Here is a 62,771-nt window from a genome sequence, read left to right as displayed (position 1 = left end):
CGTCAGCTTGACTGGTCAACAGTCAAAGCTGACCGTTGACATCACCCTGACATCATGCTGACATCATAATTACATTTTCTTATTCTGTTAATTCTGTTAATTCTAAAAATGATTAAATCTTTTAAAAATTAATATAAAATAAACCGTAGCTCGGATGGAAAAACTTTGTACATGAAAGTTGCTCAGAACGACGAGACGAATCCGGATACGCAGCCGTTCATCCGCCACACATCCCTAGCATAGCAAACACGCAACTTTCCCCTCCGGTTCATCTGTCCGAAAACGCGAAACACCGGGGATACTTTCCCAGATGTTTCCCCCTTTCGTCGGTACCACCTACTGCCGCGTTAGGGCACACCTAGCATAGCGTATTGCCATGTTACGCTTTGTGATGCTTTGATTGCTCTGTTATTTATTGTGTTCCCCCTCTGTTACTTCTTTCCGGTAGACCCCGAGACTGCCGGCGACCCCCAGTTCGAATACGGAGTTGACGACCCCTCCTTGCCAGAGCAACCAGGCAAGCCCCCCCCCTTGATCACCAGATATCTCCTATTCTCCTCTATACTGCTTGCATTAGAGTAGTGTAGCATGTTACTGCTTTCCGTTACTCCTATTCTGTTGCATAGCCTGTCATTGTTGCTAAAGTCATTGATACCTTACCCGCAATCCTAAATGCTTACTATAGGATGCTAGTTTATCATCATTGGCCCTACATTCTTGTCGGTCTGCCTTGCTATACTATCGGGCCGTGATCACTTGGGAGGTGATCACGGGTATATACTATACATATATACATACAACAGATGGTGACTAAAGTTGGGTCGGCTCGAAGAGTACCCGCGAGTGATTCACGGATTGGGGGCTGAAAGGACCTTTGTCCCGATGGCCCTCTGTGTGGATCTTTGTGGCAGAGCGACAGGGCAAGTTGAGACCACCTAGGTGAGAGGTGGGCCTGGCCCTGGCCGGCGTTCGCGGTTGCTTCATAATAACACGCTTAACGAGATCTTGGTATTTGATCTGAGTCTGGCCACTGGCCTATACGCATTAACCAACTACGCGGGAAAGATATGGGCACTCGACGTCGTGGTATTAGCCGAAGCCTTCTAGACGTCAGCGACTGAGCGGCGCGCACCGGATTGGAACGTAAGCCTGCTCTTGTATTAAGGGGGCTAGTTCTGCTTTCGGCCGCCCATGCAACGTGCAGGTGTGCAATGGGCGATGGGCCCAGACCCCTGCGCCATAGGAGTTAGACCGGCGTGCTGACCTCTCTGTTAGGCCTAGGTGGGGCTGCAACGTGTTGATCTTACGAGGCCAGGCATGACCCAGGAAAGTGTGTCCGGCCAAATGGGATCGAGCGTGTTGGGTTATGTGGTGCACCCCTGCAGGGAAGTTTATCTATTCGAATAGCCGTGTCCCTCGGTAAAAGGACGACCCGGAGTTGTACCTTGACCTTATGATAACTAGAACCATATACTTAATAAAATACACCCAGACAAGTTCCACAAACAACCCGGTGATCGCTTTTCCACAGGGCGACGAGGGGAGGATCGCCGGGTAGGATTATGCTATGCGATGCTACTTCGAGGACTTCAATCTACTCTCTTCTACATGCTGGAAGACGGAGGCTGCCAGAAGCGTAGTCTTCGACATGATTAGCTATCCCCCTATTATTCTGGCATTCTGCAGTTCAGTCCACCGATATGGCCCTTTACACATATACCCATGCATATGTAGTGTAGCTCCTTGCTTGCGAGTACTTTGGATGAGTACTCACGGTTGCTTTTCTCCCCCTTTTCCCCTTTCCCTTCTACCTGGTTGTCGCAACCAGATGTGGGAGCCCAGGAGCCAGACGTCACCGTCGACGACGACTCCTACTACAACAGAGGTTCCTACTCCTATGTGCAGGCCGCTGACGACGACCAGGAGTAGTTAGGAGGATCCCAGGCAGGAGGCCTGCGCCTCTTTCGATCAGTATCCCAGTTTGTGCTAGCCATCTTATGGCACCTTGTTTAACTTATGTCTGTACTCGGATATTGTTGCTTCCGCTGACTCGTCTATGATCGAGCACTTGTATTCGAGCCCTCGAGGCCCCTGGCTTGTATTATGATGCTTGTATGACTTATTTATGTTTTAGAGTTGTGTTGTGATATCTTCCCGTGATTCCCTGATTTTGATCGTACACGTTTGTGTGCATGATTAGTGTACGATTGAAACGGAGGCGTCACAAGTTGGTATCAGAGCCGACTGCTTGTAGGAATCTCCCTTCCAAACTCCTTGGCCGAAGTTGAGTCTAGTCTTTGCAAAACTTTTACTAACATGGCTGTGTGTCTTACGGACCCACGTCGCCATTGGGTGGTAGTAGGATATTTTATTCCTCGACCTATACTCTGGGACTCTGACATCTCTTCTATTCGGGTTAAACGATTTTACTAACTCTGACTCTAGGTTCTCGATAATACTTTCTCCCGGAGAGCCCCTTCAGTCTAGACGATCGCCAACTACACCATAAGATTCCAAAGATACACTCTGATGTTCTCTCGAGACTTTGTGCTTGTTGCTTTTGCAATTCCCTACCATCGAAATATCCCTATGGAGAAATACATACACCTGTCGTTCTTACTTTTATCCCCAGTTGATCTTGCTCTCTATTGATATGAGAATACCTTGTCTCTACTGCCTTGTAGTTCTTTACCACATGAATACCCCTGCAAATAATTACTCGCACTTATCGAGTATTCATCCATCCCCAGTTGTTCATATGTTTCATATGATACTTTGAAATTCTATCTGATCATTCGAGAATCCTCTTTAAAACTATTGCTCTACATATACTTGTCTGCTTGCATTATGGATGCTTCCCATAGGTCCAGCAACATTCATTAGTCTCCTTTGACACCGTCATTTTGATCCTATTGATTCAAACATGAGTGCAAATGCACGCAATCATCGGTTGATTCTTTTAAAATTATCTTTCCGGCTAAGATGTCATTTTGAACATGACATGTTTATCGACCAATCAAATTGTTGTCGATTGTACCCCTAAGTCTATTCAGCTTACCCATCCTTAATCAGAGCGTTTGTTCTGATCCCTTGAATCAGAAATCATGATTCTTTACATTGAGCCTTGAATTAGTCAGTTGCTTCTGTAATCCAATGCCTTCGCATTGTTTCTTCCTCTGCTTGTGTACCGATACTCACATCAGCTCCGCTATGGACCGTCGGATCCTTTGTTGTAATATCATCCGACAGTGTCCTTCGTATACAGAAACCTCGAGAAGTTCTTTCCCTGATATATAATGCCGTTGGAAATTTGTATCCTCTGCTTTGATAACCATACTCTACTTTTGAGCTTGTACCATTTACTCCGAAGTTTGTGGTATCTGTTCCTAAGATGCCCTGATGGGTTGAACCTACGCGTTCCCTAATCCGTGTGAACCCGAAAGATTTCACTGGTCATACTTATCTGGTATTGCACTAGGTAAAATGTTCAACAACTAATGTCATTTTCGAAATACGAGAGGTGAATGGGAGGTTATGCATTGAGGAAGTGGGAGTCGACCTTGAACCTTTGTGTTCATGCCCATGGATACGCTGTAGATCCTATCATGGAAGCTTCTTGTAATAATAACTATTTCCTTGATATAATATCCTTTGGTATCGGTGAATTGATCCTTTGCAATCGTGGTTCCGACCATATGTTCTTCTTTGATCCCATTTCCCGAGCAAGTTTAAGCACTTGTCTTCTTTGGATCATTACACATGTCCAACCTTTACTTTGGTCTGTTGTCGAGTATTACCCCCTAGTATCTCGAGATTGTCATGGAACTGCATAACTTGTTATGAGTTCTTTGTCAAGTACTACATTCTCATTGATTCCAATTTTTCCTGGGTTTTGAGTGGTTAGTCACTCGAGTACCCCAATAAATGAATCAAGTCCGCACTACGGTTCAACAACTCTTAGTAATCTTCCTTACTTACGAGTTTGTACCCGATCACGTCATTCCTAGCCTGATCGGCTACATCATTATCTTGCTAATTTTAACTGTGCTACCTGGTCCTTATTCTTGGAGCACAACTTTTGACGATGAGCCAGGATTACGTCGATCTTCCTTGTCCAGTTGCTTCACCTTGAAGAGCAAGCTTGGTTCCAAGTTGGTGCCGTATCCATGGTTCCATTGACCTTTCGCTGCATCAGTCCTTTTGCTTGATGTAGTCGTTGTTCGATTGCTTCTTCGTGAAGCCTCTCGACAAAATTTGTTATGATCATCATCAGCATTCAGAGCTCTTCCAGGATATCAATTGAATTCATGATGAGAAATACCATCCTTGCCCTCGATGATTTGTGTTGTCATCGACCACTTTATTGCCTTCCCTCCAACACAAACTTGTTCGTGTTCTGTGTTATACCTTGAGTTCCTTGCTATCCAGCATTTGTTCTTCTTTAGCTTGGAGTATTACCATCTTTTATGTCAAGATTGTCATGAGGATTACTCCACCTCTTAAGGATTCTTGGTATAGTGATACTTCTCACCATCACCATTCTTCCTTGGTCCCCGTGTTGTTTTTAACCAGGATACCAATATGCTAATAATGTTGCTTGAGTTCTATACTTCTAGCAACCCTTTGCTTTGGAGTTAATGGTCGGTAGTTTCATTCTAAGTCTATTGCTTATTGAATCATCATTCAAACATTGATCGTGCTACCTATTCCAGATTTTCGGGGGCACCCTTCAATCATTGTAAATTGTGTATGTTTTCCTCGAGCATACATCATTGTATCATTTGATCTGACTAATGTTATCTCCTTGTTCACATAATTGTGGAAATCCATCGTTTTGGAAATCACAATGAATTGTCGCTGAGTTCATCAGCCACCTCCTCATTCTCTCCCTGGTTTGATGATGAACTCTTGTTTCGAAACTCGCTTCCATAGTTTAATTCCCGAGAATCTTACAATGTCATCTCGATAATTTGTGTTGCACCTTTTCTCCTCAGACATCCTGAGTCTGAGGTATCCTGACACCATTCAGATCCGAATCTTGGTCAGGTATGATGGTTGGAACATATTTCCTGGAGTTATAACATCTTTACATGACCCGATAAGGTGATGTCATGCCTAGCACACCTGGCCGGAGGCCCTATTGTTATAGTTTCCTTTTCAACAAGGTTATCCATTCTTCCATGAGGAAATTGTAAGACTTATTCTATAAGTTATTCCTGATGGATCCTTCGTGTATCCAGAGTCTGACCTTTGCTTGAGGACCTTGCCAATGCTACCCCGAAGCATGTTTGTGGTACTCCGATTTTCAATAAGAGCATTTGAAGAACAATGCTAACTTTTCTTTGTCCATTATCCAAATACCGTTGTTTGGGTTATGTCATGGAATTCGTCTCTCCTTACCTAAACGGTTATCTACTTTCTATCCTGTCATGGATATCATGCTCTGCTTGTCCTTGGGAAGGATATATTCCTGAAACATGCGTTTAAACACATTTACCTTTCCATTGTTCTGTTTAATCTGATGGTCACCTTTTCCTTTTCATTGATTTGTTTAACCTTTCTGGTGATCTATATGATCTAAGCAGTAATATTTTTCTGGTAATGTAAACACCTAGGTGTACAATCGTGTTGGTAATACCCTGTTACTATTGTTGATGACATTCCGGTAACCATCGATGGACGAGAACTTTGCCTAATGGTCCGCCTTGTTCAACGAGCAGGAGAATGGTTCTCTTCGTCCCTCGCGCTTGGTATCGATGTTGTTGCCGACATAACTGACGGGCTATCCTCTGACATGCCTTACTTACATGATTGTGCAAGATGTCACCACCCTTCCTACTTTCAACCCACATGGTGGGCCCATAACCCACAGTTCCACAGGATGAAAACCTGACTCTCCTATACACCCTGTTGTCGAAGTTATTCCTCGTGCTTGACTTCGTATGTGATTCACGGGCCACCTGCCTAGTGATCTATTCTGGTACCAGACGCAATACTTTCCCATTGCTCTGAATCCCTGTCACATTTCGTATCAGGCAACGAACGATTGCCTATCCGCTTGAAGCTTCTTATTGCCCCGTCTTACTTTGCTCTCGATGTGTTTCATTTGTTCAACTCGATAGATACTCATATGATCACTCTTGGAATCCCCCCAGATGATTCTCCCTTATCACATCCTATCGTTGTGGGGCTGCCCCTTACCTATGCGTAAGTACGATGGAGTTCCCCGAAGAAAGGACGACGACTTCATCATGATGCATTGGAATAAAGAATTGAAGACATCAACGAATGGGATTAACTTCTTCGAGAAGATCCGTTAGCATATCGTAACCAGAACTTCCCCCTTGCCCCCCTCTTAAATCTCGGGATGAGATTTCTTGTAGTGGAGGAGAATTGTGACGCCCGGATAATTAGGCTACAGTGAAACTCTGCTAATGATGCCATGTCACCTCGATTACTGTTGCTAATCTCACGTTAGTCCAAGAACGGTTCGAATTCAAATTCAAAATCAAGCAAACAAAAAAGTTTTTAAATATTAAAACTAAAATGTTCGGAGTGAGCGAAATAATCCATATTAAATATTGGTGAAGAAACCACACTTTTGTAAAGTATTTAAATGCACTATAGTAAGTAAAACAGCAGCAAAACAATTATTTTAAATACTTTTAAATGCTAAGCAAATGTTAATCTACTTTATATAATAACCAAACTTTTTGGAGTAGGTGGCCTATGTCATTATGCTAATTTAGGAATAGGGGTTATATTTTTGTAAAGCTGTTTTGCTAACTAAAATAAATAAAACAGAAAACAAAATAAAAATGTAAAACTTAAACAAAAGAGAAAAGGGAAGAAATCCCCCTCCCCCTGGGCCGAATGGCCCAGCTAGCCAGCAGGCCACCGGGCCGCCCAATCGGCCCACCTGGCCGAGCCGGCGCCCCACGCCCTCCTCCATATCCCCCACTCGGGGAAAACCCCACCGACACCCCCGCACTCCCTCGAAAATATCTTCCCCACTCGCCCCCCACTACGCTCACCTCCCCCTCGATCCGATATGGATCGGGGATGAAACCGCCCCCCTCTCTCTCGCGACGCCCTGCACACACCCCGTCGCCGGACCACCCCCCCATCACCGCGCGCCCGCGCCGTCCCGCACACGACGCGCCCGCGACCGCGCCCCGACGCCCAGCGCTCGCCGTCGCCCGGGACCACCTCGCGTGACGCCATCGTCTTCGACCTCTCCGTCACCGAACCACCGCCCGACGCCGTCCACCACCGGACTGCCTCCTCGCCTCCTCGTCCCTCTCCTCGCCGGAACATCGTCCCCGTCTTCCTCCCCGAGCACCGCTGCCTAGACCCCACGGCCCCGTGGTGAGCCCCCGGCAACTCCTCCTCCTCCCCTGCTCCGGCCACTTCGGCCATGGCCTCGCTCACCGCCACCCGCACGCGCGCCGGCCGCCCGGACCGCATCCTTTCCTGCGTCGTCGCCACCACCAGAGCTCTGCTCTCGTGCGCGGCGTGCCTCTTACCGCATGGTGTCTCCCCGCTCGTGCCCGACCCTCCGGTTGCGCAGCCCCGTGCCCGTCCCTCATGCTCCCGGGCCATGCCGCTCGCCGCCGTTCCCGGCCGGCCTGCCGCGCCGGCGCCCCCGTCTGTGCGCGGGCGTAGCCCCTGCCGGTTGCGCCTTTGCCAGATTAGGCAGGCCCCTGCTAATTGGGGGTTAGTTTAGCACTAACCCCCTCCTAGCTAGTCACTAACAATGGGCCTTGCCCCCGTTAGAATTAAAAAAATATATCTTCAAGCATAAATAAATAAATAAAATATTAATTAATTAACCAATTAAATTAACTTAATTAATTCTGTTTAGACTAACCTAATCATTAGGTAAACTAATTAACTCTGTTAACTAGCCTGCTAACTAAACAGACTATTACATGTGGGACCCCCCGTCAGCTTGACTGGTCAACGGTCAAAGCTGACCACTGACATCACCCTGACATCATGCTGATGTCATAATTACATTTTCTTATTATGTTAATTCTAAAAATGATTAAATCTTTTAAAAATTAATATAAAATAAACCGTAGCTCGGATGGAAAAACTTTGTACATGAAAGTTGCTCAGAACGACGAGACGAATCCGGATACGCAGCCCGTTCGTCCGCGACACATCCCTAGCATAGCAAACACGCAACTTTCCCCTCCGGTTCATCTGTCTGAAAACGCGAAACACCGGGGATACTTTCCCGGATGTTTTCCCCTTTCGCCGGTACCACCTACTGCCGCGCTAGGGCACACCTAGCATAGCGTATTGCCATGTTATGCTTTGTGATGCTTTGATTGCTCTGTTATTTATTGTGTTCCCCCTCCGTTACTTCTTTTCGGTAGACCCCGAGACTGCCGGCGACCCCCAGTTCGACTACGGAGTTGACGACCCCTCCTTGCCAGAGCATCCAGGCAAGCCCCCCCCCCTTGATCACCAGATATCGCCCATTCTCCTCTATACTGCTTGCATTAGAGTAGTGTAGCATGTTACTGCTTTTCGTTACTCCTATTCTATTGCATAGCCTGTCATTGTTGCTACAATCATCGATACCTTACCCGCAATCCTAAATGCTTAGTATAGGATGCTAGTGTATCATCATTGGCCCTACATTCTTGTCGGTCTGCCTTGCTATACTATCGGGCCGTGATCACTTGGGAGGTGATCACGGGTATATACTATACATATATACATACTACAGATGGTGATTAAAGTCGGGTCGGCTTGAAGAGTACCCGCGAGTGATTCATGGATTGGGGGCTGAAAGGACCTTTGTCCCGACGGCCCTCTGTGTGGATCTTTGTGGCGGAGTGACAGGGCAGGTTGAGACCACCTAGGCGAGAGGTGGGCCTGGCCCTGGCCGGCGTTCGCAGTTGCTTCATCATAACACGCTTAACGAGATCTTGGTATTTGATCTGAGTCTGGCCACTGGCCTATACGCACTAACCAACTACGCGGGAAAGATATGGGCACTCGACGTCGTGGTATCAGCCGAAGCCTTCTAGACGTCAGCGACTGAGCGGCGCGCGCCGGATTGGAACGTAAGCCTGCTCTTGTATTAAGGGGGCTAGTTCTGCTTTCGGCCGCCCATGCAACATGCAGGTGTGCAATGGGCGATGGGCCCAGACCCCTGCGCCATAGGAGTTAGACCGGCATGCTGACCTCTCTGTTAGGCCTAGGTGGGGCTGCGACGTGTTGATCTTCCGAGGCCGGGCATGACCCAGGAAAGTGTGTCCGGCCAAATGGGATCGAGCGTGTTGGGTTATGTGGTGCACCCCTGCAGGTAAGTTTATCTATTCGAATAGCCGTGTCCCTCGGTAAAAGGACGACCCGGAGTTGTACCTTGACCTTATGACAACTAGAACCGGACACTTAATAAAACACACCCAGACAAGTTCCACAGACAACCCGGTGATCGCTTTTCCACAGGGCGACAAGGGGAGGATCGCCGGGTAGGATTATGCTATGCGATGCTACTTGGAGGACTTCAATCTACTCTCTTCTACATGCTGCAAGACGGAGGCTGCCAGAAGCGTAGTCTTCGACGGGATTAGCTATCCCCCTCTTATTCTGGCATTCTGCAGTTCAGTCCACCGATATGGCCCTTTACACATATACCCATGCATATGTAGTGTAGCTCCTTGCTTGCGAGTACTTTGGATGAGTACTCACGGTTGCTTTTCTCCCCCTTTTCCCCTTTCCCTTCTACCTGGTTGTCGCAACCAGATGTGGGAGCCCAGGAGCCAGACGTCACCGTCGACGACGACTCCTACTACAACGGAGGTGCCTACTCCTACGTGCAGGCTGTTGGGGAACGTTGCAGAAAATTAAAAATTTTCCTACGGTTTCACCAAGATCCATCTATGAGTTCATCTAAGCAACGAGTCGAGGGAGTGAGTTTGCATCTACATACCACTTGTAGATCGCGTGCGGAAGCTTGCAAGGTGATGATGGAGTCGTACTCGACGTGATTCGAATCACCGATGACCAAGTGCTGAACGGACAGCACCTCCGCGTTCAACACACGTACGGGACGGGAGACGTCTCCTCCTTCTTGATCCATCAAGGGGGAAGGAGAGGTTGAGGAAGACAGCTCCACCGGCAGCACGACGGCGTGGTGATGGTGGAGAAGCAGTACTCCGACAGGGCTTCGCCAAGCACACAACGGAGGAGGAGAGGTGTTGGGGAGGGGAGGGCTGCGCCTTGGAGGGTGGTGCGGCTGCCCTCCCCTCACCCCTCTATTTATAGGGGGAAGGGAGAAGGGGGCCGGCCCCTCTAGAACCCATCTAGAGGGGGGCGGCGGCCAAGGGGAGAGGGGGAGAGGGTGGCTTGCCCCCCAAGCCAAGGGGGGCGCCCCCTCTAGGGTTCCCCCCTCAACCCTAGGCGCAAGGGCCCAAGGGAGGGGGTGCGCCCAGCCCACCAGGGGCTGGCTCCCTGCCCCACGCAGCCCATGTGGCCCCCCGGGAGGGGTGGCCCCTCCCGGTGGACCCCCGGAACCCTTCCGGTGGCCCCGGTACACTACCGGTATGACCCCGAAACTTCCCGGTGCCCGTTTGACAACTTCCCATATATAAATCTTTACCTCCGGACCCTTCCGGAGCTCCTCGTGACGTCCAGGATCCCATCCGGGACTCCGAACAACATTCGGTAGTCACATACTAGTCTTCCTAATAACCCTAGCGTCACCGAACCTTAAGTGTGTAGACCCTACGGGTTCGGGAGACATGCAGACATGACCGAGACGCTCTCAGGTCAATAACCAACAGCGGGATCTGGATACCCATGATGGCTCCCACATGCTCCTCGATGTTGTCATCGGATGAACCACGATGTCGAGGATTCGATCAAACCCTGTATACAATTCCCTTTGTCAATCGGTACGTTACTTGCCCGAGACTTGATCGTCGGTATCCCAATACCTTGTTCAGTCTCGTTACCGGCAAGTCACTTTACTCGTACCGTAATGCATGATCCCGTGTCCAACACCTTGGTTACATTGATCTCATTATGATGATGCATTATCGAGTGGGCCCAGAGATACCTCTCCGTCATACGGAGTGACAAATCCCAGTCTCGATCCGTGTCAACCCAACAGCTACTTTCGGAGATACCTGTAATGCACCTTTATAGTCACCCAGTTACGTTGTGACGTTTGATACACCCAAGGCACTCTTACGGTATCCGGGAGTTACACGATCTCATGGTCGAAGGAAGAGATACTTGACATTGGCAAAGCTCTTAGCAAAACGAACTACACGATCTTTTATGCTATGCTTAGGATTGGGTCTTGTCCATCACATCATTCTCCTAATGATGTGATCCCGTTATCAATGACATCCAATGTCCATAGTCAGGAAACCATGACTATCTGTTGATCACAATGAGCTAGTCAACTAGAGGCTCACCAGGGACATATTGTGGTCTAAGTATTCACACGTGTATTACGATTTCCGGATAATACAGTTATAGCATGAATAAAAGACATCTATCATGAACATTGAAATATAATAATACTTTTATTATTGCCTCTAGGGCATATTTCCAACAGTCTCCCACTTGCACTAGAGTCACCAATCTAGTTACATTGTGATGAATCGAACACCCATAGAGTTCTGGTGTTGATCATGTTTTGCACGCGAGAGAGGTTTAGTCAGCGGATCTGCGACATCCAGATCCGTGTGCACTTTGCAAATTTCTATGTCTCCATCTTGAACATTTTCACGGATGGAGTTGAAACGACGCTTGATGTGCCTGGTCTTCTTGTGAAACCTGGGCTCCTTGGCGAGGGCAATAGCTCCAGTGTTGTCACAGAAGAGTTTGATCGGCCCCGACGCATTGGGTATGACTCCTAGGTCGGTGATGAACTCCTTCACCCAAATCGCTTCATGCGCTGCCTCCGAGGCTGCCATGTACTCCGCTTCACACGTAGATCCCGCCACGACGCTCTGCTTGCAGCTGCACCAGCTTACTGCTCCACCATTCAACATATACACGTATCCGGTTTGTGACTTAGAGTCATCCAGATCTGAGTCGAAGCTAGCGTCGACGTAACCCTTTACGACGAGCTCTTCGTCTCCTCCATAAACGAGAAACATGTCCTTCATCCTTTTCAGGTACTTCAGGATATTCTTGACCGCTGTCCAGTGTTCCTTGCCGGGATTACTTTGGTATCTTGCTACCAAACTTACGGCAAGGTTTACATCGGGTCTGGAACACAGCATGGCATACATAATAGATCCTATGGCTGAAGCATAGGGGATGACACTCATCTCTTCTTTATCTTTTGCCGCGGTCGGTGACTGAGCCGAGCTCAGTCTCACACCTTGTAACATAGGCAAGAACCCCTTCTTGGACTGATCCATTTTGAACCTCTTCAAAATCTTATCAAGGTATGTGCTTTGTGAAAGACCTATGAGGCGTCTCGATCTATCTCTATAGATCTTGATGCCTAATATGTAAGCAGCTTCTCCAAGGTCCTTCATTGAAAAACACTTATTCAAGTAGGCCTTAATGCTGTCCAGAAATTCTATATTATTTCCCATCAAGAGTATGTCATCTACATATAATATGAGAAATGCTACAGAGCTCCCACTCACTTTCTTGTAAACGCAGGCTTCTCCATAAGTCTGCATAAACCCAAACGCTTTGATCATCTCATCAAAGCGAATGTTCCAACTCCGAGATGCTTGCACCAGTCCATAAATGGATCGCTGGAGCTTGCATACTTTGTTAGCGTTCCGAGGATCGACAAAACCTTCCGGCTGCATCATATACAGTTCTTCCTTAAGATGCCCGTTAAGGAATGCCATTTTGACGTCCATCTGCCATATCTCATAATCATAGTATGCGGCAATTGCTAACATGATTCGGACGGACTTCAGCTTCGCTACGGGAGAGAAAGTCTCGTCGTAGTCAATCCCTTGAACTTGTCGATAACCCTTAGCAACAAGTCGAGCCTTATAGATGGTAACATTACCATCCGCGTCCGTCTTCTTCTTAAAAATCCATTTGTTTTCTATCGCTCGCCGATCATCGGGCAAGTCTGTCAAAGTCCATACTTTGTTTTCATACATGGATTCTATCTCGGATTTCATGGCTTCAAGCCATTTGTTGGAATCCGGGCCCGCCATCGCTTCTTCATAGTTCGAAGGTTCATTGTTGTTTAACAACATGATTTCCAGGACAGGGTTGCCGTACCACTCTGGTGCGGAACGTGTCCTTGTGGACCTACGAAGTTCAGTAGTAACTTGATCCGAAGTACCTTGATCATCATCATTGTTTTCCTCTTCAGTTGGTGTGGGCATCACAGGAACATTTTCCTGAGCTGCACCACTTTCCCGTTCGAGAGGTAGTACTTCATCAAGTTCTACTTTCCTCCCACTTACTTCTTTCGAGAGAAACTCTTTTTCCAGAAAGCATCCGTTCTTGGCAACAAAGATCTTGCCTTCGGATCTTAAGTAGAAGGTATACCCGACAGGTTTCCTTAGGGTATCCTATGAATACGCATTTTTCCGACTTGGGTTCGAGCTTTTCAGGTTGAAGTTTCTTGACATAAGCATCGCATCCCCAAACTTTTAGAAACGACAGCTTAGGTTTCTTTCCAAACCATAATTCATACGGTGTCGTCTCAACGGATTTAGACGGTGCCCTATTTAAAGTGAATGTAGCTGTCTCTAGAGCGTATCCCCAAAATGATAGCGATAAATCGGTAAGAGACATCATAGACCGCACCATATCCAATAGAGTGCGATTACGACGTTCGGACACACCGTTTCGCTGAGGTGTTCCAGGCGGCGTGAGTTGTGAAACGATTCCACATTTCCTTAAGTGTGTACCAAATTCGTGACTTAAGTATTCTCCTCCACGATCTGATCGTAAGAATTTTATCTTTCGGTCACGTTGATTCTCTACCTCATTCTGAAATTCTTTGAACTTTTCAAAGGTCTCAGACTTGTGTTTCATTAAGTAGACATACCCATATCTACTCAAGTCATCAGTGAGAGCGAGAACATAACGATATCCTCCGCGAGCCTCAACGCTCATTGGACCGCACACATCGGTATGTATGATTTCCAACAAGTTGGTTGCTCGCTCCATTGTTCCGGAGAACGGAGTCTTGGCCATTTTGCCCAAGAGGCATGGTTCGCATGTGTCAAACGATTCATAATCAAGAGACTCCAAAAGTCCATCAGCATGGAGCTTCTTCATGCGCTTGACACCAATGTGACCAAGGCGGCAGTGCCACAAGTATGTGGGACTATCGTTATCAACTTTACATCTTTTGGCATCTACACTATGAACATGTGTAATATTACGCTCGAGATTCATTAAGAATAAACCATTGACCATCGGAGCATGACCATAAAACATATCTCTCATATAAATCGAACAACCATTATTCTCAGACTTAAATGAGTAGCCATCTCGTATTAAACGAGATCCAGATACAATGTTCATGCTCAAACTTGGCACTAAATAACAATTATTAAGGTTCAAAACTAATCCCGTAGGTAAGTGTAGAGGCAGCGTGCCGACGGCGATCACATCGACTCTGGAACCATTCCCGACGCGCATAGTCACCTCGTCCTTCGCCAGTCTCCGTTTATTCCGCAGCTCCTGCTGTGAGTTACAAATATGAGCAACGGCACCGGTATCAAATACCCAGGAGTTACTACGAGTACTGGTAAGGTACACACCAATCACATGTATATCAAATATACCTTTGGTGTTGCCGGCCTTCTTATCCGCTAAGTATTTGGGGCAGTTCCGCTTCCAGTGACCCTTCCCCTTGCAATAAAAGCACTCAGTCTCAGGCTTAGGTCCATTCTTTGACTTCTTCCCGGTAACTGGCTTACCAGGCGCGGCAACCTCCTTGCCGTCCTTCTTGAAGTTCTTCTTACCCTTGCCCTTCTTGAACTTAGTGGTCTTATTGACCATCAACACTTGATGTTCTTTCTTGATTTCAGCCTCTGCTGACTTCAGCATCGAGAACACTTCAGGAATGGTCTTTTCCATCCCCTGCATGTTGTAGTTCATCACAAAGCTCTTGTAGCTTGGTGGGAGCGACTGGAGGATTCTGTCAATGACCGCCTCATCTGGGAGGTTTATGTTCAGCTGGGTCATACGGTTGTGCAACCCAGACATCTTCAGGATGTGCTCACTGACAGAACTGTTTTCCTCCATCTTACAACTGTAGAACTTGTCGGAGACATCATATCTCTCGACCCGGGCATGAGCTTGGAAAACTAGTTTCAGCTCTTCGAACATCTCATATGCTCCGTGGTGCTCAAAACGCTTTTGGAGCCCCGGTTCTAAGCTGTAAAGCATGCCGCACTGAACGAGGGAGTAATCATCAGCACGAGACTGCCAAGCATTCATAATGTCTTGGTTCTCTGGGACGGGAGCGTCACCTAGCGGTCCTTCTAGGACATATTGTTTCCTGGCAGCTATGAGGATGATCCTCAGGTTCCGGACCCAGTCCGTATAGTTGCTGCCATCATCTTTCAGCTTGGTTTTCTCTAGGAACGCGTTGAAGTTCATGTTGACATTAGCGTTGGCCATTGATCTACAAGACATATTTGCAAAGGTTTTAGACTAAGTTCATGATAATAAAGTTCTAATCAAATTATGAACTCCCACTTAGATTAGACATCCCTCTAGTCATCTAAGTGTTACACGATCCGAGTCGACTAGCCCGTGTCCGATCATCACGTGAGACGGACTAGTCATCGTCGGTGAACATTCTCATGTTGATCGTATCTTCCATACGATTCGTGTTCGACCTTTCGGTCTCCGTGTTCCGAGGCCATGTCTGCACATGCTAGGCTCGTCAAGTTAAGCCTAAGTGTTTTCGCTGTGTAAAACTGTCGTACACCCGTTGTATGTGAACGTAAGAATCCATCACACCCGATCATCACGTGGTGCTTAGAAGCGACGAACTGTAGCAACAGTGCACAGTTAGGGGAGAACACTTCTTCAATTTTTTTGTAAGGGATCATCTTATTTACTACCGTCGTCCTAAGTAAACAAGATGCATAAACATAATAAACATCACATGCAATTATATAGTTGTGACATGATATGGCCAATATCATATAGCTCCATTGATCTTCATCTTCGGGGCTCCATGATCATCTTGTCACCGGCTTGACACCATGATCTCCATCATCATGATCTCCATCATCGTGTCTTCATGAAGTTGTCACACCAACGACTACTTCTACTTCTATGACTAACGTTTAGCAATAAAGTAAAGTAGTTTACATGGCGTTGTTCAATGACACGCAGGTCATACAAAAAATAAAGACAACTCCTATGGCTCCTGCCGGTTGTCATACTCATCGACATGCAAGTCGTGAATCCTATTACAAAGAACATGATCTCATACATCACAATTCATCATTCATCACAACTTCTGGCCATATCACATCACATGATCAATCGCTGCAAAAACAAGTTAGACGTCCTCTAATTGTTGTTGCATCTTTTACGTGGCTGCAATTGAGTTCTAGCAAGAACGTTTTCTTACCTACGAATCACCACAACGTGATTTTGTCAACTTCTATTTACCCTTCATAAGGGCCCTGTTCATCGAATCCGCTCCAACTAAAGTGGGAGAGACAGACACCCGCCAGCCACCTTATGCAAATAGTGCATGTCAGTCGGTGGAACCGGTCTCACGTAAGCGTACGTGTAAGGTTGGTCCGGGCCGCTTCATCCCACAATACCGTTGAGCAAGAAAAGACTAGTAGAGGCAAGTAAGATGACAAAATCCACGCCCACAACAAAATTGTGTTCTACTCGTGCAAAGAGAACTACGCATAGACCTAGCTCATGATGCCACTGTTGGGGAACGTTGCAGAAAATTAAAATTTTTCCTACGGTTTCACCAAGATCCATCTATGAGTTCATCTAAGCAACGAGTCGAGGGAGTGAGTTTGCATCTACATACCACTTGTAGATCGCGTGCGGAAGCTTGCAAGGTGATGATGGAGTCATACTCGACGTGATTCGAATCACCGATGACTAAGTGCTGAACGGACAGCACCTCCGCGTTCAACACACGTACGGGACGGGAGACGTCTCCTCCTTCTTGATCCAGCAAGGGGGAAGGAGAGGTTGAGGAAGACAGCTCCACCGGCAGCATGACGGCATGGTGATGGTGGAGAAGCAGTACTCCGACAGGGCTTCGCCAAGCACACAACGGAGGAGGAGAGGTGTTGGGGAGGGGAGGGCTGCGCCTTGGAGGGTGGTGCGTCTGCCCTCCCCTCACCCCTCTATTTATAGGGAGAAGGGAGAAGGGGGCCGGCCCCTCTAGAACCCATCTAGAGGGGGGCGGCGGCCAAGGGGAGAGGGGGAGAGGGTGGCTTGCCCCCCAAGCCAAGGGGGGCGCCCCCTCTAGGGTTCCTCCCTCAACCCTAGGCGCAAGGGCCCAAGGGAGAGGGTGCGCCCAGCCCACCAGGGGCTGGCTCCCTGCCCCACGCAGCCCATGTGGCCCCCCGGGAGGGGTGGCCCCTCCCGGTGGACCCCCGGAACCCTTCCGGTGGCCCCGGTACACTACCGGTATGACCCCGAAACTTCCCGTTGCCCATTTGACAACTTCCCATATATAAATCTTTACCTCCGGACCCTTCCGGAGCTCCTCGTGACGTCCAGGATCCCATCCGGGACTCCGAACAACATTCGGTAGTCACATACTAGTCTTCCTAATAACCCTAGCGTCACCGAACCTTAAGTGTGTAGACCCTACGGGTTCGGGAGACATGCAGACATGACCGAGACGCTCTCAGGTCAATAACCAACAGCGGGATCTGGATACCCATGATGGCTCCCACATGCTCCTCGATGTTGTCATCGGATGAACCACAATGTCGAGGATTCGATCAAACCCTGTATACAATTCCCTTTGTCAATCGGTACGTTACTTGCCCGAGACTTAATCGTCGGTATCACAATACCTTGTTCAGTCTCGTTACCGGCAAGTCACTTTACTCGTACCGTAATGCATGATCCCGTGTCCAACACCTTGGTCACATTGAGCTCATTATGATGATGCATTACCGAGTGGGCCCAGAGATACCTCTCCGTCATACGGAGTGACAAATCCCAGTCTCGATCCGTGTCAACCCAACAACTACTTTCGGAGATACCTGTAATGCACCTTTATAGTCACCCAGTTACGTTGTGACGTTTGATACACCCAAGGCACTCTTACGGTATCCGGGAGTTACACGATCTCATGGTCGAAGGAAGAGATACTTGACATTGGCAAAGCTCTTAGCAAAACGAACTACACAATCTTTTATGCTATGCTTAGGATTGGGTCTTGTCCATCACATCATTCTCCTAATGATGTGATCCCGTTATCAATGACATCCAATGTCCATAGTCAGGAAACCATGACTATTTGTTGATCACAACGAGCTAGTCAACTAGAGGCTCACCAGGGACATATTGTGGTCTAAGTATTCACACGTGTATTACGATTTCCGGATAGCATGAATAAAAGACATCTATCATGAACATTGAAATATAATAATACTTTTATTATTGCCTCTAGGGCATATTTCCAACACAGGCCGCTGACGATGACCAGGAGTAGTTAGGAGGATCCCAGGCAGGAGGCCTGCGCCTCTTTCGATCAGTATCCCAGTTTGTGCTAGCCATCTTATGGCACCTTGTTTAACTTATGTCTGTACTCAGATATTGTTGCTTCCGCTGACTCGTCTATGATCGAGCACTTGTATTCGAGCCCTCAAGGCCCCTGGCTTGTATTATGATGCTTGTATGACTTATTTATGTTTTAGAGTTGTGTTGTGATATCTTCCCGTGAGTCCCTGATTTTGATCATACATGTTTGCGCGCATGATTAGTGTACGATTGAAACGGGGGCGTCACATTGTGTGTCACCATCTTACAGATGAAGCAAGATGGAGGCTTGGGGCACTGAGCTTTGTGGTGCCCAGGTTCTTCACATGTATAACATGTAACATCACTGTAATCAGCTTCTGAAGCATCCTTAGCTTTGTTGGCATTCTTGTTTCTGCTCTATGTCTGTTTCTTCTTTTGCTGCTGTACTGGATTGATGCTGTCCTTGTTTCCCTCCCCTCCTGTCTGCATTGGGGTGTTCTACCCTTGATTCCCCTGCATCTGCATTTGCGGAGGCATCTGCCCTTGGTACCCCTGGGTGCTGCTCGAAAGTTGCTGCTGATTCTGCATCTGATTCGGCCTCCAGTTTATTTTGAAGGATTTGCTCCACTTATAGATGACCTTTTGAAAAAAAAGGAAAACACTAAAAACCCGACGTCGGATTTCTAGGCATGACAAATCTGACATTTTTCATGGCAATTTATATTGACGCGATGATGGCAAATTTAATTCGCAAGCACGGAAATTTTCTGGAAAAAAAAAAACCAAACCGAGGCAGATTTATCATGCACACCAACTAAACTTGCAATCCTCGGCGAATACAATTTACCGTCAAAATGTTCAGTTTACCGTGCCTAAAAGTGTGACGTTAGCCGGATATTCAGGTCTGAAGAAACACCCATCCATGTTACTCCCTCCGTAAGGAAATATAACATGAGGAGTAGTTAGCACTAGCAGCGGTAATTAGCGGAGAGAGAGAGAGAGAGAGTGTGTAAAAACGCAAAGCCAGCAGCGGTGTGCTTTGCTAGAGAGGAGAAGAGGAGAGAAGAGCCGCGGTGGCGAAGCTGAAGCCGGAGCAGGATAGGGAAGTCCGGCGGCTGAAAGGGCTAATCGTCCTCTTCGACTCCTCGTCCGATGACGGTGACGACCACACCTCCTTCAACGATGACTAGGACGATCCACCACCAGCCATGGACGCCTATACCTACGCCGTCCATCAAATGGGCAAAGGGCCGACGAGGAAGTAGTGAAGATCCGACGTCTCCACCTTTAATTTCAAGTTTTTAGTAATGTAGTTTAAACTTGTCCGTCGTTTATGTGGATGATGTGAACTTTGATGATCTTTCCGTTGGTGATCGTAATGCGCATTTCTATGTCCGTTGGATGATCTCAAACTACGTAGTTTTATCCACGTTGCATGCTTTACTATGGATATATGGTATCGAATATGAGATACACGGATGCGGACGAGTGATTTGTTGACTGACAGGTGAGTGCCTGTGGACGTGCATGTTTGCATCCGTGGACTGATCGGTCAGTGCCCGTGGACATGCCCGCACGCGCCCGCATGTACTTGGGGGGGGGGGGATTTGATGACCACGCCTGTAGATGCTCTAATAGCAGCATTTTTACAAGGCCGGGCTTACGATCAAATGTTTTTTATCGGAATTTTAGAGGATTAGAATCCTTACAATTTTTTCGGTGTTAGTTGTTTGATAAGATTGGATTCTATATGATTTTTTAAGGATTGAACTACTTCCTAGAAGAATTTTAGATGCTGCTATTAGAGCATCTAAAATTGTAAGGATTCATACGTATATTTTTAAGAAATGAGATTCTTGAATTTGCTCCACTTACAGATGGCCTTTTAAAAGCGGACGTCGGATATGCAAGCATGGCATTTTTCGTGGCAATTTATATTGGCGTGATGATGGCGAATTTAGTTTGCAAGCACGGGAATTCTCCGACAAAAGGAACCGAGGCAGATTTACCGTGCTCGCCAAGTAAACTTGCAATCCTCAGCGAACATAATTTGGCATATGCCTAAAAGTCTGCCGTTCGCCGTTCGCGGGATATTTCAGGTATAGAGAATCACCCATCCAAATCCATGTTAGTTGGCACTAGCAGCGGTAACTAGCGGGGAGAGAGAGAGAGAGAGTGTGTGTGTGTAAAAACGCAAAGCCAGCCGCGGTGTGCTTTGCTGGAGAGGAGAAGAGGAGGGGAGAGCCGGCCGGGGCCGGGGCCGGGGTAGGCGGGCAGCACTATGCCGGGGACGGAATGGGGGAGGCCCCACCGGTCAACCACCCTACCTCTCCTCCTCCTCCATTATTCTATTGCTGTTTTTTAATCCGTCGTCCGGTGGAGAGGAGGGAGCAAATGGAAATGGACAAGCAGAGTCGCCTTAGAAATCTCGCAACCTCTGATTAACGCGCTCGGCTCGGCTCTTTTTCTTTTTGTGCACTTCCGCCGGCTCCCTCCCTAATTAAGATTCCCCTTTCTCCCCCCCTCCTCTCTCCTCTTCCTCCGTGGCGCGGCGCGATGATTTCCGGCCCCCTGCTGCTCCGGTACCGGCCGGGAGTACACTAGCTACCAGGCAGTAGTACCAGGAGGAGTTGGAGGAGGAGGAGCTCCCGCCGAATCTGCTCCGGCCGGTCCGCGCCACCACCACCTGCCGTGCGCCCAGGCGGATCGGTTCCGGTGCGGGGTCGTCGCCGGGATGTTCAAGCTCCACCGCCACCGCTCCTCGGACCGGAGCGTCGGCGAGCGCTTCGAGTTCCGGTTCTCCAGCTTCCGCGCCGTCATGGTAAAGCCCGTCCCTCACCCGCCCAGATTCCCCCCTCCCCTCCCCCCTTAGCTCACTAGCACCTGCGCCCGCTGTTGATTCCAGTGGCGGTGGCGGCATTGGGGAGATCGCGCGCGCGTTCCGGGACTACCAATCGCGTCGCTCCTCAGGTTGATCTGCGAGTACTACTAGAGTATATTTAGCTAGATCAAGCCATGCTCACCATACTACGCCCGCCTATGTAGAGATTTCATTCCTAGCTAGCTAGCTGTGTCACACACCTGACCTAACCTAGCCACTACTGCTGGACTAGTAGTAACCTCTGTGTTTAATGGTTGCTGCGTGATCTGGCCATTATGACGAGCCCCCAACCCAAGCCTACCTGTGTGTGTGTGTGTGTGTGTGTGTGTGTTACATTTGGAATTGGACCACCATGTCACGGATCAAACCAGCGGTGCATGGGCAACTTCTCACTGGCAATTACTTCTTTCTAGGAAACAAAAAGCATGGTAGTATTCTCCTTTCTGGTTGGTGTTTCACGGTTATTCTGAGAATCTCCTATTAATAGATAGATTACTGCAGCATGGTGTTCCGTTTCTCCAAGGGCAAGTCCCTGGAAGAAATGCCAGCGAACCTGTCATTCAGGCAACACACTTACACTCCACCACAGGGGAATGTACCGAACCTGTGAAAATCCGCAACAGCGACTATCTGCACTTCCTTTTTCTTTTTTGTTCAGTATGCTCAGGGTTTCAGGCTCATTTCCTTTGGTACAACCGCTACGTGCATTTACTGGGTTTTCAACGACTCTGATTGATCTGACTTTTATTCAACAGGTGCCTGCAGTATCGGACAGGATGTTCCTTTCGATAGTCTCTGTGGATACCGGGAAAACCATCGCCAAATCCAGTAAAGTGGCTGCCCGCAGTGGAATCTGCCAATGGCCCGATTCCATATCGGAACCGATATGGTTTTCTCGAGACGCAGTGTCGAAAGAGTTCGATGAGTGCCAATACAAGATTGTTGTTTCTGTGGTACGTATGGGTATTCATAGCGCACCACTGTGCTCTATATATCTAGCTACCTTTGTTTTTCAATCTCACCGATATGGATGTATGGATATTTGTGGGCTAGTATTTGTTTGCTGAACAACTCAATCCCATGTTGCAGGGATCAATAAGAACTGGTATTCTTGGCGAAATTTTCCTAAACCTGTCCAACTTTCTGAATTTGGCGGACCCAACTGCTATCTCTATGCCGTTGAAGAGATGCAACTCTGGAACAGTTTTGCAGGTAAGCGAGCTCCTTGCAACCGTTTCCTTTTTAAGGATTTTCTGGGTGCTCCTGTATATGATCCTGCAACCTGAAAATGGTGCCAACTCACTCAACTCTTAGTGTTTATGCTTTTCCATTTATTCTGCTTATGGTGACATTGGTTGCTTCTCGTTTGCAGCTTAAGGTTCAATCTCTTGGCACAAAGCCTAAGTTGGGGTAACTAATTCAACTTCACCTTTTCTCTTTTCCTACTTCCCATTTATAGCTCCAATGTGCACACTTCACACTGAAGACCCTGCAATCTCTTTAAATTGCTCTCCCATTGTTTTTGCTGTCTGCAAGTCTTGATACTCTATTATAACCTTGGCATATCTATACAGTGGTGTGAGATCTTCAAGGGACATGCCTCCTCGTATCAGTGACCATTGTCTAATAAATGACGACATGGATAACAAATCAGATGGCTCTGATAATACGGCCAACAGGAGTGTCCGTTCTTCGTCAGGAACTCCTTTAGGGGGCACTTACCAAGACGAACCTGGAAACAGGGTATGCTGATATTTAGAACAATTCTCTCCATCCTAAGTTCATTTTTTCAGAACAGTGTTTCCTTTTAACAGGCGTGCAATGCGTGCTTTGAGTTATGTTTCTATTAATTTATTTGCACCTTTTGAATTTTATTTTAGTAACCAATAACTTGATTCTTGATCATTTAGACACATCTTCCCAGAACTGATGATACCACTCTTCAGGAAACTTGAGCTAGCTTGTCATTTGACTGTTTCTGGTGCCTATAGATATCGAGAAATATGTCTTTTATTGTCAGTTAAACTGGTTAAATATCACAAGAATATTCAATTACAGATCTAGGTTCTTCTCTTTTCCATGCTTTTTTTCCATCTGTTTGCAGTCTAACTACTCTACGATAGTTGGAAGTAAACACCCTATGTTCCAACAGCAGTTACATACTCTGAAATGAAATGAAACAAAATTCCAGTCCATGAATATTTCTCTTTTCTGCAGCTAATAGTAGACTTCAAATGTTCATTTGCCTTTGTCCTCACATTATGTCTTAAGTTTATTTTTGATCTTTCTAGCATTGTTTATTTTAAGTACTCATTTGTCTTGCATCAAGCTGTGGCTCCACATGTATATAAATTGTAATTTATTTGTTATAAAATTCACAATCATGAAATATTTTTTTTATGTAATGCCCTGTCAGAGTATTATGTGTAAATGCTGGTTTGTTGTCTCCTTTTTTCCCTTCAGGAAATGAGTTTCTCAGCATCAGGGTCTCACCGGAGTTCCAATTCTGGAGATAGTACCCAAGATAGAACAAACTTGTCTCCGATAGACAACACTAATGGTGGATTGTATGTCGGAAGGCAGGATTCAGGTAGTTCCTATGTTAGCGCTGGCCGTGGTGATGAAGGATTGAGATCGAACAATTCATCTTTCAGTTCCCGGGCTTCAGGTCCAAACATGCTGCAAGGAAATACTCCAAAATCCTTTTCAAATGGGATTGCTCAGTCATCATTGGGGACAACTGATTCATCTAAAGATCTTCTTGAAGCTGCTGAAGAAACAATTGAAGAACTCCGTGATGAGGCAAAAATGTGGGAGCGACATTCTCGCAAATTGAAGGCTGATCTAGAGGCGCTGAAGAGGGAATGTTCTGAGAAATCGAAGCAACAGACTGAGCTAGCACTTGAACTGTCTGCTGCACATGCTGAGCGGGATTCCTACAGGCACGAAATTGAAGAATTGAAGTCATCACGGCAAGAGTCATCTCGGCAAGAGTCATTTCGGCCAGAGTTAAGCAGACGGCAAATAAAATCTGTAACCCCCAAACGTGGGGACTGGATCAACATGGAGAAGGAAGTAGAAGACGAGATGAAGTTTCTGAAAGAATCAAATGCAAGCTTACAGGTACAGCTGAAGAGCACTCAAGAGGCAAATATAGAGCTTGTTTCTATTCTTCAGGAACTGGAAGAGACCATAGAAGAACAGAGAGCGGAGATATCTAAAATTTCTGAGGCCAAGGATGTCACTAATACAGATGTATTGAAGAATGGGTTGTTAGTCAAAGAGGACACAGAATGGGCTAGGAAACTGTCAATGAAAGAAGATGAAATTAATACTTTGAGGCAGAAACTAGATCGCCTTCTCAGTATTGAAAATGCAGGTGCCGCAGGTTCTGATACTGTTTATCTTGAATTGGAGAAAGAAAATGAAACTTTAAGGGTAAAAATACAAGAACTTGAGAAAGATTGTTCTGAACTAACAGATGAAAATCTGGAGCTTATATATAAGCTGAAAGAAAGTGGTGTGGGAAAAGGGCAGGATTCTCGTGTTTCAAACAACAGTGAATTGCAAATTGAAAAGCTTACATCACAAATATATCAACTGGAAGAGGAACTTAGAGATAAGGAAATGATGCATGACGGCAGTTTTACCGAGTCATCAGTGTCTAATGCCAAAGAGTTACAGAGGAAGTGTGCTGACCTTGAGCTGAAGCTGCTACGTTTTAGGTCTCAAGGCTTTGAGCTAGAAGAGAAGTTCCGAAAAAGCCAGGAAGAACTAGAACAAAAAAATCTTGAGTTATCTAAGCTGAGAGAGGAGCTTGAAGGCTTGGAAGGTGGTGAAACTGGTGGTGCGAGAGGATACCAATTTAGAGAAGATCTAGAGGATAATGAATCTGAGACAGATATACTGAAGACTAGAGTCCATCTACAACAGCAGGAAAATGATGACTTGCGGCGCTACAAACTCGAAACGGAAAATTTGATGTCTGAAATTCAGGCAGAGAAGAGTCTGTTAGAGGAACGCTTGGCAGCATCAGTTAAAGAAAGTAGCATCACTTCCAAATGCTTGGATGAATTGCAACAAGACATTTTGGTGCTTTCTAGCAGCATAGATTCCCATGTGTCTGCTAATAAGGTTCTTGAAAGAAAGATAAATGAACTCGAGAGCTGCAAAGCAGAACTAGAGTTACATATATCAGAGCTTGAACAGGAAAATATAGAGTTGTCAGAACGCATATCTGGACTGGAAGCCCAATTATCTTACATTACAAATGAAAAGGAGTCAAGTGAGCTGCAGATGCACGACTCAAAATCCCTTGTCATCAGTCTCAAAGATAAAGTAGAGCGACAACAAGTAGAGATGGATACTCAAAGGGTTGAGTTTAAACAAAAACATCAAGAAACACAAAGAAAACTGTCGGAAGCACAGGACGATTCAGAAGTTCTGAGAAGATCTAATTCTAATCTGCAAGCTACAGTTGAGAACCTTATTGAAGAGTGCAGTTCCCTTCAAAATCTGACTGCAGATCTCAAGAGGCAGAAGTTGGAATTGCATGGCCGTTTTATGCAACAAGAGCAGGAACTGGATAACTCGAAAAAAAGGATCCTTGATTTTTGTAAAACAGTGGACTTCCTAGAAGCAAAGCTTTCTTCTCTTCAGAAGGACATATCTTCCAAAGAGCAATCATTGCTGTCAGAACTGGAGAGTATATTCCAGGAGCACACAGAGCAAGAAGAAAAGATAAATCGTGCTCATTTCATGTTAAATAAGATCGAGAAAGAAAAGACTCTTGAGGTAGAGAATCTTGAGAGGGAGGTCGTGAGCCTCACTGCACAGGTCTCCTCCACACACGAGGAGAGAGAAAATGCCACAGTAGATGCCATCCGGGAGGTCTCTGTCCTGCGAGCTGAAAAGGCCAAACTTGAGGCTAATTTCGAAAATGTCAGTGCACAGTTGAGACATTATGAGTCTCAACTTGAGGACCTTCGCAAGGAGTCTAAAACCAAGATTAAAGGTTTGGTTGATTCTCTTAATGCATCCAAACAGAGCGAGGAAATGTTGACAGCAGATGCTGAACATATGAAGAAGTTGATGGAAACTGCTAAATCCAATGAAGACGAGTTACGGAAGTCTTCTGGTGAACTAGAGTTAAAGCTTAAAGCCAGTGACTATGAGAGACAGCAAATGATGGAAGAAATATCTGACCTGAAACTTCAGGTCCAGAAAATAACAAGTCTTCAAGATGAAGTTTCCAAACTTAGAAGCTCCCTTGACGAGGCTAAGTTTGAAAAGGGAAAATTAAAGGCGCTGCTAGAGTCTGTGACTGAGGAATGTGAAGAACTGAAGGCACAGAAAGCGATGCTAACAGATAAAGTTTCTGAGATGCAAGAGACTTTGGACAATGGTGAAGAAGAAAAACGAAGCAGAATATCTATGCAAGCAAAGCTTGTGAGATTGGAGAGTGATCGATCAGCATCGGGAGCATCACATGTACATGAAGCAGAGTTAAAGAACGAACTTAGTAGGATCAGAAGATCAAATAGCGAATACCAGAGGAAGATACAATCCCTTGAGCAGGAAATTGAGGATCTCACTAGAAAGCAGGTTAGCTATATACAGTACTTACTGTGATGATTTAAAAAAAAAATCACCGCATTGATGTTCCTAATGTCTTGGTATCCCCTTGCATTTCCTTGTATTTTCAGGAGATTGGAGATTCTACAGATATTCAGTTGAAGATTCAAATACTGGAAACTAAGCTTGCAGAGGCTTTGGAGGAAAATAAGATGTACAGGGCTCAACAAAAGAGGTATCCCTTGCACTCTGAAGCCTGAACCTAAATGTTAGCATTATGCATAGAATGGTTATACGTGCTATTACACTTTTCTTTTGTTATGGGTAGTCAGTCTAAGCAAGCATTGACAAGTGGCAGCCCTCCCAAAAGTTCTTTTTTCCTTGTAATGTAATACAAATATCCATGTAATTTTAAATAAAAAATTGACGATTTGCACTGCAGAATGCAATTGCTTATTAGTCGGGCGAGGAAATAGCTTCTACAATCTGTTACGTGTTGCAGTATATTATTAGCTCTTTCTCTATCTTAACTGCTCCTTCATATGAACTGGGACCATTTGAATACTAGGTATGATTTTATACACATCACTAGCTGGAGAACCGGTGTTTAAGCTTAATATCATGTCTTGAAGCTAGATTGTACACTGGTATTGACAGAACCTTGAAATCTGTTGATTACCACTGTTCGTGGAAAATCATTTCATTTTATTGGCTGGAGGGATTGTCCATACTGTAGATATATGATGGCAGAGTACACATCTCCTAGCAAATCTTTTTATAGGGAAAATTATAGAGGACTCCCGTACATCACAGCAAATCATCTTTTATTGCTGATTTGTTAATTTTCAGCTGTCTATATTCAGAAGATCAGAATATTCACATATTTTATAATTTTCTTACTTGTACAGTCCCGTTGCCGAGGAGCAATCTGCTGGTGGGGACAGGATTTTGCAGCTGGAAGGAGATCTAAGAGATATGAAGGAGCGGTTACTCAATATGAGCTTAGAGTACGCAGAAGTAGAGGCCCAGCGGGAGCGATTAGTGATGGAGCTGAAATCTGTCAAGAAAGGGGGGCGATGGTTCTAACATGATGGAGACCTTGCCTGCCATAAACATAAGACTGACAACACAGGTATATGGATGCTATTTTCTTGCCAATAAATGATATGATAGTTTGGATGGGTAGAGCAACATCTCTCAGTAAACTGTTTTAGGTTTGTTATCAGTGGGATCCCATCATGTACTTTTTGGGTAGAAGATACTTTTTGTCCAGTTCTTATGGATACTCTAAAGCCTTCTGCTTTTGTAGATGACCCGTCATCAATCAGCGTCATGTCTGCGCCATGACAATACAAGCCATGACAATAGGGCTGCTGATGTCAGATTATCATGATGTGAGAACAAGCAAATGCAGAACCACAGGTCATGTGCCGCACTCACTAGTTGGTACCGGTGGATTGCGAGTCTCTGACTATTTCCCGGAAGAAAAGAAAAGGTCACCTCCAAGAGATGGTTTCCCTGAAGAGGCAAATATTGTGAGTCTGACCATTTCCTGGAAGAAAAAGCCACCTCACCTGTAAGCCTCACTATGATAATTCCGATTTAACCAATCGATTATGTGATGCCATGTGTTTCTTCATCCAGTATACCTGTTTCTCAGTTGACCGGGAGGGTGAACGTTATTTGTTCATATGGTTACTCAGATCACCCACCATTTACATGGGTATTTACATGATTACATGCAAAGTCCACTATAACTGTTGATAAATGTTGTTCTTCGTCTTGTTTGTGGAACCAACATGGAAGAGTTTAAGCTAGTAGTACAATAGCTATACTCTTACATTATTGTAATTCAATGTGTAAAATATGAAGGATTCAACTGCTTAATTATTTTTATTTTCATCGCAAATTAGAAAATTACTTATTGCTTTTGTGGGATATCATCGAGTCTGGTATGAATATATTTTATCATGACATGATCTGGAGGATTACTACTGCTATTTACTTAATTAAAGAGTTGAAGGATCCAAGACAAGCATCAGGTGTCATCTTCATGATTGAGCTGGTGTATTCATTAGCTCAAGCTAGTAGCATGACCACCGAAGCGGAACTTCACCAGCGCAGCCAGTAAGGTGTAGTCGAGATGAGAGAGTTTGAGTGGAAGAAGATAAAGATATGGCAGTGATTGTTTGGGATGAGGTTGGATGGAGACCATCAAGTGAAGGTTGCGCTGAACAAAGTTTTAGAAATCGAGGCCCCGCCTTGCCTAGGCAAAGCTGGAAGATGATGAAAAGCTTGGCATGGAATAGGAGGTCGTCTGGGGGTGGTGGGTGTTGTGCTGTCGGAGAGGGTGCTGGAAGAGGGCGAGGAAGAAGAGCCGTGGGCTTCCATGGCGGCGCTGGAGGGTGCCGCCACGGAGGCTAGAGCTAGCTAGGCTTTCCACCCGGCAGTCTTCTAAGTGTTGGCATAGACATTAAAAGAAATCATAAGCATCAACTCCAAACATAAACGAATGCACATTAGTGTATTATTAGCATGGACCATAGTTGATTGTCACCAGTAGTACTTGTTACATTGACCAACACTGCAGTGATAAATAGAAGAATGGTACCACAATCACCATGATCCCCGTGTCCTTTGCTTCTACCAGTCTCAGGCCGCTTTTGCCCTTTCTACGAGGTCCATGAGAACAGAGGGGCAGCTCCTCTGTAAATGTTTGAAACCGCCATTTTCCAAGACGACTTTCATATTGTTCGGGGAGATGAGGAAGTCGATGCATGCCGCCTTGAGCCTCTGGGAGTGGTGCTGCTCCGCTAACACCAGCGTGGTTATCACTGTGCTCGTGGAGACATATTTGCACATCATGTCTTCGCAGATCATCTTCAGCCTCTCCATCTTGTACCTATCCGCTGCTTCAAGCAATCCATGCGCCATTGCTGTCGCTGCATCATCACCCTTGTCCATCTCATCAGGCAATGCATTGGTGTATATGTAGTGGAGCAAAGCCTTGAACACTTTTGCCTCCATGTCGTCGATCCTTATGGTGGCCATGGGCGTCTTCTTCTTCTCCCTTTCCGACATGCCAAGGAGCTCTGCTTCTGCTGCTGCCTTCAAGATTGGAGACCGGGCAGCCAGCACCCATTGATGGGCGACGATTGTCTCGCCGCCCACATGGAAGGCCACATCTGCCCCCTCCTTCCACAGGAGATCGGTGAAATCACTATCCTCTGTTTCCTCGGCGTGCAACTCTGTGACAGTGATGTCGCACCTGAGAGTGAAGCAGTCGTCCTTGAGGCAACCTGAGTTCTCCAATTCTGACCTTGTGAGGAATATGTTCAAGCCCCACTGCCCTTCAGGGGCCGTGAAAATTCTGTCGAAGGTGAAGGTATATGATGGCACAGGCTTCCCAGCCCGGTCCAGTAAACCGAGCACACATTGAGCTGAGATGCCCTTGTCAGGCTTGAAGGGCAAGTCCATGCTAACACTGGCAAGCTGAATGAAGACAGATATGCAATTGGAATTATCTGAGCTTCGGCCGTTGGGGTAATACTTGATGCGCCAGGCGTGGCCTCCGACATGGAAGATGCAAGACTCGATGTGCCTACCATTGGTGACCACCTTGGTTTGCGAGTACCCGTCGATCTTGAGCAGGTGGTGCCCGCTCACCACCCTGGCGACAATGGCAGAGGTAGAGCGGGACGACATCTTGTATATACTAAACCCCGTGCGCCCACACGGTTTGATGGCTAGTGATAGTGGGTTATTAACTTATTGAGATTACAATGGGTATGCAAACTGCGGCAGCAGCAGCGATGATCCATGGTGGGAATATATACAAGCAAAGTTAGTTAATGAATGAGTACATTTTATGGATCCGCAGGTGGAAGGAAGGTAATATGTTCTGATAAGACTTGCAAGTTTCTGCGACGGATCCTTTGCTTTGCTTCGAGTAAGCACATCTGGTGTAAACTTGCTGGCTGCTAATCCCAGAGAAGATGCCAGGTTACGTGTCGTGGGTGGCTTGTGCCAAATTTTTTTGGGCTTTAGGGTGCGTTTGGTTAGAGCTCAAGTTTGTCCTGCTAAAGAATTAGCTAGTTAAAATTGTTGAGCTTCAGTCAAGGTTTTACTTGTCCATGATTTGGCCAATGTTGGCAAGAAAATAAACTATAATAGCCAGGGATCCAAGTTTTGCTCACGACACGAAAAAATTGGCAGGGCGGCCTTTGGCCATAATCCAGACATAATTGGCAAGTTAAGAATATCATACCACAAACTAACGCTAGCTGCTTCCAGCCTTAATTAGCAAGCTGGCAGTATCATATATAGTTTTTGGCTTTAGCTTGTTCAATTGGCAAGCTAAGAATATCAAAGAACAATATCAAAGTTTATGGGCTTTATCTTGTTCCTTTGATGCTAGCTGCTTCCAGTCTTAATTGGCAAGCTAAGAATGTCTAAGTTTCTGGGTTTTAGCTTGTACCTTTGATGCTAGCTGCTTCCAGTGATCTTAATTGGCAAGCTAAGAATACCTTTGATGCTAGCTGCTTCCAGTCTTAATTGGCAAGCTAAGAATACCATTGCACAAACTAATGCAATTACTACCTTTGTTTCACAATGTAGGGCCATTTAGACAGAGAACGGATTTTGTGCATCAATCGTTTTTTGAAATAAAATAGAAAAGCATGTGTGTTGATATTTTGGGAAGTTCTGAATTATTTTTAGATACATTGTCCAATACTCCCTCCAAAATAGATGACTCAACTTTGTACTAACTTTAGTATAAAGTCGGGTCATCTATTTTGGAACGGAGGGAGTACATGTGAATTATTTTTACATACATTGTCCAATGAAGTGCCTCCTACAATGCATCGCTTCATTTGCCACAAACATGCCATTTTGAAAAGAACACGGGAGATGATGGTCTAAAATAGAAACCATAAGTGTGCACAGCCCACAATGGACATATTTTTTGATCAAATTTTATACCTTCATATTTCATTCCCACAATGTATCTCAATTTTCAAACCTCCTTGTTTTTTTTTTCACCTAGGTGCACAATACATTTTCTCCATTTAGACATGGCCAAGGTACAGCACTGAAGGTACTCAAACAAAAAACACAAAGTGAAACCGGTTCCAGCAAAACCAAACAAAAATTGTAGCAAACAGTAAAAGTACAAGTCTTATTGCATAGGCAACACACAAGTCTATATAACAATCCCACACGGTACATGCATATCACAGTCCATAACAGAACGAGGAACACAATCATAGGTAGGAACACACAAGCATGCAACACACACTGAGATCAATAGAGCACACACATTGCAAACACTCACACAACACAATCGTCACTCACTCCAGAGCATGCAGGCTCGTACTGATCAGTTCCAGCAATGGCTAACTTCAGGCGTTGTGCTTGAAGACGGGATGGCTTGGGTGTGCTGCGACGGCCTGCTTCACCGGGTCTGGGTTGCAGCTGCCACTGAGCTCGAGCTCTTTCAGCCTTGGGAGATGGCCGATTCCGGAGATGAACTGCATGCTCTTGAAACCCCAAGCTATCTTCTCCAGCCCAGGCGCCGCTCCACTCTCAAAGATGATGTTGGTGATGTCAGAGCCTTCGATGATCAGACACTTGAGGCTTGGGAATCCTCCTTTCCCAAAAGTGATCTTCATTTCAGCGTAGGACATATGTCGGAGTCTAAGGCAGCGCAGGCCACCGAGTTCGCCGAGGAGCCGTATGTCATGATCCATCAGGGAGGTGTCACGTAGGGTTATCTTGCCAAGTTGATGGAGCTCTGTGATCCATGGAGGCAGCCCAACGCCTGTGAGGCCACTGATGTACAGGCTCTGGAGAAACTCGGGAGGTGAAAATGGATTCTCTTGATCCATGCTGAATGTAAGAGGATCGGTCACATCGCCAGGATGTCCGATTCGGATCGACAAAGAGCGAAGGCATCCGTTCAGCTTGCTGATTGCTTGGAGCAGATGCTTGAAGGAGTTGCCGACCTTCTTGCCATGGAGAACAACTCCTAGCTTCTGTACCTTGACTAGCTGCCCAACATCCATGAGCATCGACTCACTGCCACTCCCGGAGACCTGTACATGTGACAGTATCTCCAGGTTCCTCCTCATGGCCCCGATTCCTTGTGGCATGCGCGGCGTGGAAAATGATTCCTTGGAGTTGATGGTGTCCTTGACCGGGGAGGAGAAGTCTGTGCGCCCTGCGAGCAGATGCTTGAGCATCAGGAGCTTGGCGAAATCTGTGGGGAAGGCTTGTATCTTGGTTTGCCGAATGTCCAGCGTCTCCAGCTGCTGCAGCCTATGGATTTGCTTGGGCAGCGCAGAAACATCAGTGTTCCTGAGGCTCAAATACTTGAGCATGAACAGCTTGCAGATGTTGTTCAGATGGCGCCTCTCCAAGCCTTTGCAGCCTTCTAGATCGAGCACCTTCAGCAGCAGCAGTTGAGATGACACGGGCAGTGATCCCAGGCACCTCTTGATGTCACCAAGATGTGCATTGCAGATCGTGGAGCCGACACGGACGACATTCTCTTCTTCTGCAACCTCAGTGATGAGGCGATGCACCGCAGGAGGCACCACACAAGTCTTGATCTTGCCCGCATCACCAATGTCAGCAGGGCAAATGAGGCCTCGGCTGACAAATGCACTGAAGCAGCGCTCGGCTGCCGCTTCTGCTGAACCATGACCGCCTTCCGCAGATATCAGGCCTTGGGCTGCCCATCTTCTCACTAGGGATGTCCTCCTGATGCTGTGATCTTGTGGGAGGAGAAGACATAGGTGCAGGAAGCACAACTGGCACTCTCTAGGCATGTCACTGTAGGAAAACATAACCATCTGCTTGAAGTTATAGCTGCTATCGTTGTGGTCGGCCTCTGAACACAGGCTTTCCTGCAGCTTCTCCAGCTCTTGTTTTGTCCTGTTAGGGTTGCCATACAAGGTATGGAGGAACATCTTCATGGAAGCGACATCCGGGTCGCATCTCTTGAGTATGCCGCGTATGGTGCCCCGCACATCGCCATCCTGAAAATTGCTGGCTACAAGGGCCACTGCTCTCTTGGAGAAGAAATCCACAAGGGAATATGTTACCACTTTATCCGGAGAAGATGACTTGACAAGCCCATCATCCTTTGTGGTCACCATGATGGCGCTGCCAACAGGGAGGCTTATGAAGTTGAGAGCAATCCTGATCTGGTCCCACATGCCCGGGTAATCGTCGAGGTCGTCGAGAACAATCAGGACCCTTCTGCCTTCCAAGCGGCCTCGGATGCTCCACAGCAGCTTCATGTTGTCTGATGATGTGTCGTCCAGCACGTCCTGGTTTTGGTCAGGAAGGAGCTTGCAGAGCAGGTCATGGAATATCTGCCAGAGGATTGGAGGCCTCTGGATGGTGATCCATACGTTGATGTCGAAGCCGCCGGACACCGAAGGATCTTGGTACACTTGCTGAGCTAGGCCGGTACCTTCTGCATCATCTGGTGCTAGAATGACAGTGAGTCTCAACGGCCGCCCTCCGGCCTCGTCACCGTCTCCTTTCTTGCCTAGCCAGGTGATCAGCTCTGCTGCACCTTCCTCCAAGATGTTTGGCTCGGCATCGATCAGAGCTCGTCTGAAAGCACCTCTCTCGTCGTCGTCGTCTTCGTGGTCTTTTGATTCTTGGACATTGCGGAGTGGCGGCCATCTGCTGACCATCGCCATGGTAGTAGAAGTTTGCGTGATGGCAGGCGGTGGCGGCGGCACGGCGATGCCGTACCTCAGCCGTCTCTCGCCTGCCTCCTGCACCCGGACCTTGAGCTCCCGGATATGCTTGGCGATGGTGCTGCGGCTGCGAGGGATGGTGGCGCACCCTCCAAGGAACCATGGCATTCGCACGTAGCGCAGGAGCCCCTTTGCACGGCGGGGCCCTGTGTGCCGGTAGAGGTTGATGCAGTCTCGGGAGTCGCCGGCGAGGTCCCTGACCTGCCTAGCCCATGCCTGAACCTCGTCGTTGTCTTCGTCATCAGGGTGCCCAGCGCTAGGAGCCAGCTGCTGGGTCCTGGCAAGGTGGCGGAGGAAGCCGTTCATGACCTCCATCTCGTCCTTGATGAAGTTCGCGTCGCGTTGGACGCCGGCAGCCAGTGGTGGCTGCGTGTCGGTGCAGACGGCCGGCGAGATGTCACCTGAGGATGAGCCGCCGGCTCGCCGGGAAGCTTCAGCCATCTCTCTCTCTACTGTATATCTGAGTCGAGATGTTTCTTTCTCGGTTGTGGCAGGAAACGTAATGGTGATGGACGGAAACAACAGATGAGCAGGAGAGCGTACCTGATGTGTGTTTCTCTTCTTGTTTAATTTCCTTGTTCGTTTCGTGTTGTAGAGGGGTGCATATAGTACTGTGTCTCTAGTTTAGGGTGCATGCAGGGAAAGAGCATGTACCGTGATTGTGCAAAGGGGCCTAGCTACTTCTTTTGGTTAATTTTTTCTCTTTAATTTCCTTGTTCGTTTCGTGTACAAGTGTGCATATGTCTCTAGTTACGGTTTTAGGAAAGAAGCTTTCTTTGAGTAGGCGACCCGCTCCCGCGACCCGAACCCCGCCGCCGCCACCTTCCCCTGCCCATCTCCGGCGTGATCTGGCCGCCCTCGCCGGCGCGCGGCCCGGATCCGCCCCCCTCCCCCCTCCCCTCCTTCCCCGCCCTCGCGCCGCCTCCCGGGAGGCGGCCGGGGCGGCCCCCGTGCTTAGGCTCTCGGCTTCGTCCCCTCTTCCTCTCCCCTGCCGTCGCCGGCGGGCGCCCCCGGCTCCGGCCCGGGGGGTGCCGGCGGCGGCATGATCTCCTCTCCCCCCGCGTGCGCCCTCCTGGCACGGGGCAGGGGAGCGGCGGCGGTGTCGCTTGGCTTGGCGGCGGTCCGGTGACCCGGCGGGGTGGCTGGCGGCGGACGTGGTGACGACGCTGCTCCTTGGCGGCGGGGCGACGTGGTGGTGCTGGGTAGCCGACGTCGCGCCCCCGACCCAGATCTGGGCCCGGTGGGCCCTAGCTGGGTCCTAGCGTGCTGGCCCCCCGACGTGGCCTAGGTGTCTGCGACGTAGTGAGGAGGAGGAGCGGCTCGGATTTGGGGCGTCGGCGTCGATGGCGTGCCGGCAGCAGCGCGAAGGTGGGAGCTTTACGGGCCCATGAGGGCTCGGCCGGGCCTGTGGGCCCACGGGCCGGGTGTGCTCCTGCTATTGCGTCCGGACGGCTACCGTCGCTGACGGTGGAGGTGGGCCCTGTTGGGGAACGTAGTAATTTCTAAAATTTTCCTACGTACACGCAAGATCATGGTGATGGCATAGCAACGAGAGGGGAGAGTGTTGTCCACGTACCCTCGTAGACCGTAAGCGGAAGCGTTATGACAACGCGGTTGATGTAGTCGTACGTCTTCACGATCTGACCGATCCAAGTACGAACGTACGACACCTCCGAGTTCAGCACACGTTTAGCTCGATGACGATCCCCGGGCTCCGATCCAGCAAAGCTTCGGGGATGAGTTCCGTCAGCACGACGGCGTGGTGACGATGATGATGCTCTACCGGCGCAGGGCTTCGCCTAAACTCCGTGACGATATGACCGAGGTGGAATATGGTGGAGGGGGGCACCGCACACGGCTAAGGAATGATCCGTAGATCAACTTGTGTTCTATGGGGTGCCCCCCTGCCCCCGTATATAAAGGAGCAAGGGGAGGAGGCGGCCGGCCAGGGAGAGGCGCGCCAAGGGGAGTCCTACTCCCACCGGGAGTAGGACTCCCTCCTTCCTTGTTGGAGTAGGAGAAGGGGGAAAGAGGGGGAGAGGAGGAAGGAAAGAGGGGCTGCACCCCTTGTCCAATTCGGACCAGAGGGGGGCTGCGCGCCTCCTTCCTTTCGGCCTCTCTCCTCAATTCCCGTATGGCCCAATAAGGCCCATATACTCCCCGGCGAATTCCCGTAACTCTCCGGTACTCCGAAAAATACCCGAATCATTCGGAACCTTTCCGAACTCCGAATATAGTCGTCCAATGTATCGATCTTTACGTCTCGACCATTTCGAGACTCCTCGTCGTGTCCCCGATCTCATCTGGGACTCCGAACTCCTTCGGTACATCAAAACTCATAAACTCATAATATAACTGTCATCGAAACCTTAAGCGTGCGGACCCTACGGGTTCGAGAACTATGTAGACATGACCTAGAACCATTCTTGGTCAATAACCAATAGCGGAACCTGGATGCCCATATTGGCTCCTACATATTCTACGAAGATCTTTATCGGTCAAACCGCATAACAACATACTTTGTTCCCTTTGTCATCGGTATGTTACTTGCCCGAGATTCGATCGTCGGTATCCAATACCTAGTTCAATCTCGTTACTGGCAAGTCTCTTTACTCGTTACGTAATGCATCATTCCGTAACTAACTCATTAGCTACATTGCTTGCAAGGCTTATAGTGATGTGCATTACCGAGAGGGCCCAGAGATACCTCTCCGACAATCGGAGTGACAAAACCTAATTTCGAAATACGCCAACCCAACATGTACCTTCGGAGACACCTGTAGTACTCCTTTATAATCACCCAGTTACGTTGTGACGTTTGGTAGCACCCAAAGTGTTCCTCCGGTAAACGGGAGTTGCATAATCTCATAGTTACAGGAACATGTATAAGTCAGGAAGAAAGCAATAGCAACATACTAAACGATCAAGTGCTAGGCTAACGGAATGGGTCATGTCAATCACATCATTCTCCTAATGATGCGATCCCATTAATCAAATGACAACACATGTCTATGGTTAGGAAACATAACCATCTTTGATTAATGAGCTAGTCAAGTAGAGGCATACTAGTGACTATATGTTTGTCTATGTATTCACACATGTATCATGTTTCCGGTTAATACAATTCTAGTATGAATAATAAGCATTTATCATGAAATAAGGAAATAAATAATAACTTTATTATTGCCTCTAGGGCATATTTCCTTCAGCCCCCCCGCGTGCCAACGTTGTTGATGCCCTAGGGTGTGCTCCTGCTATTGCGTCCGGACGGCTACCGTCGCTGACGGTGGAGGTGCCCCCCCCCCCCCGCGTGCCGACGGTGTTGATGCCCTAGTCCCGACTCTGATCCTTCGCCGCGCTGTCCTCACTTCACGGTGCCGTGGTGAGACAGCGTGGAGGCCTCATGACCGCGTTGGCGCAGGGTGGTGGTTGGTTTGGTGGCTGGATCTGGAGCGCCCGAGGTGCGGGTTGGGATTAGGGGAAACCCCTGTCGGCGTCGCCGACACCAGCGCGGTGGCGCCTGTGGGTGCCACCTGACCTTCCGGGAGGGCGTTGGGGGCTACCCATCCTCTCGCCTCATCGTGTATCTGGGGAAACCCTTGGCAACAGCGTCGTCATCGTCGCGATCCTTCCTAGAGGTGTTGATAGGTGCCGGTGCTTCGGAGTCTTGGATCGTAGTGGAAGATCTCGGTGGGCGCAGCGATCGCGAGGCTTCTCCGTTTTTGTTGATGCGCCGTTGTCGGCACTTGTTTCTTTTGCTCTTTGTCATTTCTTTTGGGTGTGACTGTGCTGCTTCTGCCCCAGCACCTATCCCTGTATGGTTCGGCTGGTTGCTTTGTATACAAAGCGGGGGGAATGTTGGGGAACGTAGCAGAAATTTAAAATTTTCCTACGAGTCACCAAGATCCCTCTATGGAGAAAAACTAGCAACGAGGGGAAGGAGAGTGCATCTACGTACCCTTGTAGATCGCTAAGCGGAAGCGTTCAAGAGAACGGGGTTGAAGGAGTCGTACTCGTCGTGATCCAAATCACCGGAGATCCTAGTGCCGAACGGACGACACCTCCGCGTTCAACACACGTACAGCCCGGTGACGTCTCCCATGCCTTGATCTAGCAAGGAGAGAGGGAGAGGTTGAGGAAGACTCCATCCAGCAGCAGCACAACGGCGTGGTGGTGATGGAGGAGCGTGGCAATCCTGCAGGGCTTCGCCAAGCACCGCGGGAGAGGAGGAGGGAGAGAGGTAGGGCTGCGCCAGGGAGAGGTGAAACTCATGTGTTGGCAGCCCCAAAGTCCTCAAGTATATATAGGGGAGAGGGAAGGGGGTGCGCCCCCTCTAGGGTTTCCTCCCTAGGGGTGGCGGCAGCCCAAAACCCATCCAGGGTGCGGCCAAAGGGGGGAAGAGGGGAAACTTGCCCCCCAAGTTAGGTGGGTGCGCTCCCTCCCCAAACCCTAGGCGCCTTGGGCCCTTGTGGGGGGGCGCACCAGCCCACCTGGGGCTGGTCCCCTCCCACACTTGGCCCATGCAGCCCTCCGGGGCCGGTGGCCCCACTTGGTGGACCTCCGGGACCCTCCCGGTGGTCCCGTTACGTTACCGATAAAACCCGAAACTTTTTCGGTGACCAAAACAGGACTTCCCATATATAAATCTTTACCTCCGGAACTCCTCCTGATGTCCGGGATCTCATCCGGGACTCCGAACAACATTCGGTAACCACATATAAACTTCCTTTATAACCCTAGCGTCATCGAACCTTAAGTGTGTAGACCCTACGGGTTCGGGAACCATGCAGACATGACCGAGACGTTCTCCGGTCAATAACCAACAGCGGGATCTGGATACCCATGTTGGCTCCCACATGTTCCACGATGATCTCATCGGATGAACCACGATGTCGAGGATTCGATCAATCCCGTATACAATTCCCTTTGTCTAGCGGTATTGTACTTGCCCGAGATTCGATCGTCGGTATCCCGATACCTTGTTCAATCTCGTTACCGGCAAGTCTCTTTACTCGTTCCGTAATACATCATCCCGTGATCAACCCCTTGGTCACATTGTGCACATTATGATGATGTCCTACCGAGTGGGCCCAGAGATACCTCTTCGTCACACGGAGTGACAAATCCCAGTCTCGATTCGTGCCAACCCAACAGACACTTTCGGAGATACATGTAGTGCACCTTTATAGCCACCCAGTTACGTTGTAACGTTTGGTACACCCAAAGCATTCCTACGGTATGAGAGAGTTGCACAATCTCATGGTCTAAGGAAATGATACTTGACATTAAAAAAACTTTAGCATGTGAACTACACGATCTTTGTGCTAGGCTTAGGAGTGGGTCTTGTCCATCACATCATTCTCCTAATGATGTGATCCCGTTATCAACGACATCCAATGTCCATGGTCAGGAAACCGTAACCATCTATTGATCAACGAGCTAGTCAACTAGAGGCTTACTAGGGACATGGTGTTGTCTATGTACCCACACATGTATCTGAGTTTCCTATCAATACAATTATAGCATGGATAATAAAATATTATCATGAACAAGGAAATATAATAATAATAACTAATTTATTATTGCCTCTAGGGCATATTTCCAACAGTCTCCCACTTGCACTAGAGTCAATAATCTAGTTCACATCGCCATGTGATTAACACTGATAGGTCACATCGTCATGTGACCAACATCCAAAGAGTTTACTAGTGTCATTAAACTAGTTCACATCACCATGTGATTAAGACCCAATGAGTTCTGGGGTTTGATCATGTTTTGCTTGTGAGAGAGGTTTTAGTCAACGGGTCTGCAACATTCAGATCCGTGTGTACTTCGCAAATTTCTAGGTCATATTGTAAATGCTGCTTCCACGCTCCACTTGGAGCTATTCCAAATGGTTGCTCCACTATACGTATCTGGTTTGCTACTCAGAGTCATTCGGATAGGTGTTAAAGCTTGCATCGAAGTAACCCTTTACGCCGAACTCTTTATCACCTCCATAATTGAGAAACATTTCCTTATTCCTCTAAGGACAATTTTGACCGCTGTCCAATGATCCATTCCTGGATCATTCTTGTACCCCTTGACTGACTCATGGCAAGGCACACTTCCGGTGCGGTACACGGCATAGCATACTATAGAGCCTACGTCTGAAGTATAGGGGACGACCTTCGTCCTTTCTCTCTCTTCTGCCGTGGTCGAGCTTTAACTCTTAACTTCATACCTTACAACTCAGGCAAGAACTCCTTCTTTGAATGATCCATCTTGAACACCTTCAAGATCATGTCAAGGTATGTGCTCATTTGAAAGTACCATTGAGCGGCTTTTGATCTACCCTCATAGATCTTGATGCTCAATGTTCAAGCAGCTTAATCCAGGTTTTCTATTGAAAAACACTTTTCAAATAACCCTATATGCTTTCCAGAAATTCTACATCATTTCTGATCAACAATATGTCAACAACATATACTCATCAGAAATTCTATAGTGCTCCCACTCACTTCTTTGGAAATACAAGTTTCTCATAAACTTTGTATAAACCCAAATCTTTGATCATCTCATAAAAGCGTACATTCCAACTCCGAGATGCTTATTCCAGTCCTTAGAAGGATCGCTAGAGCCAACATACCTTTTAGCATCCTTAGGATCGACAAAACCTTTCTGATTGTATCACATACAACCTTTCCTTACGAAGATTGGTAAGGAAACTCGTTTTGACATTCATCTGCCAGATTTCATTAATGCAGCTAATGCTAACATGATTCCGACGGACTTAAGCATCGCTACGGATGAGAAAATCTCATCGTAGTCAACTCCTTGAACTTGTGAAAAACTCTTCGCCACAAGTCGAGCTTCATAGACGGTGACATTACCGTCCACGTCCGTCTTCTTCTTAAAGATCCATTTATCTCAATGGCTTGCCGATCATCGGGCAAGTCCACCAAAGTCCATGCTTTGTTCTGATACATGGATCCTATCTCGGATTTCATGGCTTTTAACCATTTGTCGGAATATGGGCCCGCCATCGCTTCTCCATAGCTCGTAGGTTCATTGTTGTCTAGCAACATGACCTTCAAGACAGGATTACTGTACCACTCCGAAGTAGTATGCATCCTTGTCACCCTGCGAGGTACAGTAGTGACTTGATCCGAAACTTCATGATCACTATCATAAGCTTCTACTTCAATTGGCGTAGGCGCCACAGGAACAACTTCCTGTGCCCTGCTACACACTAGTTGAAGTGACGGTTCAATAACCTCATCAAGTCTCCACCATCCTCCCACTCAATTCTTTCGAGAGAAACTTTTCCTCGAGAAAGGACCCGTTTCTAGAAACAATCCCTATTGCTTTCGGATCTGAATTAGGAGGTATACCCAACTGTTTTGGGTGTCCTATGAAGATGCATTTTATCCGCTTTGGGTTCGAGCTTATCAACCTGAAACTTTTTCACATAAGCGTCGCAGCCCCAAACTTTTAAGAAACGACAACTTAGGTTTCTCCAAACCATAGTTCAAACGGTGTCGTCTCAACGGAATTACATGGTGCCCTATTAAAGTGAGTGCGGTTGTCTCTAATGCCTAACCCATGAACAGTAGTGGTAATTCGATAAGAGACATCATGGTACGCACCATATATATCCAATAGGGTGCAACTATGATGTTCGGACACACCATCACACTATGGTGTTCCAGGCGGTATTAATTGTGAAACAATTTCCACAATGTCTTAATTGCGTGCCAAAGCTCGTAACTCAGACACTCATCTCTATGATCATATCATAGACATTTTATCCTCTTGTCACGATGACCTTCAACTTCACTCTGAAATTACTTGAACCATTCAATAATTCAGACTTGTGTTTCATCAAGTAAATATTCTCAGTATCTACTCAAATCATCCGTGAAGTAAGAACATAACGATATCCACTGCGTGCCTCAACACTCATTGGACTGCACACATTAAAATGTATTACTTCCAACAAGTTGCTTTCTTGTTCTATTTTACTGAAAATGAGGCTTTCAGTCATCTTGCCCATGTGGTATGATTTGCATGTCTCAAGTGATTCAAAATCAAGTGAGTCCAAACGGTCCATTTGCATGGAGTTTCTTCATGCGTATACACCAATAGACATGGTTCGCATGTCTCAAACTTTTCAAAAACGAGTGAGTCCAAAGATCTATCAACATGGAGCTTCTTCATGCGTTTTACACCAATATGACTTACATGGCAGTGCCACAAGTAAGTGGTACTATCATTACTATCTTATATCTTTTGGCACGAAAATGTGTATCACTACGATCGAGATTCAATAAACCATTCCTTTTAGGTGCAATACCATTGAAGGTATTATTCAAATAAACAGACTAACCATTTTTCTCCTTAAATGAATAACCGTATTGCGATAGACATAATCCAATCATGTCTATGCTCAACGCAAACACCTAATAAAAATTATTTTAATACCAATCTCGATGGTAGAGGGAGCGTGCGATGCTTGATCACATCAACCTTGGAAACACTTCCAACACATATCGTCAGCTCACCTTTAGCTAGTCTCCGTTTATTCTGTAGCTTTTATTTCGAGTTACTAACACTTAGCAACCGAATCGGTATCTAATACCCTGGTGCTACTAGGAGTACTAGTAAAGTACACATTAACATAATGTATATCCAATATACTTCTATCGACCTTGCCAGCCTTCTTATCTACCAAGTATCTAGGGTAATCCTGCTCCAGTGGCTGTTCCCCTTATTACAGAAGCACTTAGTCTCGGGTTTAGGTTCAACCTTGGGTTTCTTCACTGGAGCAACAGCTGATTTGCCGTTTCATGAAGTATCCCTTCTTGCCCTTGCCCTTCTTGAAACTAGTGGTTTCACCAACCATCAACAATTGATGCTCCTTCTTGATTTCTACTTTCGCGGTGTCAAACATCGTGAATACCTCAAGGATCATCATATCTATCCCTGATATGTTATAGTTCATCACGAAGCTCTAGCAGCTTGGTGGCAATGACTTTGGAGAAACCACTACAGGAAACAGATACTTTGCCGTCTGTGAATCACAGACGGCGAAGACCTAAATCCAGACGGCAAAGACTTTGCCGTCAAGAAACAGACGGCAAACTCAGACGGCAAAGATAAGTCGGCAAAGAATACTTTGCCGTCAGCTTTTCATCGGGAAGACGGCAAAGACTTTGCCGTCACCCAAATCCCAGTAACAGACGGCAAAGAAACTTCTTTGCCGTCAGCCAAAACACAATCTTTGCCATCAGCCGATCTACTTTACAGACATCAAATATTTTTTTAAAATATAAAAAAATTCACAGGACCGCAGCATCAAAACATTTCCCCTGGCATTCTTTATAGGTCGTTTTACTCAACAAAACTACCACAATCGGTTCTCATGACACAATATATATAATTTTTTGATGGTGAAATACAATTCCATTGACCATTGGGCTCAGCAACATCGCTGGCTTATCTAAAAAAAGCAACATCGCTGGCTTATCTAAAAAACATCGCTGGCTCCCTCCGTTGGCAACCACTAGGCGTCATCTAGCCGATGTGGACGAGCTGCAGTGACCCTCGGCGTCATCTAGCCGATGTGGACGAGCGGCAGAAACCCTCGGTGTCCGGCGCTGCTCCGTGCGATGGCCGGTGGGCTAAACGAGGCGGGCTCCAGTGGTCGGACGACATGGGCGGAGGCAGGCACACGCGAGCCGAGGCAGGAAGCGAGCAGGGGCGCATGGACGCGGGCTCCAGCGGGCGGCGTCTCCAGCTCGGATGGCTGCAGGAGGTTGATGTCGGCGGCGTGCAGAGCAGGGTGGAGGCCGGCAGAGGCGGGGGAACGAGAGGAGGCCGGCGGCGTGAGGAGCAGGGCGGAGGCCGGCGGAGGCGGGGGGCCGGGAGGCAGGCGGCCAGGCGCAGGCCAGCGGAGGCCGGCAGAGCCACGTGGAGGCGGGCTGAGGCGGGCGGAGGCCGGCGCTGGCGAGGTCCGGCGACGCTACTGCGGCTGGTGAAGTGGTGGTGCGATGGCAGTGGAAGCACGGGCCGGGGATCGATGGTGCTTTCTATCCTAGCGATAGCGCGTGCGTGGTGGGTGGGGCTGGTTGCAGAGAACGTGGGGTGGGGAGAGAGAGAGGACGTGGGGGGCGTGGGAGAGAGATTGTGTGGAGCGGATGATGCCACCTCATCGATCCAGGAGATGGATCCGCGAGATGTGTTTCTTTCCTTTGCCGTCTGCATTTACCGCCACATACGGCAAGTATATTTGCCGTCTGCGTTTTTTATTAGAGACGGCAAAGAGATTCTTTGCCGTCTCTAATAAAAAACACAGACGGCAAATATACTTTGCCGTATGTATTTGTCCTTGTAGATGGCAAAGTGAGCTTTTTGCCGTCTGTATTTTTTTCTGCAGACGGCAAAGTATATTTTGCCGTTAGCTTTTCTTTGCCGTCTGCTGATGACGGCAAACCATCTCTTTGCCGTCTGCCCGATGAAAAGCTGACGGCAAAGACGCCTCCTGATGGCAAATTAGCTGTTTCCCGTAGTGAACATCACTATCTCATCTGGAAGATCAACTCCCACTCGATTCAAGTGATTGTTGCATTCAGACAATCTGAGCACAAGCTCAATGATTGAGCTTTTCTCCCTTAGTTTGCAGGCTAAGAAAATCATCGGAGGTCTTATACCTCTTGACGTGGGCACGAGCCTGAAATCCCAATTTCAGTCCTCGAAACATCTCATATGTTCCGTGATGTTTCGAAAACGTCTTTGGTGCCTCAACTCTAAACCGTTTAACCGAACTATCACGTAGTTATCAAAACATGTATGTCCGATGTTCGCAACATCCACAGACGACGTTTGGGGTTCTGCACACTGAGCGATGCATTAAGGACATAAGCTTTCTACTGATCGCATAATCGCTACTGTCAACTTTCAACTATATTTTCTCTAGGAACATATCTAAAACAGTAGAACTAAAGCGCGAGCTATGACATAATTTGCAAAGGGCTTTTGACTATGTTCAGGATAATTAAGTTCATCTAATGAACTCCCACTCAGATAGACATCCCTCTAGTCATCTAAGTGATTACATGATCCGAGTCAACTAGGCCGTGTCCGATCATCACGTGAGACGGACTAGTCATCATCGGTGAACATCTTCATGTTGATCGTATCCTCCATACGACTCATGCTCGACCTTTCGGTCTCTTGTGTTCCGAGGCCATGTCTGTACATGCTAGGCTCGTCAAGTTAACCTAAGTGTTTCGCGTGTGTAAATCTGGCTTACACCCGTTGTATGTGAACGTTAGAATCTATCACACCCGATCATCACGTGGTGCTTCGAAACGACAAACTTTCGCAACGGTGCACAGTTAGGGAGAACACTTTCTTGAAATTTTAATGAGGGATCATCTTATTTACTACCATCGTTCTAAGCAAATAAGATGTATAAACATGATAAACATCACATGCAATCAAATAGTGACATGATATGGCCATTATCATTTTGCTCCTTTTGATCTCCATCTTCGGGGCTCCATGATCATCATCGTCACCGGCATGACACCATGATCTCCATCATCATGATCTCCATCATCGTGTCTCCATGAAGTTGTCTCGCCAACTTATCACTTCTACTACTATGGCTCCCGGTTAGCAATAAAGTAAAGTAATTACATGGCGTTTGTTCAATGACACGCAGGTCATACAATAAATTAATACAACTCCTATGGCTCCTGCCGGTTGTCATACTCATCGACATGCAAGTCGTGATTCCTTTTACAAGAACATGATCAATCTCATACATCACATATCATTCATCACATTCTTCTTGGCCATATCACATCACATAGCATACCCTGCAAAAACAAGTTAGACGTCCTCTAATTGTTGTTTGCATGTTTTACGTGGCTGCTATGGGTTTCTAGCAAGAACATTTCTTACCTACGCAAAACCACAACGTGATATGCCAATTGCTATTTACCCTTCATAAGGACCCTTTTTATCGAATCCGTTCCGACTAAAGTGGGAGAGACTGGCACCCGCTAGCCACCTTATGCACCAAGTGCATGTCAGTCGGTGGAACCTGTCTCACGTAAGTGTACGTGTAAGGTCGGTCCGGGCCGCTTCATCCCACAATACCGTCGAAACAAGATTGGACTAGTAACGGTAAGCATATTGAACAAAATCAATGCCCACAACTACTTTGTGTTCTACTCGTGCAAAGAATCTACGCAATAGACCTAGCTCATGATGCCACTATTGAGGAACGTAGCAGAAATTCAAAATTTTCCTACGAGTCACCAAGATCCATCTATGGAGAAACTAGCAACGAGGGGAAGGAGAGTGCATCTACATACCCTTGTAGATCGCTAAGCGGAAGCGTTCAAGAGAACAGGGTTGAAGGAGTCGTACTCGTCGTGATCCAAATCACCGGAGATCCTAGTGCCGAACGGACGGCACCTCCGCGTTCAACACACGTACAGCCCGGTGACGTCTCCCATGCCTTGATCCAGTAAGGAGAGAGGGAGAGATTGAGGAAGACTCCATCCAGCAGCAGCACAACGGCGTGGTGGTGATGGAGGAGCGTGGCAATCCTGCAGGGCTTCGCCAAGCACCGCGGGAGAGGAGGAGGGAGAGGTAGGGCTGCGCCAGGGAGAGGTGAAACTCATGTGTTGGCAGCCCCAAAGTCCTCAAGTATATATAGGGGAGAGGGAACGGGGTGCGCCCCCTCTAGGGTTTCCTCCCTAGGGGTGGCGGCAGCCCAAAACCCATCTAGGGTGCAGCCAAAGGGGGGAAGAGGGGAAACTTGCCCCCCAAGTTAGGTGGGTGCGCTCCCTCCCCAAACCCTAGGCGCCTTGGGCCCTTGTGGGGGGGGGGGCGCACCAGCCAACCTGGGGCTGGTCCCCTCCCGGCGGCCCCACTTGGTGGACCCCCGGGACCCTCCCGGTGGTCCCGGTACGTTACCGATAAAACCCGAAACATTTTCGGTGACCAAAACATGACTTCCCATATATAAATCTTTACCTCCGGACCATTTCGGAACTCCTCGTGACATCCGGGATCTCATCCGGGACTCCGAACAACATTCGGTAACCACATATAAACTTCCTTTATAACCCTAGCGTCATCGAACCTTAAGTGTGTAGACCCTACGGGTTCGGGAACCATGCAGACATGACCGAGACGTTCTCCGGTCAATAACCAACAGCGGGATCTGGATACCCATGTTGGCTCCCACATGTTCCACGATGATCTCATCGGATGAACCACGATGTCGAGGATTCGATCAATCCCGTATACAATTCCCTTTGTCTAGCGGTATTGTACTTGCCCGAGATTCGATCGTCGGTATCCTGATACCTTGTTCAATCTCGTTACCGGCAAGTCTCTTTACTCATTCCGTAATACATCATCCCGTGATCAACCCCTTGGTCACATTGTGCACATTATGATGATGTCCTACCGAGTGGGCCCAGAGATACCTCTCCGTCACACGGAGTGACAAATCCCAGTCTCGATTCGTGCCAACCCAACAGACACTTTCGGAGATACCTGTAGTGCACCTTTATAGCCACCCAGTTACGTTGTGACGTTTGGTACACCCAAAGCATTCCTACGGTATGCGAGAGTTGCACAATCTCATGGTCTAAGGAAATGATACTTGACATTAAAAAAACTTTAGCATGTGAACTACACGATCTTTGTGCTAGGCTTAGGAGTGGGTCTTGTCCATCACATCATTCTCCTAATGATGTGATCCCGTTATCAACGACATCCAATGTCCATGGTCAGGAAACCGTAACCATCTATTGATCAACGAGCTAGTCAACTAGAGGCTTACTAGGGACATGGTGTTGTCTATGTACCCACACATGTATCTGAGTTTCCTATCAATACAATTATAGCATGGATAATAAACGATTATCATGAACAAGGAAATATAATAATAATAACTAATTTATTATTGCCTCTAGGGCATATTTCCAACAGGGAAACCCTTTTTCGGTAATATGTCTCTAGTTTCAGTGGCCTTTGCAAGCTAGGGCAGGGTGATAGTGATGCAAAGGGGCTATATTCAAATTTTGGGTTTACTTAAGTGTATCTATATGTATAGATTAAGAATAGGTGAAATTTGAGGTTAAACCGAAAGAAAATTGCAAACACCTATGAACTATAAAAGGAAAATGATTCAAACAATTGACTGGTCGAGGGACCCGCACGCCGCACGAGCTCGGCTCCCCTCACACTTGTCTTTCTCCTCTTGCCTCAAGTACATGTGTCGCCTCTCTCGATATCTCTACGGCGAGTCCTCATCCAAGCCTGCCATCCTTCTCCCCTAGTACCACTCCATTCTTCCTCCTTGGAGAATCCATATCCTGCCATGTATGTTACTGACGACATTTTGCGCCATGGATCATGGGTGACTCCATTCTGGACCTCTCAAGGTCATGTCACTGAGCTTTTCGGGAATGCGGAGGAATGGAACCAAGGTTGCTTGATTCGGCGCTGACAGGGCTCTGGCGAGCCTGAATTAGCGAACTCGTTGCCTCCATTGTGTATGGTCAGAGGTTAGCGATCTTGGGGATCTTTCGGGTGTAGGCTTCAACATGATTTTCTCATGCTGCGAATGTGTTTGTTTGTTGCTGCGCGCATTGTCACACATGATGCTTGCGTCAGTTTTCATGTTGTGAATATTGACACACTTTTTCTGCGTTTTTGCTACAACGAATGAGGATTTATTGCATACAAAGGATTTATGATAACACTAGATAAATGTTACGTACCCCAGGGGAAATGCTATGTTGGAAGATACCTTAAACATATAAGGTTCAACTAATGTTTCAAACTGTTATGAAGTTGGGGTCTAGAGTATCATTTTTTTAATGAAATGGAAGCTCTTTTATTGAATATTTGCCATGTATGTAGATGATACAAAAAAAGAAAACACTCTTGTCCGTTTATTTTGTTTGCCACAACTAGTGTACGTCATCTTCACATCCCGGCTGCTCCACCAGTCGTCGGACATATTGTGCCGGCTCTTGTGTGTGCCGCCAATTCTCCCTCCTCATCCTACATTTGGTTACACTTTTTGTGTGTGTGCATTAATCATCGCAGAGGCCGGAAAGAAATAGAGCTTCTACTTCATTTATTTTTTGTGAGGGGAACTCAAGTAGAGAGCCGAAGGAACCAAGGCAGGCAGCTTCCATGACAACTTTTGTCATGTCATGTAAATGCTTGGAACCGCCAATTTCAGTGATGACTTTCATACTCTTGGGGGAGATGAGGAACTTGATGCACGCTGGCAGTGCTATCACCATAGCCAGAAGTTATCGCGTCGCGGTGCCGTGCTGGTGGAGACACGTTTGCAACAGCATGCATCTCTGCTTGCACATCAGCTTGAGCCTTTCCATGCTCCAAGTAATCCGGGTGCGCCATTGTGGTCGCAGCTTCGTCACCCTTGTTCATCTCACCAGGCACCGTTTCTATTTTTCTTTTCTTTTCAAAATGGAGGTATAAGAGAAGAAGTTTCTACTTTTGTAGAGCAAAAGGGCCTGGCCCCGATTCCACTGAAGAAATCAACCATGCATACATTAGAGTTATTATTATACCTGTAGCAATTCCCGCAAAAAATAGTAATTATACGTGTAGCAAGGCTGTCTGGTGAGATGAACAGCAAAAGGCTGCTGAATTTACAAGGCCCCGCAAAGGTCATGCCGCAAGAGATTTATATACAAATATACCTGTATAGGGCAAATCCAAACCTAAGCACGACTCCTCATCTCCAGTAGGAAGAAGAAGAAGATTGGACAAGACTCTTTTTTTTTCCTTTTTTTTTAAATTTTTTTAAGAAGAAATCACCTACGGTAAAGAGACGGATATAGCTGTTGGTCCTTTACTTTTAATAAGGAAATAAGGAAACACCTCCGAATTATGTCGGAGACCTTTCTGAAGTACCGGCACCAAAAACGCAGGCGCTGGCGCTTTGACGGTGGCGTGAAGAACTCTGACATGCCCTTCTTAAACCAGGGCTCATCACAGTACTGGAGATTGAACATGGCAGTGGACACAAGCCAGAGGACGGTGATGAACTCTCCGCCACTGTTGAGCTGCCTGGCATGGGAATCCCTATTGCAGTGGTGCGCAGCATAGCACAACATCTCCACCCACACCCCAAGTACCACCCGCCGCACCTCCGGCGGTGGCCGCTGCAACTCCACCTCTAGCAGCCTAAGAGCAAGGTCTGCTCCACGGGCCAAGGCAGGTGAAGGAACAGGCCCCATACGCAGCTCCTCGCTTCTTTTGTCTAGGTACACCACATCTGTCATTATTCTCTTCAGCTGCTCCATGTTCTCCCTTGCCTCAGAACTTCTTTTCTCCAGCTCCTCCCTTTCTCTGTCCAGATCCTTACATCTATCGGCCAGCCATCTATCGCCCAACTGCTCCTCCCTTGTTATGTCCAGATCCTCCCTTATTATGTCCAACTTCCCCCGTGCCCATCTGTACAGCTCGGCCCCATCCCTTCTTGTGTCCAGATCCCACATTCTTCTTCTTCTGTCCAGCTCCCACCTTCTGCTGATGCATTTCACGCGAGGAAGATCAAGCCGCCCAATATATGCTGCTTCAATATTGGCATACAATCCAGGCCGAACAGGGCTAGGCAGCATGTATGGACGTTCAAAAAGGAGGAATATCATGTAGTTAGAGACTGCCCTGATTGCCTCCCCGACATAACCGCACTCCTCCCCTTGAGGCGATAATGAGAAGAACATTTTGGTGGCAAAGTACCAGGAAAGGATTTTGTCATCAAAATCAATTCCAGCATGCGAGGTGGGATCCTCAAAGAATGCACATGTCCATGTTGTGAAGCCGGTGAAGCCGGTGCCATCTTCTAGCACACAACAATGCACATGTCCATGTTGATCCGATTAGCTTCAATAATGCCATCATTTCCAGGAAGACAGCCCCAACTAGTAAGATGTATGTGACAATGACATCAACTCTGTTGAAGTCATTTTTGCCAATGCTTGATTGAAATAGGAAGAAGGCGGTGATGGTGGCAACTGATGAAATGGCACGGATGAAGCATCCATACCATGTGAAGACCACCGCTGCCTTTGTATACAGGAAATCATACATCAAGGAGAGCTGCATCTCAACCAACTCGAACATTTGGCCCTTGTTAGCAAATAGCTCTAAGGTTTGACTCTGCAATGTAGATGGCCAGAACTTATAGTCCACCAACTGAGCCATGCAAATGGGGAGCAGGTCATGAGCTCCCTGTAGAACCTTTTCAAGATCCAACTTCTCCCCTTGGTCAAGACCTCCCTGCAGAGTCTCTTCAAGATCCAACCCCTCCCCTTGGGTCCATGGTGCACGCCATTTTCGTTTAGCCTCACTCAACTTCCTACTGTCGAGGAATCTACTCATGTTGTCCAGGCTGGAGGACTTGAGCGCCCATACTCTCTCCCCATATTTGAGAAAACCACTGACAAATATCATCGCCGAGACTTTGACCAAGATCGAGCTGCCAGCGACATACTTGTATAGGACATAGACCACTCCCGCTGTCTGCATAACAAATGAGAGCAGGTGGCGCGGCCAGAGCTTGTTGTCTTCTATGGAGTAGGCTGTGATGTTGTCCTGGCCACCAAGATGCACCAGCAAGAACGGCGCCCAGAACGCCATGAGCTGTTGGTGTCCGTGGGACTTGCCAAAGAAGGTCATGTGGCCAAGGATGTATACCGCTATGTAGTCTGCCAGCAGGTATGCTAGCCAGAGGAGGTTCCTTGGGACAATGGAGATGTTCCGCCGTCGCATCCCGGCGAACATGAGCAGGAACACTTGCAGCATGAAGCTAACAAGCACTAGGATCTGGACCCCCCAACCATTCCATAGGCGCATCACTCCAGCCATCAGTGACCACTGAATACACAGGAGAATCATCATATTACAAACAAATTAGTTGAAGTACATACATACATTTCCTTCAAAAGAAGTACACACGAAACCACAGAGACAATATTACAGCCACTATGACAGTCAAATTAAACTATTAAATTTTGCATATACTAATGCAATGTACATGTAGTGCAAGCATGAGAACATAACCAGAACATACTAAGAACTATTGGCTCACATGTAACTTCTTTATGTAAATTCGCAAAAAAAAAAAACTTCTTTATGTAGCTCACAGCGGAGCATCTTTTAATTAGTAGAGACTAGAGAGGGTACTCAAAAGTCATAGGAGTTTATGAAATTCATTTCCAAATATACATTGTATTTCTTATATACTTGTAATAATTCTATGACAATCTAGAGATCTAGACCAACCTAGTAGCACTATTTCAATCTTGACCTGCCAAACAAATGATCTAGACACTTTCTTTTTGATATTTTAAATTTCTATTAAAGGTAGGTGGAAATGACGACACTTGGGTGGGTGCCATATCGCTAGAACCTACTACTATACATATTTCTTAGGAACAAAGAACCAACTAATCATGCAAGTCACTTGTGCTCGACTGATGTGCTGAGCTAGTAATCCTCCTACAACGCTTGAACCAAATATTTCGTACTGATAAGGGCTCAACTTATAAAATATAATACATTTCCCCAAGACGAAATTTCAGGAAGATATGAGCCACACCCTACAATTTTTGTATCATTTGCAGAGATCGATGCAGAGAAAACGGTACTAGTAGTAAATTTCATGTACAGTTTGTTGTTTTGTAGAGCACCTAATATAATTTGCAGTTGATCTAGATCTTAAGACATGTAAAAGAGATTCACCTCGATGGCAGAAGCAGGCACGAGGGAGGGAGGGAGGTTTGTTGCAGAAGAGCAGCAGGACTCCCAATCCTAATTAGCTCGCTAAGTATCCATAGGACATTACAAAGATGCAGCACTAGTTGATTTCGGTTGGTATTATGGTTGATGAGCAAGCCAATCACTACTTGTCCCCCAGCTAGGACCATTATATCTATATCGAAGGCTGCTGAAGAACCGTCTTTCCTGACCAGCCCACTAGTCTCTTGTAAGCTTTTCCTCTTGGATGGAGAAGGCACCGACCCTGCCAAGCAAAGTAAGTAGTATTAAAGCTCGATGGGAAGATAAACTAGTCGTTAGCAAAAACTGCACGGTAGTGAACATTGCGCTTTGGATGATTTTTGCTTTTGCTGGTGCAGAAGCTTGGAAAGACAAGAATCCAAGAATCCGTCCTGCTCGAAGCAAGGCATGATTTTTACTAGCTTGGAACAAGAAAGGTATTACCCCTTTTTTCGAAATAACAAAGGTACGTACAATCTATATCTATACCTATATATATATACCTACTATTAAAGGAAATATGTATTCTTGGTTTGGTTTAGTCCTTTCGTTTAGTTTATACACGCTAAGCAATCTGGGCCAGGTATTTGTATATCGATGGGCCTTTTATGGGCTTTTGTTTGGTTAAACACGTGACCTCCTGTCTAGCTCTTTGATGTAACAACCAACGACCTATGCGCCTTTCACATTTACTAATCCCAACTCCCTCTAAATATAAGAGTGGCAATCATCATGTTTAGGGCGAGCTAATTAGGCGAATGAGCTAATAAAAGAAGGATTGTGGGCTTAAATAGAAAATTCAAACGGATGTGGCTAATTAAAGAAAGGATATGGGTAAACCGGTGGAATAACTAAAAAAAAGATTGTGGTCTTAATAAATTCTACATGAAGGATTTGAGGTAAAAAGGTAGGATAATTAAAAGAAGGATCTGGAGGCTTTAATGTGTTGGGCCTACTAAATTAGAAAATGAAGGATTTGATTCCCGACTAAAACGGTGAGGACATCATGGTAATTAATGAAATGATTATAATTAAATGCCATTAAAAAGGATTTTACTTAAATGAAATCAATGTGGTAGTTACAATGGTAGGTTTCTGACTTGTCCAGACCAATGTTGCGAGACAAGGTCAAACAAGATGGGAATTGCCCCTCGGAACTGTTGAGATATACTTTAGCCCCCTCGTGTGATCCGACCTGGATATGTATGGCCATGCAACGAGGATTATGAGATAATCTGAGGGTTGGTCAGATTCACTTGATTGAGAAAGAGGTCGGGCTGCAACAAGGTTGACCACCTCGCTTTTAGCTCGACAACATATCAAAGGGAAAGGAAGTATGATGTACATGTTCGTCAACCAGCCTCATAGTCTGCTTGCTTATTGGCATGCTTTGCTAGAGACCGCTACCAACCGAGCATGTCTGATGCGGAGCATCCCTCGCTCATCCCCATGGACACATCTACATCTTCCTCAACACCGCTTGGACCCATGACACGAGCCCGAGCTAAGGCTATTGAAGATAAGGTGAACTCGCTCCTCTCCGAACTTCCTTTTCCTACTCACGAGACATGGCTACTACCTCATCCAGAAACTCTGTGCGTGATCAGGTGCTTGGAAGCGAGCCACGGAACAGCTACGTACAAGAGCCAAGACGGCGAGGACCCCAAGCATGATGGACAAGAAGAAGAGCTGCCATGGAAGCTACAGGCGTCGGACGACCGACCCAGTCCGGACGTCCGGCGAATGCCAGGACATGGACGTCCGGTACTTCGCCACCCGAACCGAATCTACGGACGTCCGAGGCGGACCGGACGACCGGACGACAAGCATCCGAGCTGAATCTATGGACGACCGCCGAACTCCGGACGTCCGGACCGTCCCGAAGCTCCGGACGACCGACCCTCTCCGGACGTCCGACGCGCACACGACAGAGCCGAATCTACGGACGTCCGAGTCCGTCCGGACGACCGGACCGTCCCAAGCCTCCAGACGTCCGACCCCTTCGGACGTCCGGCACCTGAGTGACCTCGCCCGCGGGCTGGAGCCCATGCACCCGTTCACTTTGACTTCTATTTGCACTAAGACTATAAATAGGTCTCTCCCACCTCCTATCTAGGGTTAGCATAGGTTTAGCTCATATTTTGTGTGAGAGCCTTGCTCATCCACTTGGTTACTTCTCCTCGGAGCTCACGACCTCTTCGGAGAAGATCCCCCAAGCGGATTCAAGACCCCTTTCTAGGGAAGACCATCAAGACCTTCGTACGGAGAAGAACGGTTCCTTTGTATCCTTACCTTTGTTGAATATGGATCATGTGTTACTATTTGCTCTTGGTGATCTAGCACTCGTGTGATTGATTCTATGTCGGTTTAGAGTTTCTCTCTCGTTTTCCCCGTGTTTCCCCTTTGTGCTTCCGCGTGTTCTTCGTGATTCCCCGTAGGATCCCCTCCAAACGTGAAAGATCGTCCACATAGGGTTCCGCCCTACATCATCTTGGTATCATGAGCCACGTTGATCACATTTTTGGAGCCCCTACCCCGTGTTTCCTAGCTTGATTTTGTTGTTTTCGTGCTAAATCCGAAAATTCCCCACCAAAAATAGCCCCGAATTTTTTGTGATTTGTTGGTGAGTTGAGATTTTGTTGGATTTGGTCCATGGATTTGTGTTGCTGCGTGTGGATCTAGCTTCCCCCACCCTCCCCACCCCTTTCCATCCGCCAATCTGCTCGATTTCAACCTCACCATCTTCTTCTTCCCCGGTATTCTCGCAGTTCATCTTCCCGTGCCAGATTTTCACCCAGGCTCCGGACGACCGGAAAAGGCCGGACGTCCGACGATCTTCGGACGACCGTAAAAACCCGGACGTCCGTGAAACCCTGACGAAACTGAATTTTGCCAGTTCAGCCACTCCTCAACCCCACTTTCCACCACATCTTCCAAAACCACATACACTAACATATTCCCCGATACCTCCTATGGCGATTTTGCCACATTTTGGTCCTTGAGATTTTGAGTTGTGACTCCCGTGTCCTATTGTGTTTCGGCTATCTAGGTACGGTTCGATTTCATCATCACCACGGCTCAACTTCTCAAGGGTCTCATCATCGCCAAGGACGGTAACTTCGACGACATCTTTGTCAAACATTGCAATTGCATTGATACCCACATTGTCCCTATTTTTGCGTAGCTTACCCATCGAGACTAGCCGTTGAGTATTGCACGCAACGTGACTTGTGCACATTAGTGATCATACTCCATAGCATACATACCATACATTAGTGGTGCATATCTTGAGATCAACTTGTGTGTCACAAAGTTGTCATCGCATACACAATTGCCATCTTGGTTCGTGAGATTTTGCATGAGAAAAGAGCTCAAAAGTGAAAGAGCCACCCAAGCTTTTAAGCAAAGTGGAAAGATAAGCAAAGAGCTTATAAGCAAGAACCATAGCATCAAACAACATTAATATTGTCATATCCGATCATCTTGGATCATACCACCGAAATATCATACATATAGCATACGTGGGATAGAGATAGTTGCATTTTTGCCTTCTAGGTTGTGCACAAGTTTGCGTATCCGCCTATTATGCAATCGTGCTAGCGTCTCTCTAGTATTGTGCAACAAGAGCATTTTTGTGGTTTCCACATTTTGGCTCACTTTTGGATTGCACAATCCCATTTATCTATTTGCGTGTGTGTTTCCGTGTACCTATACTTGCTTGGTCTACTTGTTGCAGTTGCAAATTTGTGAATCTTTTCCAACATTATTGAAGCTCACTTGCAATTGCATCAAATTTTGTGCCACTATCCTAACCAAGCTCCACCATAAGCTTTTACGTGTATAGGTGTGAGAACCGACAAGAATTGGTACCAACAGTGCTATTTCATTGTCCGCATTTGAGTGAACTTGATTCATCTTCAACTTCGGTCAAGGTACATTTGGTACACGTTCTTTTCCTTCTACCACTTACATTTTGCTTGGAATGATGGATAGACCAAGTTCTTCTACCACTCCACCTCTCATCGAGAACGACAACGACATGACATCATTTGTCACCAAGAACCACCTATTTGGAGCTCAAAAAGCATTGCACCAAGAGCAACAAGCAATGAGGGACTACTTCGACAACAAATTCGACGCTCAAAAGCAAGAGAATGATGCAAGAATGGATGAGATCCGCGCCTTCATGAGGAACCGACGTCCTTCCACTTCTTCGTCCTCAAGACGGAGCCGCTCGAGTCGACACTCCGAAGACACCTACTCCGACTCAAGTACACCGTCATCGAACACTCTTCGACGAGCAGCACGTCAAGACCGGCATGCATCTCGCAACCCGCTACATGACAAGCATTCAGATGAGCAAGTCGACGAACACCTACTTCGTCATAAATCAAACCAAGTTGCTTTTGCACAAGCTCAAGAACGACAACGACTACGGCGCCAAGAAGAAGAACGAGCGCGTCTACACCAAGAGGAACAAGACACCGAGGCTCAACGTCTTCAACAACAACAACGTGAAGCGCAAGCTCTTGAGGCGCAACGTGCCCTTCAAGAATCAAGTCGAGCCATCGCCAACCGCAATCGCGAACGGTGCAATCAAGAGGAAGCCCTTCGAGAAGAAATCCAAGAGAGGAACTCCACCCGCGAGTACAACGTCAAGTTCCACAAGCTCCTCCACAAGTTCGTCAAGCTCCACTTCAACCTCAAGTTCAACAAGAGCAAGTTGATCATGGACTTCCTCCACGCTAATAGCAACATGAGGATGATTACCCTCCACATCAGGGGCGTCATCATCACCATCGCCAACAACACAATGAAGAGCAACGCTATGACAAGCTCAAGTTCATAATGCCCAAGTTCAATGGAAGCAATGATCCGGAAGAGTACCTCTCATGGGCATTGAAGGTCGACAAAATCTTTCGTTTGCATAACTATGAGGAAGAGAAGAAGATCGCTATGGCATCACTTGAGTTCCAAGACTATGTGCTCATATGGTGGGAACAAGTCCTTGAACGCCGTCAAGCAAGAGGTGAACCACCAATCACCACATGGGCTCAAATGAAGGATGTCATGCGAGCACGCTTTGTGCCAACCTACTACAACCACGATCTTTTCAAGAAGCTACAACTCCTCAAGCAAGGAACAAAGAGTGTTGAAGAATACTACAAGGAAATGGAGATAGCCATGATTCGAGCCAATGTCACGGAAGATGATGAGCAAACAATGGCACGTTTCTTGAATGGACTCAATCATCCAATCAAGAAGATTGCCGACTTCCAACCATACTCCAACCTCATTGAGCTCGTACATCAAGCTACCAAGGCCGAACGTCAAGTGCAAGATGACTTCAAGTACGCCAAGTACTCATCCAAGACTTACGGTTTCTCCAACAACCAAGCTTCAACGACTCCTCCAACATCTACATCAACCAAGCCTTCTCCAAGCAACGACGACAAGTCAAGTTACAAGAAAACTTCGGCAAGTTCAAGTCGTCTTCCTCCTACTACAAGCAACTTCAAGCCGCGTGCTTCATCATCTACTCCGACCGATGAGACCGTCAAAACAAGCTCATTCAAGTGTTTCACTTGCGGCGGCCGAGGCCACAAGTCCTATCAATGCATGAACAAGCGCACCATGATCCTCAACGACGACGGTACATATGACTCCATGAGTGAAGAGGAGATGGAATCCCTTGAGCAAGTGGCCATGCACCGGCGCGTGAATGAGGATGAAGATGATCAAGTCTTTTGTGATGAGGATTCGAGCCCCACTCTCATTGTCTCCAAAGTCTTGACTCTTCAACATCAACAAGAAGAAGACCAACGATGCCACATCTTCCACACAAAGGCCAGCATCAATGGAAGGTCTGTCAAGGTCATCATCGATGGAGGTAGTTGTCACAACTTGGCAAGTAAAGAACTATGCTCCAAGCTTCAATTGGTCAAGAGGAAGCACCCGCACCCCTACAAGGTTCAATGGCTAAGTGAATCCGACACTATACGAGTTGAGCATACGATCCAAGTATCCTTCAAAATTGGTGCTTATGAAGACACTTTGGAGTGTGATGTGGTCCCAATGACCGTTTGCCACCTCCTTCTTGGTCGACCATCGCAATTCGACCGTGGTGTCATCCACAATGGGCACACCAACCACTATAGCTTCAAAATGAAAGGGAAGGAATATGTGCTACGACCTATGTCTCCTAGTCAAGTGATAGCCGACAAGCAAGCCACCAATCATGGAGAGAAGTGTGAGAAAGTGACCCACCCAAAAGTGAGTGAGAGCCACAAGCCAAATTTGAGCGACTCTTCGCCTAGAGAGAAAAACCTCATCCTATTTGCCACCAAAAGTGAGATAAGAGAAGTGTGTGAGAACCCATCAAATGTGATGCACTTTGTCCTTGTGTGCAAGGATGGAGAACCAAAAACTAACACCTCTCACGAACTACCTTTAGTGTTTCAATCTCTTTTGCAGGAATTCCAAGATGTTTTCCCTGATGAACTACCTCCGGGTCTACCTCCACTATGAGGCATTGAGCATCGAATCGACCTCATCTCCGGAGCGCCACTTCCAAACAAAGCTCCATACCGTGTCAATCCCGAAGAAACCAAGGAAATTCAACGGCAAGTACAACAACTCATCGACAATGGTCATGTACGTGAAAGCTTAAGCCCTTGTGCCGTTCCCATTATACTTGTGCCTAAACCCGATGGAAGTTTCCGCTTGTGTTCCGATTTTAGACCTATAAATGCTATTACCGTTCGATATAGGCATCCCATTCCTCGCTTAGATGATATGCTTGATGAGCTTAGCGGAGCCAACTTTTTCTCCAAAATTGATCTTAAAAGTGGCTATTATCAAATCCGCATACAAGAGGGTGATGAATGGAAAACTGCTTTCAAAACAAAATTTGGCTTATATGAGTGGTTAGTCATGCCTATGGGTTTATCGGAAGCTCCCGGTACTTTCGTGTGTCTTATGCATCATGTGCTTCGTCCTTATATTGGAGTCTTTGTTGTGGTTTACTTCCATGATATTCTTGTGTTTAGCAAAACAATGAAAGAACATATTAATCATGTTAAATCTATTTTGCAAACCCTTCGCAAGGAACGTTTATATGCAAACTTGAAAAAGTGCACATTTGGTGTTGACAAAGTGGTTTTCTTGGGTTTTGTTGTCTCTTCCAAGGGTGTCCATGTTGATGAAACTAAGATTGAGGCAATTAAAACTTGGCCCCAACCCACCAATTTACAATAAGTGCGTAGTTTTCTTGGTCTTGCAGACCGCTTTGTGAAAAACTTTAGCACAATTGCCGCTCCTTTGCATGCCTTGAGTAAGAAGAATACTCCTTTTGTTTGGGGATCTTTGCAATCCACCGCTTTTGATGAGCTCAAGTCCTTGCTTACTCATGCTCCGATTCTTTCTTTGCCCAACTTTGACAAAACTTTTGAGGTTCATTGTGATGCAAGTGGTACCGGAATTGGCGGAGTTTTGATGCAAGAAAAACAAGCCATTGCATATTTTAGTGAAAAACTCTCCGGTGCTCAACTTAACTATCCCATCTATGACAAATAATTATATGCTTTAGTGCATGTGCTACATGTTTGGGAACATTACCTTAGACCTCATGAGTTCGTCATCCATACCGATCATGAAACGCTTAAGTACCTAAAGGTCAAACTAAATTGAACAAGCGTCATGCCAAATGGAGTGAATTCATTGAATCTTTTCCTTATGTGATCAAGTACAGGGTAAAAAAAATGTAGTTGCGGATGCACTTTCACGCATATGCACGCTTGTCACTCAACTTGAGTTGAATGTTATTGGTTTCGAGCATATAAAAGACTTGTATGAGCATGATCCTTCTTTTGCTACTCCTTATGCTAAGTGTTTGACGCACATGTCTTGGGAACGATACTACATAAAGGGTAATTATCTTATGAGAGCTAACAAACTTTGCAATCCCGAGTCTTCTCTTCGTTTGGTCCTTTTGCAAGAGGCTCATGGAGGCGGACTCATGGGACACTTTGGACGCGACAAGACTTTCGCCACGCTCTCCAAGAACTACTTTTGACCCAAGATGTTCCGTGACGTCTCACGCTTCACCAACCGTTGCTCTACATGTCGCAAAGCTAAGTCTAAAGCTCAATCCCATGGTCTTTACATGCCCCTTCCTATTCCTTATCAACCTTGGGAAGACATTAGTATGGATTTTGTACTTGGTTTGCCTAGAACTAAAAATGGCAAGGATTCCGTCTTTGTTGTTGTGGACCGATTTTCTAAGATGGCACATTTCATTCCTTGCAACAAGATAGACGATGCTTCACATATTGCCAATCTCTTTTGTAGGGAAATCTTGCGACTTCATGGAGTGCCAAAGACGATTGTATCAGACCGCGACGTCAAGTTCTTGAGTTACTTTTGGAAGACGCTATGCGCCAAGTTAGTAATCAAGCTCTTGTTCTCTTCGGCATACCATCCACAAACCAACGGCCAAACGGAGGTGACAAACCGTACACTCTCCACTCTACTTCGCGTGTTGATCAAGAATAACATCAAGGAGTGGGAGGCGTGCCTACCCATCACCGAGTACGCCTACAACTTTGCAAGACATTCGACGACCGGCAAGTCCCCCTTCGAGGTCGTCTACGGCTTCAACCCATTGTCCCCATTGGACATTCTACCTCTTCCTCTACAAGAGCGCACCAACCTCGACGCAAGTGCCCGTGCAAGCTACATCAAGAAGATGCATGAACATACAAGGCACACCATCGAGCGACAACTACAACGACTAGCAACCAAGCTCAACGACAACAAGCAACCCATGGTCTTCAACATTGGTGATCTTGTGTGGCTACACCTTCGCAAAGACCGCTTCCCCAACGAACGCAAGTCCAAGCTTCTCCCTCGAGCCGATGGACCTTTCAAGGTGCTAGCACGCTACAACGACAACGCCTACAAGATCGACCTACCACGAGGCAAGCACAATGTGAGCGACATCTTCAACGTCAAAGACCTCGCGCCATACCATGGAGATG

The 62,771-nt window shown here is 47.0% G+C and overlaps 3 protein-coding genes across 3 annotated transcripts; 1 reads left to right on the top strand and 2 right to left on the bottom strand.

The window, feature by feature from the left end:
- The first annotated feature begins 21,068 nt into the window (after window positions 1-21,068).
- Window positions 21,069-29,062, top strand: LOC123093860 (COP1-interactive protein 1). Its single transcript, XM_044515914.1, has 9 exons — window positions 21,069-21,490; window positions 22,306-22,503; window positions 22,640-22,762; window positions 22,923-22,960; window positions 23,125-23,293; window positions 24,014-27,154; window positions 27,256-27,359; window positions 28,033-28,256; window positions 28,434-29,062. Exons 1-8 carry the CDS (start codon window positions 21,404-21,406, stop codon window positions 28,208-28,210), a joined length of 4,038 nt encoding a protein of 1,345 aa, XP_044371849.1. The 5' UTR covers window positions 21,069-21,403; the 3' UTR covers window positions 28,211-28,256; window positions 28,434-29,062.
- A 587-nt stretch (window positions 29,063-29,649) lies between these two features.
- Window positions 29,650-30,959, bottom strand: LOC123093862 (BTB/POZ and MATH domain-containing protein 1-like). Its single transcript, XM_044515917.1, has one exon. It carries the CDS (start codon window positions 30,827-30,829, stop codon window positions 29,777-29,779), a length of 1,053 nt encoding a protein of 350 aa, XP_044371852.1. The 5' UTR covers window positions 30,830-30,959; the 3' UTR covers window positions 29,650-29,776.
- Window positions 30,960-32,317: 1,358 nt separating this feature from the next.
- Window positions 32,318-35,537, bottom strand: LOC123093861 (disease resistance protein Pik-2-like). Its single transcript, XM_044515915.1, has one exon. The coding sequence runs from the start codon at window positions 35,338-35,340 to the stop codon at window positions 32,527-32,529; it is 2,814 nt and encodes a 937-aa protein (XP_044371850.1). The 5' UTR covers window positions 35,341-35,537; the 3' UTR covers window positions 32,318-32,526.
- Between the last annotated feature and the right edge of the window lie 27,234 nt (window positions 35,538-62,771).

This window comes from Triticum aestivum, chromosome 4B (assembly GCF_018294505.1).
Source record: "Triticum aestivum cultivar Chinese Spring chromosome 4B, IWGSC CS RefSeq v2.1, whole genome shotgun sequence".
Lineage (NCBI taxonomy): Eukaryota > Viridiplantae > Streptophyta > Magnoliopsida > Poales > Poaceae > Triticum > Triticum aestivum.
The sequence above is the reverse complement of the archived record's forward strand: the minus strand, read 5'-3'. Positions and strand labels throughout refer to the sequence as shown.

Bases quoted from the DNA above. Each gene is read 5' to 3' on its own strand.
- LOC123093861 (XM_044515915.1), bottom strand. From the start codon at position 35,340: ATGGCTGAAGCTTCCCGGCGAGCCGGCGGCTCATCCTCAGGTGACATC.
- LOC123093862 (XM_044515917.1), bottom strand. From the start codon at position 30,829: ATGTCGTCCCGCTCTACCTCTGCCATTGTCGCCAGGGTGGTGAGCGGG.
- LOC123093860 (XM_044515914.1), top strand. From the start codon at position 21,404: ATGTTCAAGCTCCACCGCCACCGCTCCTCGGACCGGAGCGTCGGCGAG. The intron at 22,504-22,639 runs GTACGTATGGGT...CCCATGTTGCAG, and splicing joins ACAAGATTGTTGTTTCTGTG to GGATCAATAAGAACTGGTAT. The intron at 22,961-23,124 runs GTAACTAATTCA...ATATCTATACAG, and splicing joins GGCACAAAGCCTAAGTTGGG to TGGTGTGAGATCTTCAAGGG.